This window comes from Neopelma chrysocephalum, unplaced genomic scaffold (assembly GCF_003984885.1).
Source record: "Neopelma chrysocephalum unplaced genomic scaffold, ASM398488v2 Primary Assembly neopelma1_253, whole genome shotgun sequence".
Taxonomy (NCBI): Eukaryota; Metazoa; Chordata; class Aves; order Passeriformes; family Pipridae; genus Neopelma; species Neopelma chrysocephalum.
In genome coordinates this window covers 2,030,857-2,099,500 of record NW_020897915.1, presented here as the reverse complement: position 1 = coordinate 2,099,500, position 68,644 = coordinate 2,030,857, and the positions used below count along the sequence as shown (strand labels likewise).

Below are 68,644 nucleotides of genomic sequence, written 5' to 3'. Positions count from 1 at the left end.
CGCCCGTCAAGGCCGCCCGCCCGCGGCGCGCGCTGCGGGGGCCGCGCGCGGGGCTGAGGCGGCGGCGGCGGCGGGGCCGGTGCGGGGTCAGCGCTGTTCGGCCCCCGCTCCGCTCCCGTTCCGCTCCCCGCTCCCCTCCCGCCCCCGGGAGCCGTCCCTACGCCTTTGCGCCTCCCTCCCCCCAAGCCCCGTGTTCCTCGCCCTGCAGCCCCCGCGTTTCTCGCCCTCGCTGCGGGCACCGCGCGGAGCCCGCAGCATCCCGCTCCTGGGATACAGGAGGGCGCTCCCGCGGTTCCCCCTCTTGGCAGCGCAAGGGGTGACTTTTGGGAGCGCCGACGGCAGGGAGTCTGCTCAGGGGTTGGGTCGTGGGGCTGCAGCGGTGATTATTGGAACGGCATCGCGCTCGGGAATCCGGCGGCTTTCCGTGAGTCGCAGCGGTGGGATGCGGGGATGCCCCGCGTGGGGAGTGGGACGCGGTCCCTGAGCCTGGGACGCCCCCGTGGGGACGCGCTCCGCCACTGGAGAGCGGGAATGGGGCCCCGGGGGGCTCCCGTGGCTCTGCTTCTCAACCCTGCTCGCTCTGAAGGTCGACTAAGGTCTTCAAAATATCCTGGCAACGGGCAGCGTGGAATCGCGGGTCCTGTTCAGCCAATGGAAAAATGAGATTGCTTGGAATGTCTCTGCATCATCTCTTATATCTCTCTCTGTGTGCACACATTTGGGGCTGCCCGTTGGCACACATGCTCTGTGCCTCCCATAACAGGGGCTTTGGACTGTGTCCTGATCTGGGGCCCCAACAGCAGAAGGATGTGGAGCTGCTGGAGCAGGTCCAGAGGAAGCCACGGAGATGCTCCAAGGGCTGGAGCCCCTTTGCTCTGGAACCGGGCTGGGAAAGCTGGGAGTGTTCACCTGGAGAAGAGAAAGCTCCAGGGAGACCTGAGAGCCCCTTCCAGTGCCTAAAGGAGCTCCAGGAGAGCTGGAGAGGGACTTGGGACAAGGGATGGAGGGACAGGACACAGGGATTGGGTTCCCACTGCCAGAGGGCAGGGTTAGATGGGATATTGGGAAGGGATTGTTGGGTGTGAGGGTGGTGAGGCCCTGGCACAGGTTTCCCAGAGAAGCTGTGGCTGCCTCTGAATCCCTGGAAGTGTCCAAGGCCAGGTTGGACAGGGCTTGGAGCAACCTGGTCTAGTGGAAGGTGTCCCTGCCATGGCAGGACGTTGGAATGAGGTGGTTTTTAATGTCCCTTTCAACCCAAACCATTCCAGGATTCCATGACTTCTCTTGGGAGAGGAGCCGTGACCTGAGAAGTGTGGGAACTTGTGGGCAGAGAATCCAGCCTGGGGCTGGAATTTGGAGCTCAGAGGGGCTGCAGAGTCTCTGCAAAGCCACTGTGGGGGCAGAAGTGCAGCTCCTGATCCCATATGTGGGGTGGGGGGCCCTGGCCCAAAGGAAAGGATGGCCCTTTGCCACCGCTCCTGGCAGTTCCTAAGGATGCAGGGATACTTCAGGATCCTGATGCTCAGTGCTGAGCCATGGGGTGACACAGGGGGACTGGTGGCAAAGCTGGGGAAACTGAGGCAGCTTCACAGCAGCTCCCCAGGACTCTTGAGAGGGTGAGGACTGGATGCACCCAGGAGAGGCAGTGACCTGCTTGGCACTGGAAATATCCAGACAAAAAGGGACAGTCAGCAGTGCTGGCTCCTCTGGCTGCTTGTAGGTGCATATCCAGAGTGCAGGGAACTGGTTTGGATCCCGCTATCCCAGAAATCAAGGTTATTTTTTGAAACACTCAAGCCACCACTTGCCACCACTTTTGGGTGCGCCCGATTCCGTGGTGGGGAGTTGGCAGAAGTACTGGGGGACACCCTGGGGCCGTGTGTCCCCTGCTTGATGGGACACACTGAGGGGCTCCGTGGGTCCATGCAGTTCCTGGGATCCAGGGAGCAGGTGCAATTCCAAGCTCCCACATTGGTATTCAGATGGAGAAGCCCACGATCCGAGCTGCACAAGGAAGGCACCACCATTCCTGAGCCTGATAAGAAAGGACAAGTGATAATGAGAAAACGACTTTCCAAGTGTGTCTCTTTTCTGCTCTGTGCTTTGTTCTTCCCTTTCTCCTTCCTCAGGCTCCTGCTTGCTCTGTATCCACCGTGGCTTCCCCTGGACTCTGCTGTGCATTCCTCATTTGCTTCCTTTTGGTGTCTGCTCAGAGCTGGTCATTTTTTTCCCTGCTCTCATTCCTCGAGCTGCCCTTTTGCTGAAGTAAAACCATCCTTCCTTGTTTACCTCCTGTTTCCCGTGGCCATTTTTCACCCTGGCAGGTCTAGGATTGCTGGAGAGATCCTGATGATCATGGAAACAAGCAGAAAAAGGAAAAAGCCCTACAAAGAGGAACAGGAACATAGCCAGCACATTTGGAAGCAGCACTTGGTCATAAACATTCAGCTATTTTCTTCTTGGCACTGCAGCCTGTGCCTTCCCTGTTCTCCCAGTGAGCATTCCCGTGCTCTGGCTGTGTATTATTTACAGCTGTCACACTTGTCACTGCCCTGAGAGCTCTGAACCTGCAATAATTACTTGTCCCAACCTCAGTTCATTTGTCTGATGTCGCTGTGATCAGCGATTCCAAGTTAAAGGATGGAGAAGTCGCCTTGTAGTAACTGGCTCCTGCTTTTCTCGCGTGGCTCTTGCCAGGAGCTTCACCTTTACACAGAATCAGGGAATCATTTAGATTGGAAAAGACCTCCAAGATCATCGTTCCAACCTTTGACTGATCCTCACCTTGTCACCCAGACCAGAGCACTCAGTGCCACGTCCAGTCATTCCTTGGACACCTCCATGGATGGGGACTCTACCACCTCCCTGGGCAGCCCCTGCCAATGATTAACAACCCTTTTCATGAAGAAATTCTTCCTGAATTTTCCTGCTCTATCTCCTGCTGTGGGAATGTTGAATCCCCCTTTCTGTTGCATCCACCCTCTGCTCCGGGGGGATGTGGAAGACATTGTGGGGCTGAGATAAATTTAAGTCATGGGGACTCTGGAAGTGCTCTTGGATCCTCTTGGTGAACTGTAATAATGAGGACATCAATCACCTGCTCCTGGCCATCCCCCTCCATGCCCTGCCAGCCTCCATATATCACAGAATCATAGAATCATGGAATGGTTTGGGTTGGAAGGGACCTTAAAGCCCATCTCATTCCAATCCCCCTGCCATGGGCAGGGACATCTTCCGGTATCCCAGATTGCTCCAAGCCCTGTCCAACCTGGCCTTGAACACTTCCAGGGATCCAGGGGCAGCCACAGCTTCTCTGGGCAACCTGTGCCAGGGCCTCACCACCTTCATAGTAAAAAACTTGTTTTTTTTTTCCCTTAGGAATCCTACTTGGGACGCAGGGACTGTTTTTTCCATTTTAACAAGTATTTTCATGTTGTTATTATTACCTTGATGACAAATAACCTGAACTTTCCTTGCTTTGGGGAACAGTGGGTTCTGAAACCTCCACAGCTTTCCTTTTGTGCAGGTGGACGTGCAAACACGAGGCTGCTCCAAGATCTCCCGCTGGGATCCCCACCAGCAAAGGGATTGCAGGACATTAGGAAGGGAAAATCAATAGGATTCGTGTTGCAGACTGGAGGGAGGAGCAGAGGGACACGGAGCTGAAGGCTGCCTGCCACTAATTAATCTTCCAGCGTCATCCCTGTGATGGATCAATCTCTCATCCACGGGAAGCCTGATGGGATCTTCCCACAGGTGTGTTGCTGGCAGGGTCTTGGGAAGGTGACAAATTGTCTTGCTCACCAGCACAGGGCACTCAGGTCCAGGGTGGGATTTCAAGAGGAAAGGAGGAGTGGGCAGATGAACAGGGGGGGTAGTTCAGGTATTGGGGAGCCAGGAGGGTGAGTTTGATTTGATTTATGAGGCCCTGAGCTGGGCTAGAGCTAATAAATAAAAGAGAGGAGTGAGCCAAGACAACAAGCTCTGCAGTCTCTGTATTCATCCCATGCCCGTAACACCTCAAAGTGATAAATTAGAGAGTGGACAAGGGCTCAGGGCTCCTGAGAGGAGGGGTTGGGACAGGGCTGGGGATCCCCAGGGCCTTCCCAGAGGTGTCCCCATGCCACTGGAGAGGCTTCAGCTGCCTGATGGAAGCAGATCCTCCACTACTGTGCGGGAAACCTGCTTCAGGCTCTGGAAACACGTTTCCTCTCCTGCCTGGAGGTGCCACACGTGGTGCCTTGTCAGCTACAGGGGGCCTCTGGTGCTCCTGTACAACCCACTGTACAACTCCTGTCTCCCTGTGTCTGCTGGAAACACCTCAGTGGACACAGCCAGAGGTTAAAGTTGCCTTTTTATGGCTTCAAGACATCGGCAGCTCATAACTCATCCCGTCACCAGCCAATACACCCTGCTCCTCCTTCTCCTTCATCATCTTGAGTGGATGAGCTCTTGGCTGACAGGAGAAATCCTTGTTTATTAGCCCCTGCGTGAGTGACCTTGAAATCCACATCCCTGCTGCCGTTCCCCTCCCTCAGGTCATTCACAGTTTTCCGCACATCCCGCTTTTCCCCATCCTGAGGACAGCTCCTGGCACTGGGACAGCTGCTGAGGTCACTCTCATCTTCGGTGCCAAGACCCTCATCAGGAATGCTGGTGACACGTCTAGCAGGGTTCCAGGGCTCCCAGAATTCCAGCCCCAGCACAATTTCCAGAGCTTCTTACTGGTTACATCATTTGCTCCAAGCACCGTTTCGGGAGCGCTGAAGGAGCTCGGGAAGATGAAACCCCTTCCCATTTGTTTCTGGGGTCTCCTGTTTGCAAGGAAAAATGCCAAATTAGTGTGGATGATCAACCTTTGTTGAACCCAGGTGGCATCTTTGCCCATTTTATCTCACTGCCTCCAACGTGAGGGATCCAGGAAATACTTTGTGCCTGCAGCCAAACCTTCGAGTTTTTGAACATTTTTGATGCCTGGTTCTCCAGAACCCATTTCCCTTTGTCCAGGAAAGGTTCCTTCCCACCACTCAGAGCCTGCTGCAGGCTGCAGGCTGCTGCCAGTTCTGCTGCCTCACTTCTGGCAGGGAATTGCATCTTCCTGGGATAGTGGTGGGGTTTCCTGTAGTTAGACGGATTATGGAAGTCAGAGGGGAGCTTCCCAATGGGAAAACACCCAGAGGCAGAATTTTTCCTGTTGTGTAGAAGGCAGGCAAAGATGCCCAGCACAAGAAGGACGTGGAACTGATGGAGTGAGTACAGAGGAGGCCACGGGGATGCTCCAAGGGCTGGAGCCCCTCTGCTCTGGAACCAGGCTGGGAGAGCTGGGGGGGTTCACCTGGAGAAGAGAAGGCTCCAGGGACACCTGAGAGCCTCTTCCAGGGCCTAAAGGGGCTCCAGGAGAGCTGGAGAGGGACTTGGGACAAGGGATGGAGGGACAGAACAAGGGGCAATGGCTTCCCACTGCCAGAGGGCAGGGATAGATGGGATATTGGAAGGGATTGTTGGCTGTGAGGGTGGTGAGGCCCTAGCACAGGTTTCCCAGAGAAGCTGTGGCTGCCCCTGAATCCCTGGAAGTGTCCAAGGCCAGGTTGGATGGGGCTTGGAGCAACCTGGGCTAGTGGGAGGTGTCCCTGCCATGGGACTAAACGGCTTTTAATGATCCCTTCCAACCCAAACCACTGTGTGACTCAGTGATCTCTTGCTCCCCTCTCGCCCCTGCTCCCCAAACAATGACACTCTGGGCTTGTTTGGCTGATGAGCAACATCTCCAGACCTGTGTACCCAGTTCACCAGGGAAGTTACTCACTGCCACCCACACAGAGTGGGTGTTAAACAACCCTCTGCATCCTGACTCCTCAAACCTCTCTGAAGAACCTGGGGAGGTGGCCAAGGCTGCTCTTGCTCCGGGCAGTGGGGAGGCCCATTAGTGAGAGACACTAATGAGAACATTAACTGTGTAACCCATTTAAATATTTAATGATTCTTTTTCCTTTAACAGACTTTAATTACAATTGCTGAGCACACACTTTCCTTATTAAATCAGCACTTAAGCAGCAGCACAGTGTGAGGATAAACCCCCAAATGCTGAAGGATTGCTCTTCTCAGAGGACTTTCCAACATAAATTCCGGCCATGACTGTGGGCATCAGCATGGGGGGGAGGGGGAGTGATGCTTCTCTGTCAGCTCCCAAAAAACTTCTTCTGGAAATCACTCCTGGAAATAAGATGGCAAAATTGCTCCATGGAGGAACTGCCAGGCTGGCAAGATGCCAGGACCTGGGGATGTCTGACTGCTGCAGGAGGACTGCGAGGGAGAAGCCAAATGATGCCTCAGAGATGTTTTGAAAAATCTGTAAATCTAAAATTTGCTGCTTGCTTGCAAAGGTGCCATCATTTATTTTTAAATTTTTTTATTTTTTTTTTACTCGGGGGAGTAGTGGCAAATTTCTGATTTTAATCAAGAGGGAGCAGGAACCACTGGTAATACACAGGAAGATAATAAATTGTGATGCTCCTTTGACCATCCTGCCCACTTACTCATCTCCCCTGAGATTAATGCCCCACTTCTCCAGCCTGTGACTCATCCCAGAGAACAGCAATATTAAACTCATCCCACCAGAAAAAATCTGTCCTTCCTCCCACAGGCTGAGTTTGTCTCCATCCTCCTTTCCCTGCTGCCCGAAGACTCAGCTGGGAACGTTTGGTGGCTCAGAAGATGTGTTGAAGGTGTGACATTCCCCATGTCTTCAGCGTTGAAAAGGAAACTTTGATAGAAATTTCTTGGCTTCACAAACAACTCAAGGCTTGTTTAACCATCCCTAGAAGTTCTCAAGGCCACCTGAATGGGGCTCAAAGCAACCTTGGATAGTGGAAGGTGTCCCTGCCCATGGCAGGGGGTGGAACGACCCTTTCAACCCAAAGCATTCTAGGATTTTATGATATTCTCATTTTCAGACAATTTCTGCTTCCTTTGAGCAGAATGTGGCTCATCCATCATGATCTAAACCTGTTCAACCTCCAGCAACCTCTGCAGTACCGCCTGCTCTGTTAAGATATCTAAATGAATCTAAATTCTAGAATTCTAAGTTCTGAAATCTAAAATCTACATATAATCTAAATTGTATCTAAATATAATAATAAAACTTGATCAGCTGATGAGTGCCTGCACTCACCTAGGCATTAGAGAGGGCCTTCAGGAATAGTTTCCACGTTAAATTATGGCACTGGGCTATTTTCTTGTCAAGCCTCCTTCCACCCCTCGCAGCTTCTGGCTGACGACTTTGGGGGAAAACTTTTTGGGATGTATCAGGTGGGAGGCTCAAATCTAATGTATAGCTGAGCCTGGTGCAGATTTCTTCTCGCTGCCATGGCAACCAAACCAACTAAAAATAAAAAAGTATTCCCATAAATGTCAAAACACTCCATGCTTCCGTGACGTATGGAGTATCTGACCTGGAATCTGTAATCATTATGTAACGGTGTTTAACATCCCAGTAATTACATGGGAGAATTGTCCCCAGGTTGGGTGTTTTTGCATAACTTTGGGAGTCATTCTGCTTCCCTGTATTCCTCGGGATTCGTGCTGGTGATGAGATGGAGGTGCTTGGAGCAGCTGTTCAACATCTGCCGCGATGTGTTACGTGTGAAGGGAGACACTGAGCTCCTGGAACTGGTGCCAACGTCCATCTGCTCTAAATAACCACTGAACAAACCACTAAGCCCAAAATATTTGGGGCTTTTGGAAAAGCTGCCTGTGCAGGCGGCAGCTCTGTGTGGTTTTGGAGAACCAGCCTACATGGAGGACCCCCCTTGGGGAGCAAGAAGTGTTTTTCCTGCTCCCTCCCAGCTGTGCAGGGCTCTTGCCAGCTTGTCCTGCAGGAAGGGGCAGCCCTGGCTGGTGCCTCTGTCCAAGGGTTCCATCATCTCTTCCTAAATCAGGCAGGGACTCGGGAAGGGAGCCTGGGGAGGCTTGCTGAGGTGTGATGTCTCTTCATGGTGGACATCTGGTGGTGGGTGGGATGATATAGATGGGCTGATTCCCATGGGATGAGTTTATCTGTTGCTCTGAGTGGCCTCCAGGAGAAGCCCATGACTCCAGGACACTCACCCTGGTGCAGAGCCTCCACCAGAGGCCAGGAGAAGGTGCCTTCATGCCTCACCATGGGTTTTAGAGAATCATGGAATCACGGAATGGTTTGGATTGGAAGGGACCTTCAGGACCATCCAGTTCCAACCCACTGCCCACAACACCTTCCACTAGACCAGGCTGCTCCAAGCCCCATCCAGCCTGGCCTGGAATCACTGCTGTGCCGCTGTGCATTTTCCCTTCCCTTCCCAAGGCATGGGAGGCGGGTTCCCACCAGAAGGGAGACAAGGGTGAAGAGGCAGGATGTCCTGGGCAGGTGCTGTGAGAGATATCCCTCTCCCTGGGATCACTTGGCCTCAGATCCCAAGTCTGGTGGCTGGATGCCAAACCCTGGGAGACAGAAGCTGAACTGAACTGAAGCCATGGTGATGGCCAGACTGTGGCAGAGGCAATGAGAGGATCAACCCTTCCACCTCGCAGCCATAGGAGCCAACAGCTCCAAACTGAAGGGGAGGACAAACTCCAAACTGCTATGGGAAGGACAGCAGCAGGTAGATCCCTCACAAATCCTACAGCTGCCCCTTTGGGCTGGCATAGTGTCACTGATCCTGTGCTCCAGTGCTGAGTGGGATTGGTGGCACTGATCCCGTGCTCCAGCCCTGAGCGGGATTGGTGGCACTGATCCCATGCTCCAGCTCTAGGTGGGATTGCTGTCCCTGATCCCACATTCCAGCTCTAGGTGGGATCAGTGTCACTGATCCCATGCTCCAGCCCTGGGTGGGATTGGTGGCACTGATCCCATGGTCCAGCCCTGAGTGGGATTGGTGTCCCTGATCCCATGCTCCAGCTCTAGATGGGATTGCTGTCCTTGATCCCATGCTCCAGCCCTGGGTGGGATTGGTGTCCTTGATCCCATGTTCCAGCCCTGGGTGGGATTGGTGTCACTGATCCCATACTCACCCCTCACAGAGGAATGGCTGCTTCCAGCTCCCTGGCACATCTCCCCCTCTTCCCACCTCGGGGAACACGGCGTGGGTGTTCCCACCAGGCTGTTGCCGTGCAGTGACACGCTCGGATGAATCAGGGAGGTGGTGGAAGCGCTGAGGAGATGTGAGGGAAGCAAACCAGGCATGTTCCCATTCCTGACGGCCCACTCCTCGTGCAGGCCCACCTCTGGCTGGCAAAGTCACATTTTAAATCTCAATAAAAGGGCAAAACTGGCATTTTGAGATATTCTATGATTTTTTTTGGTTTGATCTCCTCCCAGGTGGCAGTGGAGTGCAGGGGAGGATGCTGGGCAACATCCTGGAGCAACATCCAACCCACCAGGGATGTTCAGTTGCTGCTCTTCCACACCATTGCCATCTCCTGCTCTTCTGCTACCAAGGTGAACATCAAAAAAGTTGGAAATCCTTCTTTGGGGGTGTTGGTGCCAACCACACTCACATTCCCTGTGTATTTGGGGGATCCAGCACCCAGGAACCCAGCCTGGCCTAGGGGTGGAAGAAGAGGTGCATCCCATCCAGTCCAGACACAGCGAGAGTAGATGATGGAGAGGACGTGGGAAGAAAACATCTCATGGGACATGTTATCTGGTGCATCATCTCACTGGAAGCTGAACTGTCCTCAGTGCACCTTCTCTGTGACAGGCTGACACTTCTCTCCTGGAGGGTCCTTGCTGTCCTGGTGATGCAGCAGGATTTTAGGAGGGAAGAACTGTGTAACTCCTTGCCTGAGGCATTGCTCCAGGCAGACACACCTCAAGGCAGTGTGACTTTGCCAGGGGAATGTCACCTGATGCAGGTACCAAACCCTCTCCAGGCAAAACCTTTCCCTTTTTTACCCTGACTGCCTTTGCTGTGCTGGAGCTGAGAGGCAGCTCTGCAGCCTGAGCATCCTGAAGGAGCTTGAGGGAAAGGAGATGTCTGGACCACGGGAAGAGGAAAAGGTGGGTGCCAGGATGTTGGTGCTCCATGGTTGCTCCACAGGAAATGACTTCAGGCTCACAGACAGCCAAGAGGAGACGTGTGTAACTCCCACAGATTCAACAACAGCCAGGTAAGAGTGTCCTGGCTGGAAGGGGAGCAGTGACCAGGCATGGCTCTGTCCCTGGTGTGGCTGAATTAGAGGGCCAGGACCTGCTGGACACTCTTCCCAAGGTTCTTGCCCATGACTCCTGCTTCCTCCCTGCTTTTGGCTTTGATTTTTAGCAGAGAAACACCAAAGGCTTTTTCCAGGAAAGCAAAAAGGGATCATTTTTATGGAGATTTCAGCCACCCACTCACTACAACCACTGCAATTTGAAAGGGCTGCTGAAATCCCAGCAAAATGGAAGGTTTGGGGACTTCTTTGCTGAAAGAAGTTATGGTTGCCTCATTCCTGGAAGTGTTCAAGGCCAGGTTGGACGGGGCTTGGAGCAACCTGGGCTGGTGGAAGGTGTCCCTGCCCATGGCAGAGGGTGGGATGAGATGGGCTTTAATGTCCCTTCCCACCCAAACCATTCTGGGATTCCATGACTCTCTGCCCCTGTGTCTTAGGGCAGAGCTGGTGGATGTCCAGCAGAGAGGGGTGTGGGGAACAGGACTGGGAAAAATCAGCCTGCAAAAGAAAAGGGGGAGAATTAAAACGAGTCAGTCTCGTCCTTCTGGACCTCGGAAAAGCCCTGGTGAGGAACAAACCCATTTTGATGTGTTCTTTCAACCACTGGACATGCAGGAGCCGGTGGTGAGCGCTGGTGCCTGGCCCGGGGGGCTCCAGCACGAGCCACAGGTGGGACAGGACAAGGAAACTCTGAAGCATTTTCCGATGTCAGAAAGGGAATTTCACCGAGTCTGTGGGCTGTGGCAGTGTCTCCAGCTGATCCCTGCATCCCACAAGGCTCTGACGGGTTTTTTCCCTCCCCGAAGCAGAGTGACAAACAGGTAACACTGTACCCGTCTTCCTCCCCCTCCTCTTCCCACGACTGCTCTGCATCCATCCATCATCCACTCCCTGTGCCAACACCTCCCCTGCCTCTTCTCCCAGGAGCTTCCAGTGGGTTTGTGCTGGCATTAAGATCATCTTGGCTTTTTGTTTTGTTGGAGATCCCTTCTCCCATCCCTAGGATTTGCTTTTTCCCTTTTTATTTTTTTTTTATTTTTTTAATTTTTTTTCCCTGCTGCCATGGCAACCTGGATAGATTCTGGTCACGGCTTTGGCCTCCCTGGCTGCAGATGGACACAGGAACATTAATCAACAAGTGACACAGCTCCCTGGGGACTGGCAGAGCTGGGAATGCCCCCTGTGGGCAGGGATTGGGATGGATCCCCAGCAAAGAGCAGCACTCACCCTTCCAGGATGTGCTCCCTTCTCCCTCCTCCCTCAGCCTGTAGCTCCTTCAGGACTGGGTGCTGGAAGGCTTTCAGGGGTTTATTTTGGGCAGTGACCACCTGGGATGGCAGGAATTGGGTCTGTGTGTCATGATTCCAAACATGGAATGGTTTGGATTAGAAGGGACCTCAAAGATTATCTCATTCCAACCCCCTGCCATGGGCAGGGACACCTTCCACTAGACCAGGTTGCTCCAAGCCCTGTCCACCCTGGCCTTGGACACTTCCAGGGATCCAGGGGCAGCCACAGCTTCTCTGGGCAACATGTGCCAGGGCCTCTCCACTATCACAGGGAAGAATTTCTTTCCAGTATCCCACCATGTCCTCCCTCAGTGGGAAGCCATTCCCCCGTGTCCTGTCACTCCAGTCCCCATGGAAGGCAGTCCATGGCCATTCCCACCCTGCTCAGCCTCTTGGATTCCAAAACTGCCAGGTAGCTTTAGCCACAAATAAGGAGGAGATGTGCCCACACTTCCCATCCTGTGTTCCTGAATCCAGAGCATCCATGAGCTCCTGGATCCCCAGGGCTGTGGGTATTGAGTGCTGCCTGTGCAACCAGGATAGGGTGGGTTTCCTCTGCCCAAGGACAGGGAATGTGTTTGGGTGGCACTGGGTGACACCTGGGAGGTCTGGGACAATCCCAGGACACAGCAGTTGGCAGCAGGACCAGGCTTGGAGACCACCAGCCATCCAGGATGGTGCTCCATGGTGTTTTCAGAGGGTTGCTGAGATCATGAGACTGCTCCAGCGAGAGTATCCCGCCAAGGAGCAGCTCCAGGCTCCAGGGGACTTGGAATGTGGGGAGCCACAGGTAGACCAGAGGTGAGCAGGGAGAACATCTCTCCCAGAAGACCTTCCCAGGCACCATCCATGCCCAGCACAGGCAGGTGCCACGGCTACCAATATATCAAGTCTCCAAAGAGACTCGTCCACCCTCCCCTGCCGCTTTTATTTCTTCCTCAGAAGTGGCCGACCTGCTCTGACTGAACTTTTCCAAGGAGACCTGGCGTGGGAAATGCCAGCTCTGGCTCTCCAGGCCTTGGGGTGATGCCTTAAAGCCACCACTAAAGGTCTCTCAGTAGGAGGAGGTGGGCAGTGTTTGTGGTGGGGGATGATGTTGTCTCCACTCCTTAAAAATACTCTGCTCCTCAAGTTCTTCCTGGGACCAGGTTTCATATTCCCTGTCGATGTACGGGATTTTCAGTGCTCCAATGGACCTTCAGCCTGAAGTTTATTTGCATTTTAATAAACTGCCTTTGGTGGAGAACACCCTCCTCTATTCATCACCCACAAATGAAGAGTGAATTGAAAATTATGCAGGAACTTAATGCATCTGAAAGGAAATCGCAAGCTCTGACTTGAGTGCATTGAGAAATCTGGAGATGAAACGGTCCCATCTGGAACAGGCATCAAAAAGGAGCAGCATCTGCTGATGCCAAGGCTGCACAAGGGAATGGATTTGGGAAAGGATGATCTGGAATGGAAGGGGTGCACATTTAAGGATGGCCACATGTGGTGGACTCTGGGCTGGGAGTGTCCCCGGCCATGATCAGCAGGGGTTGAATGACCCTTCTCCAAGTGACCTTCTCTGGTGGTTCAGGGGCTTGGATCTGAATTGAGATGTTCTCTTGGAGACCCCACGGAGACTGTGGGCTCGGGTGGGATGTGATCAGGGCTGGGGAAGGAATGGGATGGAGCAGAAAGGCCCCACAGGGAGGTGGGGAGTGTGGGAGGAGGTGTGATACCCATCCTGCTGCAATGGTCAGCTCAAACACCTTCCATCAGAGCAGCCTGCTTCCCAAGAGGGATATGCAGGCAGGACAGGTGGCTTCCCAGCTCCCTTTGCCTCTTAATCCTCTCTGGCAGCTGCTCCATCCGTGCCTGGGGGTGGGGGTTTGCTGGGGGAGGAGCAGGAGGTGGGCAGGCGAAATCACGGAGGCGAAGGCAGGCAGAGGATGGGATCCCAACCTCTGAGATCTCCATTGTCTTCCCTGTCACTGAGCTGGGGAAAATTTAGCACCATCCAAGCAGAGCGAAGCCATCTCTGCTGTTTGCACTTGGAAACAGGCTCCTCAAGATCCCTATTTATATCAGCTCAGCAGCTGCTTCCCTGAACCTTCGCACCAGCACAGGGTGATGGGATCCTGGGGAGCCTGGGCTGTGGATTCCAAAGCCGGTCCAAGAGGATTTAAATGTCATGAAGTCCTGGAATGGTTTGGGTTGGAAGGGACCTTAAAGCCCATCTCGTTCCAACCCCTGCTGTGGGCAGAGATGCCTGCCACTATTCCAGGTTGCTCCAAGCCCCATCCAACCTGGAACACTTCCAGGGATTCAGAGGCAGCCACAGCTTCTCTGGGAAACCTGTGCCAGGGCCTCACCACCCTCCCAGCCAACAATTCCTTCCAATATCCCATCTCACCCTGCCCTCTGGCAGTGGGAAGCCATTCCCTGTGTCCTGTCCCTCCATCCCTTGTCCCCAGTCCCTCTCCAGCTCTCCTGGAGCCCCTTTAGGTACTGGAAGGGGCTCTCAGGTGTCCCTGGAGCCTTCTCTTCTCCAGGTGAACACCCCCAGCTCTTCCAGCCTGTCTCCAGAGCAGAGGGCCTCCAGCCCTTGGAGCATTTTCATATAAATCTGCAAGTAGTAATAATGGAGGCTGGGCCTGTGCTGGCTTGGGAACATAGAGCTTGGTCACACAGTGCTGGAGGCAATTCCAGGTTGGCTGTGTCATATCACTGGCACAGGTTGCCCAGAGAAGCTGTGGCTGCCCCTGGATCCCTGGAAGTGTCCAAGGCCAGGTTGGACAGGGCTTGGAGCAACCTGGGATAGCAGAAGATGTCCCTGCCCATGGCAGGGGGTTGGAACTGGGTGGGCTTTAAGATCCCTTCCAACCCAAACCATTCCATGATTCTGTGCCTCTGTGATCTCCAGGGAGAGGAGGTGGCTGGCACACAAGTCCCTGTGCCACACTCTGGGTCTTCCCTTCCTGCAAGGGGGGAACCCACCTCTGCTCTCACCAGCCCCTTCCAGGGGCATGAAATATCCCAAACACAAAAGTGTGAGGAAGATTAAGGGAGAAAAATGCATATTATTATGGCTGGGAGGAAAATACCAGCAGGGAGAGGAGGGGAAGGAATGAATCATTTTTGACAGATATCCCCACACTGCAAATGCTGTCTGGCCGTGGAAAAAAATCTTATAAGCTAAGGGGAGCCTCACTGGTTATCTAAACAGCTAGAGCAAAAATGGAAAAGCTTTCATAGAATCACAGACTGGTTTGGGTTGGAAGGGACCCTAAATCCCATCTTGTTCCAACCCCCTGCCATGAGCAGGGACAACTTCCACTATCCCAGGTTGCTTCAAGCCCCATCCAACCTGTCCTGGAACACTTCCAGGGATGGGGCAGCCACAGCTTCTCTGGGCAGCATCTTTGTTACATCCCATGGTGGCAAAGACTGAATCCCAAAAGCCTTAAAACTCAAACCATCCCCAAAGAGTGGTCTCTGGATCTGGATCTGTGAATACTGTGTCTCTCCACCTGCTGCTTCATGCAGAGGATTTATGGTTTTGGAAACACTTTACAAGTTCCCCTCATTTAGTCTGTATTTGAAAATGTTTTCCAAGGTCTGGTCTCTGTGGGACACTGACCTTGGCATGAAATGGCTTCAATCACCCTCACAGTGGCTTTCAAAAGAGTCCATTAATTCAATTTTTAGGGTGTTTCTTTAGCCCTGGTGAGGACCTTCTCTCCTGGTGCTCATTGCAGCTGTGGTTCTGCCTTTGTGAAGCACAAAAGCTGCCGGGGGACTGGAATACAACTCCTTAAATACCAATTAATGGTTGTCATTATCTACCCTTACATAAATAACCAGCTGTAGAATGACACAACTTTACAGTGTCTGTACAAGGTGTCCTGACTCACAGAGCAGCAGCAGGAAATAATAAATGCGAGAGAAAAATCTTTATCCAAGTAAGGAATAAATAAGACATTTGCCTTTTTGAAAGAGGATGACTCTGGAGGTAAGAAAGCTCTTCCAACACAACAGTTCCCAGGCATCAGTGACTCATTATATTTATAGGAGAAATTACTTTTCATAGCAAAATTCCAAGCTGCTACAGGAAGCTTTAATCTGCAGGCAAAGGAATATGGCAGAGACCCTGCTGCTGGTGGTTTTAATTCCTAAACATTGATCTATCCATCCATATTGGCACTTCCATGGGCTGCCAGCCTCAGCCTGCCTCCAGGGCACCTCAGCTGATCTCTTCCCAACTTTAAAAGTATATGGCAATATCTCCTGGCAAGGAAAAGTGTCCAGCAGAAGGTGTCATCCCCCAGGATGCTCTGGAAGGGCGGCAGGAAAAGCCAGAGCCAGGCAGAAGCCAGAGGTGGCTCTTCAGGGCCTGGTCAACATGCCTGAGGATTTTATAAGTGAAGGGAGGCTCTCAGGGAGCAGTGGCTCCTTCTCCATCCATATGGAGGATGTCTCCTGCCAAGTTCCCCTCCAAAATGGCCACTGCAGAGGGAAACAATTCAACTTCCAAAGGCTTTTTTTCCGGAAAGGTCCTTCCTTCCTTTAACACACGGCGGTGAGGACACGCGTTGCTCCTGGTTCCCCCCAAATTCTTCCCCAGCTCTCCACATCCCCCTCACGGCTCAGGGACATGGGGACCACAGGGATGGAGCACCCAGAGGGGCTGCCAGGCTGTGGGGACAGCAGCGTGTTGGGGACGTTGCGTAAGGCAGCCGCATTCCCGAGGAACCGTGCTCCCGAACTGCGCCAGATAAAAATATCCAGGGAATGCGCGTTGCTCTGACTGAATAAGCGCTGCTAAAACAGGAGAGTGCGCAAATCCCGTTTTAGCTGCTCCTTCCGAGCCTCCAGCCTCTCCCCCAGCAGGGCTGTCGCTGCTCATCCACGGTGGGACTGTGTCTCACGTGGTCCCCGAGTGCCACCCGTGTCCAGGGGGGTGATTTTTTTTGGTGGGATGTGGCTTTGCGCTCCCCGGAGTGGTGTGGAGAGCGAGGTTCAGGTGTCACTTCATTTGAGTTGATAAATTAGTATAAATTAGTATCAATAAATGATTCCAAGAGGTGTTTCAGGAGCTCCTTGGCTTGGAGGAAACTGGATGTGCCATTTTCCCACGTGCTGGTCAGTGGGAAATGATTGGCTCTGGTGCAGAGATTCCATATTTACGTTATAAAATCCTCCCTTGTGGGATATTACAGTAAAATCCATTTTTTTCTTTTATTGACGCCTTTCTGTCTGAAATCCCATCCTCCAGGACAGCTGCTGCCTGATGCAACTGTTAGACAAATTCTGCCATCCCTGCATGTAAAATCATGGAATGGTTTGGGTTGGAGAGGACCTTAAAGATCATCTTTTTCCACCCCCCTGCCATGGGCAGGGACATCTTCCACTAGCCCAGGTTGCTCCAAGCCCCATCCAGTCTGGCCTTGGACACTTCCAGGGATGGGGCAGCCACAGCTTCTCTGGGCAACCTGTGCCAGGGCCTCCCCACCCTCACAAGCCAGTGCTGGAGAGGAACCTGCCTGGAGGATGGAGGAGAACTGGGCAGTGACCATCACTCCTTTCAAATGAGTCTCCTCGAAGAGGACAAGCTGAGAGGTGACAGCACAGCTCATCCCACCCTGCCAGGTCATAGAATTACAGAATCATGAAATATCTTGAACTGGAAGGGACTCACAAGGATCATCCAGTCCAACTCCTGGCCCTACACAGGACACCCCAATGATCCCACCCTGTCCCTGAGAGTGTTGTCCAAACCCTCCTGGAGCTCTGGCAGCCTTGGGGCCGTGCCCACTGCCCTGGGGAGCCTGGTCAGTGCCCAACCAACCTCTGGGGGAAGAACCTTTTCCTGAGATCCAATCTAAACCTACCCTGGCACAGCTCCATGTCATTCCCTGGGGGATCAGAAAAGGGTCAGTGCTCTGGCCTGGGGATGAGCCACCTCGGCAGGCAGCTCAGCCACAGGGGCACGCTGAGAACAGGTTATTAATCCTTTTGTGCCCCGCAATAGGTGTCACTCCCCCGGTCCTTTCGCCCGTGTCCGCAGACAACAACAAAACCCTCGCGCATTGTTAACAGCTCATTAAAATTCCTCGGGAGCTGCCACTGCAGGCGGCTCCAATAGAGGCTGCTCGGGATGCTAAGCCAAATAATTTAAGTTATTCATGTCGGTGATCATGTAAACAAACTGTCAGACATCCAGATGCTCAGAGAAATATCCACGGACTGTAAAAGAGACGGGGCTCGGCACAAATTCATTTGTTAATCTGATTGTGCGAATAAAGTAAATGAGAGTGTTACAAGTGTATTCCCCAGGCCCGTGTTCTGCCGGATTAAGACGTGGTGATTTCGCTTCTTGGGTCACTGAGCAAATAGAGACGTGTCTTGGTGATCAACTGAACCAAAGCTGGGTGTGCACAGCCCCTTGTTTCCAAACCTGTAGGTCAAACGTGGGGTGAAATGGTGTTTGTTGTGGGGAGTAGGAAAAATGTTTGGGAAACAGCCATGGAAATTGAGTATGGAGGAAGTAGTGGCTTTGCAGCCCTCTCCTAAGATGCTGTGAGGGCTGGAGCACCTCTGCTCTGGAGACAGGATGAGAGGTCTGGGGTGTTCAACCTGGAGAAGAGAAGGCTCCAAGGAGACCTTAGAGCCCCTTCCAGTGCCTAAAGGGGCTCCAGGAGAACTGGAGAGGGACTTTGGACAAGGGATGGACAGACAGGACAAGGGGGAATGGTTTTAAACTAAAAGAGGAGAGATTTAGAACAGATAATTAGGAAGAAATTCCTGACTGTGAGGGTGGTGAGGCCCTGGCACAGGTTACCCAGAGAAGCTGTGGCTGCCCCATCCCTGGAAGTGTTCCAGGCCAGGATGGATGGGGCTTGGAGCAACGTGATCTAGTGGAAGGTGTCCCTGCCCATGGCAGGGGGATGGAATGAGATGATCTTTAAGGTCCCTTCCAACCCAAACCTGTCTGTGTTTCTATGTAGGGCCATTTTCCGTTGGAAAAAGCATATCCTGGATTTTAAGGCAGAGGCACCGTGCTGTGCAGCACTTTTGATCTGCCAGGCACAGGCTGGCAGTGGTTCCATGAGGGTGGAAGAACATCCCCCTCCCAGGTGTGTCCACCAGGTTCCATGTGAGGGATCATTTATCCCATCCCCTGGCAATCTCTTACAGTGATTCACAAGCTCCCATTAAAAATGTGCATCTTTTTTCCAGCTGGAATTTTTCAGACTCGAGCTCTCAGCCGTTGGGTATCATTATGCAGTGTTTTTATTAGATCAAAAAGGTCTCCAGCACATACCTCTTCCCCCTGGGAATGGCACAGTGGGATTGCACTGCCTCTGCATTGTCTGATGATGTGTGTGTATTAAAATCACTGTTTTTGTCTGAATTTCCAGACAGTTCTCTCTCAGGAGCCCCGTTTGGGGAAGATCAGAGAAACAGCCCTGCTGTTCATGGTGCACGTGGTTCATGTCTCCAGCTATCAGCTTAAGATCAGAGAATCCCGGGATGGTTTAGGTTGGAAGGGGCCTTAAACTCCATCTCGTTCCACCCTCCTGCCATGGGCAGGGACTCCTTCCATGTGTCCATGGTTGCTCCAAGCCCCATCCAACCTGGACTTGGACACTTCCAGGGATCCAGGGGCAGCCACAGCTTCTCTGGGCAACCTGTGCCAGGGCCTCCCCACCCTCACAGGAAGAATTTCTTCCCAATATCCCATCTAACCCTGCCCTCTAGCAGTGGGAAGCCATTTCCCCCTGTCCTCTCCCTCCAGGCCCTTGTCTAAAGCTCCTCTCCATCTTTCTTGTAGCTCCTTTCAGGTACAGGATGACCACAATAAGGTCCCCCTTAAGCCATCTCTTTTCCAGGTTGAACAATCCCAATTTTCTCAGCCTTTCCTCGTAGGAGAGATGCTCCATCCCTGTGATCAGGATGATGCTGTCACAGCAGGACAATATATGTGGTTTATTCCTCAGGTGTTCTCCCAGGACCTGCATAATTCCTTGCCTGTATGTGGTGTGTCCATTTGCAAAGTCTCCAGAAGTTTCCTTTCCATACTCTGCCTCCCCAGCTTTTGGCTTTCCCAAAGACTTTCCTCAGGGATGATGCAGGCACTTCACACGTCAGACTGTGGCCTGGGCTCACTGCTCCAGCAGTGGCTGGGAGCCCAGATTTCTTCAAAGGCTTCTGGAATTGCTGCATTGCCTCTTGGCAGCTTGAGTTCAGCCCCGGATCCCGATCCCATCTGGCTCTGTGGTGGGAACGTGGACGAGCCCATCTGCCCATCCTCACTGCAAGGGAATGTGGAGCAGGTGGAGGGGATGGGGTGGCACAGCATCCTGTCACAGCACAGGACAGCAGGCCTGGAGTGACACCGGGGCTGTACCTGCTGTGCCAGGGCACTGAGCATCCACAGGCTCCTGCATCCCCAATAATGGGGACACAGTCCTGTGTCTCTGGGTTGCTCCTACCCAGTGTTAAAAGTGGGTTTGGACAGCCCCAACCTCCATCTAAATCACTAAAATCTCCCAGGCAGCACTTTTCCAGGGATGGCCGTGCTTCCCCCTGGTGCTGCTTTCACAGGAGTGATCCCTGGCTCTGCACCAGCTCCACAGGGATATGATCCTTCACATCACTGGGTTGGAGAGGGATAGATTGTCTGTCTGCTCCAGTGCCACAGGGTTTGGGAAGCTCCTGCTGGTTGCCAGCTGGATGTGTGTGGGGTTTCTGCTCTGTCCATTGGCCTCTGGCCACAGGGATACAAGGGGAGAAGGTGAATGATCCCAGAGCTGGGATGGGAACCCGGCTGTGCCAGCACCAAGCTCCCTGTTGCCTTCCTGGGAATTGGGAGCAGCTTAGTGTTGGAAAAGCCCTCTGAGACCATCGAGTCCAACTGTTCCCCCAGCACTGCCAAGGCCACCACAAACCCATGTCCCCAAGTGCCACATCCACATGGCTTTTAAAGCTGCCCAGGGATGGGGACTCCACCACTGCCCTGGGCAGCCTGTTCCAATGTCTGACCACCCTGTTGGTGAAGAAATTTGTCCTCATATCACCAATTTAGTGACTTGAATAGAACAATTTAGATCAGTTTTACTTCATCTGTCCCCAACCCAATCAGGCCCCTTGGTCTCCCAGGGGTGTTTTGCCTTCGTGTGGCGTCGGCAAGGATTGTGCTGAAAGGATTTCGGTCACAGCCAACCTGAAAAGCAACCTCAGAATTGCAGCTGTGTTTTCCTTCTCGCTTGGGCTTTTGATTTTGTTCTGGGAGTTTTTTATAGCCTGACATTTTCCTATGTGACTAAAGAACCTTAAAAACAAAAGGGGGAGGAGATGGCACAGGCAGCAGCACAGGCTGTTGATCGAACCGTGATGACGAAGCCGTGCTCAAGCCCCAGCTGGAATTGTGGGTGTTCCAAGAGCACCCTAAAATCTTCTTTACCTCCTTTCCAGCGGCTCAGCACCAGATCTTCAACACCAGGTCAGCCCATGTCTTCAAAACCAGGAAGCTCTCTGGAGATCTCAGAGAGGAGATTGGGTCTGACCCCACCTCTGCTGCTGACAGTCTTTGGTCCCCGCCCTTCCCCTGCTCCTTTTCCCGTTGTTCATCCTGTACACAGGAGATCTTTGCATTCCCAACACCAGACACAGTCATTCCTTCACCCAGCAGCTCTCCAGCCACAGACTGGGAAGTGCCTGTCACTCAGACTGGACAGGGAGAGCACGCTGTGCCTGGGAATGTCACCACAGTTGGGACATCATCCTGAAAAGTCCTCTGTCCTCTGTCCATTACATAAATCACTTTAGAGCCTTTTCCCTGACCATTTTTTGGAGCAGAGCCAGGAGCATTTGGAGCCACATGGCCACCATGACCTCACACACACTGGCCCTTGCTCTCCTGACTTGTCTCCCCACCCCAGAGATAAGGAGATGGGATCCATCAGCCAGAGCTGCTGCTCACTGCCATTGTCTCATCCCAAAACCACAATAATGACTTCATTTCCAGTGGAATCCAATTCCTGCAGGAAGCGTTTTACTAGGATGGATTTTCTCTGTGGTTGCCCCACAGAGGCATTTTTAAGCTGTTCCCCCTTGTCCTGTCTCTCCAGACCCTTCTCCAAAGTCCCTCTCCAGCTTTCCTGGAGCCCCTTTAGGCACTGGAAGGGGCTCTCAGGTCTCCCCCGGAGCCTTCTCTTCTCCAGGTGAACCCCCCCAGCTCTCCCAGCCTGGCTCCAGAGCAGAGGGGCTCCAGCCCTTGGTGGTGGTTTGGTTCTCTAGGAAAACATCCTCAAACTGTCCCCTTTATTGTGCACTAAGAGCTGACTGTCAGCTCATACCTATTCAAGGCCAGGTTGGACAGGGCTTGGATCAAGCTGCTCCACTGGAAGGTGTCCCTGCCCATGGCAGGGGGTTGGAACGAGAAGACCTTTAATGTCCCTTCCAGCCCAAACCGCTCTGGGATTGTATGATTCTATAATTCTCTTACAAACTTGGTGAAATTGGCCCTTTTAAAGTGTTCAGGAGCTCCTGATCTGCACCAAATTTCTGCTGAAACACAACAAGCACTGTATGAATAAGACTTGGAGATGATTAAACCTGACTTATCATCCTGCACCCGGCAGACAGGCGAGGAGGAGACGCTGCCGCAGGAGACACGTTGGTGCAGGAGGCGCTTCCAGGAGGTGGTGGATTCCTGGGATTGCAGCTCAGGCACGAGCAGTTATGATGGATTTTGCTTGAGAGCAGAGTTCAGCTGTGAGGCAGTGACAGATCCCCTCCCTGCTCTCCCTGCGCTGTGTTTTGGTACCAGGAAAATGAAACAGTTTGTGTTTTATTGCCTGTTTGTTTGCTTCTCTGAAGGTACAGTTTGATTCTAAGGGCACACAGGGCTGTTGTTGATATGAGGAAAAACATAAATAAATGAAAATGAGAGGCAAGAAGGAGCCACAGGAAAAGCTGCTCCTTTGTGGACTCCTTTTATCGAAATTCCTTTTGTCTCTCCAGCCTCTGATTTAGATGTTTGATAGAACCCCCTGGGTCCCACTTTTCCCATGTTTGGTGTTTGACCTTCACGCTGTCCCCCATCACTTGTATCTTCTGCTCCTGAGAGATGGGAGCAGCAGCTCCAGGCTGGCATGTGGTGTCCAGGTCTGGGCTCCTCAGCAGAGGAAGGACATGGACCTGTTGGAAAGAGTCCAGAGGAGGCCATGGAGATGCTCCAAGGGCTGGAGCCCCTCTGCTCTGGAACCAGGCTGGGAGAGCTGGGGGGGTTCACCTGGAGAAGAGAAGGCTCCTGGGAGACCTGAGACCCCCTTCCAGGGCCTAAAGGGACTCCAGAAGAGCTGGAGAGGGACCTGGGGCAAGGGATGGAGTGACAGGACAAGGGGGAAATGGCTTCCCACTGCCAGAGGGCAGGGATAGATGGGATATTGGGAAGGAATTGTTGGGTGTGAGGGTGGTGAGGCCCTGGCACAGGTTTCCCAGAGAAGCTGTGGCTGCCCCTGGATCCCTGGAAGTGTTCCAGACCAGGTTGGATGGGGCTTGGAGCAACCTGGTTTAGTGGAAGGTGTCCCTGCCCGTGGCAGGGGAGTGGACAAGATGACCTTTAAAGGTCCCTTCTAACCCAAATCAGTGTGTGACTATGATATAACAACACGTCCCTATTCTTTTCCTTTGAATGCCAAAAAAAACCCCAAACAACCCATCATTTTCCAAACTAATTCTGCAGCAGAGACGGGATTGTTACCTGCAGGTCCTGCTGGAGCAGACTCCTAGGAAAGAAGCTTGTCCAATAAGCTTCCTTGGAAGGTTTCTCAATGACATTTTAAGGCAGAGGCAGGCAGGGAGCTGTGGGTGAAGGAACATTTTGCATAAGCCCACACAGCAGTTCCAGCGTGGGCAGGTCTTACAGGGCTCTTCACAGCAGGAATGTGGATAAATGTGTCAGAGAGAACACCCTCTGAGGAACAGGGGACAGAGCTCTTAGCACTGAATCACTAAACTCAATTATCCCCTGAAAACATATTAAAATGATTCTGTTTTTATTGCAAAGGGGTGAATTAATCCATATTTTTTTTTTAGTGAAAATAGGCTTCCATTTGAATTTACAGAGAACATAAAGAACAACCAACTCCTGCTCTGCAGGTCGATCAGTGTAACCCCTTGGGCACCAGTGACAGCGGTGGAGGAAGGTACAGAGTGACAAAAAAACCCTCCTGTGAGTGACCCAGCACGTCCACCCTTATCACAGCCTGTCCCTCACACTCCCTGGGGACTGGGACTGCAATTCCTGCAGTGCACAATTAGTTGTAAAAATAGCAGAAGTTTTTAGGAAACCTTACAAGCTGCCTGTGAGGATGAGTGTGGCCAATGCACACCCACTGTACAAAGGCAAAACCACGTGGCCATGAAAAGAAAATGTAAATAATAAAGTCCAGAGTGAGATCAAAACTCTTCCAGTCTCAGGGAATTTGGATTTGAAAGCTGCAAAGTTTCTGCCAACCTAATCCCAGCCCAGGAGAGCAAATGCCCATCAGCAATGGGGCTACTCAGAGAAGGTCTTTCCAGGGAGAGAAATGGGGAAGGGGTGTTAAATCCAAAATCCTGATGTGCTGTTCCTGCTCTTGTGAGCCTGACTCGGAGCCCCTCAGTGTCAATGAGCAGATATTTGGTTAGATATGATGGTTCCTTCTGGAAGAACAGTTTTGTTCTGTTGCTGTGCTTCTCTTTTTGCTGCAAAACAGAAAAGTCACAAGGAGAAATGTTCCCTTGTGCTCAAAGACAACTTTGGAAGCGCTGTCTCCCTTTCCAGCCTCACCAGGGTCAGGAGCCTCATCCTCTGCCTTGTTAGATGCTCTTGCTGCTGCTTCTGTGCTGCTCTGCTCGATTCTTTGATGCTGAGCTCTCCATTTGAGATGCCTTGCTTAAAGAAAAAATACCAGCCTGATTTAAAACCCTTTTTCCAATTAAGCAGCAGCGAGATTTCTGCCAAGAGCAGCCAGCCCGTCTCCTTCCGAGGGTGGAAAAGCTTCCAGGGCTCTGTTTGTGGCTCTGCCTGGTGCAGTGGGTTTGATCTCAACAGCAAGGATATGACTAGAAAGAGGTTGGCATCAGTGCCCACACAGGGCAGGCTGAAATAGATGGAACAGGGATGCAAAGAAAAGGAGGAGCGAGGTGATCCCCCCAAAGAACACCTGGATGCCTGGGGATATGTGGAAAATCTCCCTCTCACCCCATGGCCCTCCTGACTTTATCCAGGAAGATAATCTAATCTAATCTGATCTAATAATCCTCCAGAAGGTCATGACCTGCATCTGACCAGCATTATCTGATAGCAGTGAGGTAAAGGGCCTGTTACAGGTTAAGTTGTCTATCTGAAAGAATTATTTTTGGCTTCAAAAGCAACACCACTTCCCCACAGGCTTCCCAGAGAAATTCCTCCAGCCTCAGAGACTGCAGGGAACACAGAGGTTGGATCTTCACAGCCTGCACAAGGCAGGTGACTGGGAATGCATCCACATGGAGCCCTGGCCACAAAAAACACTTTCTGGTTCTTCTTGCCTGGTTCCAGCTTCTCGGGTTACACAGTCTTCCTTTTCCATGGTGACAGGGAAAATGCAAGGTGTGCTGACATCTCCCCTGCCTCATGGATTTTTAAGGATAGAAACTGGGCCTGAAGTGGAATGTTTTTATGGACTGAGAATAATGAGTTAAATATGGCCTATTTTTGTCTTGCCCTGTGCACGTAACGTCTGCTGGAGCTCCCAAATCAGCACAAAAATACCTGCCCAGACCTTCCTCCTGCAAAAAAAAGTGACATTTTACAAGAAAACACTTTTAATATCATTTTCCCTTCTATGTCTTTGGACACCCTCAGGCACAATCCTGTGCTGGCCCCCAGGCAACGGGTTTACTGTGACTAAAATGCAGCAAATGGGTTTCAGTCAGCACAATATTCGCTGTCTGCTGGAACCAAGAGCAACTTTCAGGGGTGGAAAATCAGCAGCTCAGAGTAAACCCGGAGCAAATAACTATTTGGAGGGCAGGAGATGGTCATTTTGTGCCTGGCTGTTGGGTGTGCAAGAGCACACACACGTGCTTTGCTCTGTGCTCTCTGGTTTGTGCCTGTTTTGCAGCAAAATGGTGTGAGCAGAGGGAGTGCCAGCACCTACATTTCTGGCTGCCCAGCATTTCCCACTGCAAGCCCCTGCTCCCGGTCTCCTCTCATCTTCCTGAGCTGAGATCTCGCCTGCTGATGTAATTCCAGGCTGCCTCAGAACAAATATTCTGGAAGGTTTCTGCCAAAATCAGTTGGAGGCTGGAGCCAGGGGAAAAGAGGAGGCTTACCTCATGCAATGCTGATTCTCCCCTGGGTTTCTCTGAGGTCGTCTCACTCTCCCCTGATTTTGATCAGGAACTGGGAGTTTGGTGGTTTGGCCCTTGCCTTTTTCAAATCCCGTGGCTGCTCTTGTGAAACAGGTGGGATGGTGGAAGAACTGGGATCCCAACCCTGGGATCTGAACAGTGGCCTCAAAATGAAGCAGCTTCTACGCTGAAAGGAGCTTCTGCCTCTGATGGGGCAGAAATGCTGTTTGTGGAGAACTGAAACAACAGAGTGGTGGATCAGCCCCTGGGAAAATGAGTAATCCCATATTCAACCCTGAATCCAGAGGAAGGAGGTCAGCACTACACAGGGGAGAGGGCTGAGGAGGAGCCTGCTTTTTAAATGCATGAATATTGAATTCCCTTGGTAGGGGAATTCCTCCCATTCAAAGAGTCAGGCAGAGGTCTGGAGGAAAATAAGGACATTCCTTTGCTAATTGTTTTTAAGATGTGATACCTGTGCTGTGAGGGGAGAGCCAGAGGATGGCAGGATGTGGGAGAGGGCAGGTGAGAGAGAACTCAGGAGATGGGATGGGGCTGGAGGAAGAGGGTTTGGAAAGAGAGGAGAGCAGAGGGATCGGCACTGGGTCAGTTATCAGCTTCTCTTTCCTGAAGTGTCAAACATGGAATTAGAAGAAATGAAGGTTTGAGGAGTCTGGGGTGTTAGCAAAGAGGGCAGAGGGGTTGGTGCAGGAGAAGTATTTAGAGCTGCTCAGCTCAGCCACCAGTGTGCTCTGGTTCCAGTGACAGGATGGGAGCTTTGACACTTCTCCCACACTTGTGTCCCAATCCCAAACCAAATCCCACCCAGAGGTGTCCCCAGACCAAAGAGGCAAAGAAGAAGAGGAAGAAGCAACTAACCAGGACGGCCTTGCAAGAGAATGAGGGGTGAATCCTCGAGGGAGCAGAATCTCTTTGACACAGCATTTGACATGGAAAAAGAGACAAAAACTATTTTGGGATAAGTGCACAAAAGAGTTAAAGCAAATGAACGAGACAATATTAATTGTCTGCAACACAATCTGCTTGACTTGTGGTTTATAAAGATCTCTCTCTCCTTTAGTTCCCATGGCAACTGTTGCGCAAAAACACACTTTTCCTAATCATCTCCACAGAGTTTAAAGCAATTTTGTAATCCAATCAAATGGAAAGGAGAGAATTTGTTTGGGCCTTGAGAAAGCTGCTACCTAACGAGCACACAGTGACGGGGAGAGACCAGACTCACAATTACAACCCCGGAGAGACACTTAATTACTGAATAATTAGCAGTTACTGGAGTTTCTTAGCACTGGGAGGAAAGGCTGAGAAGGGTTGTGAGGAGAAGGGCTGTTGTAATTCCGAGGTCTTCCAAGTGGCTTTCCAAAGTGGGAAGCAGCAAACCTTACCGTGCATTTTCTGCAGCTGACGCAAACCGCAGGCGGGCACGGGTTGTGTAACAGCAGGAGCTGAGGATGGGGAAGTCTTTGCTCACACTGAAGCTCCCAAAAACCTGAACCCCCAGGGATCTTCTGGACCCTGGGAGGCTTTGCCGGGACATCCCAGGTGCTGCAGAGCAGAAGGACTGGGCTGTTGGACGGGGATGTGCTTTCCAAGGGGGCTTTCTCCAAGCAGGACAGGGGGTTCTGCCGATCCTTCCCAACCATGTTCACAGGCACCAAGCCCAATCTGGCTCCTGGGAAGTCAGAGGCACCTCTGTGGGCTTCAGTTCAGGCAGATAGGATTGAATTATTTCCCATGAAAGACAGGATTTTTTCCTGTAGGGGGAAGAATTGATACCCAGATTGTCTTCCTGGAGTGAAATGCTGAGCTACAGAAAAGTGATTACCTCTTGATTTTTAGTCTTCTAACTCTTAAGCCCAGAAAACTGCTCTGAGTGAGATTTTAAATACCAGTTTTCCCTAAAGGATAAAGCCAGGAAACAGCATGGCAGAAGTGCTCACTCTAACTGGACAACTCATGAAATTCATAGACACTTGGTATTTTTATAACTCTAAACTTGATCAAATTGTGGTTGTGTGTTGGTTGGAAGGACTAAACTGACCACAAAGTCCCCTTTAGGAGACCTCTTAGGAAAACACCCTAAAAAAAATTAAGCTGGATCAGTTTTCCTTCCTGCAGCACTACGAGATGCATCCCTAGGCCTGCCTGGGGTTTTTTGGGACAGCCTGATTTCACCTTGGGCTTTAGGACGATGACTTCATGTCTCCTGCCTCATATGATCACCCTCAGGAAAGCTCTCTGCATAATCTCTTGGCTTTTCATAAATGCAGGAGCTATAAATGAGGTCAGGGCTCCAATGCTGTACCTCATCCAGGCACTGCAGAGCTTGGAATAATCACCTGGCCAGGCCTCTGCTCTCCTCAAGTGGTCCTTCAGAAGGTCAGACCTTGGGCTCCTGCTGCTCATCCGCCTGGTTTAGTGCTCAGCTCGTCCTCAGGGCACCTCAGGGCACTTCAAAAAGCAGGAAAAGAAGATGAATTATGTAAAAATAAAGCTGCTTCAACTGGTTCATGTTTCAAACAGAAATGAATATAGAAATTAATATAGAAATTAATTTAGAAGTGAATCAACGTTCTGCAAAAAACCCCCCCAGTGGGTCAATTTGTGTGCATTTTTTAATGTTTTTGACCACTTTGGATTGGATTTTGTAGAATTTGTTCATCTCTGTGGGTTTAACTTTGGGAAAAATGAGACATTCAAGCATTTCAGTCTTCCCCCCCGCCTCCATTTTCAGCTCAAAAGAAAACAAAGCCCAAAGGAAGCTGAGTCTTTTCCCTCCCACTCCTACCTGTGGGATCTGATTTTTCTGAGGTGCAGATGTCATCAGGAGAAGAATGATTTCTTGATTACACAGGCCTTTTTTGCTTCATCATCCTTCATCCCCTATCAAACCCCAACAGCTCCATGGACAGAAGAACACATCCCAGAATGGTTTGGGTTGGAAGGGACCTTAAAGACCATCTTCTTCCACCCCCCTGCCATGGGCAGGGACACCTTCCACTAGAGGAGGTTAAAATACTCCTAATTTCCCCTCTGTCAAACAATTATCTGGGCTTGTGCTTCAGCCTTTTCCTGTGCTCGCTCAAAATGGACAATTCTTTTCATGAAACTTAAACACACTTGGGATTTTTGCAACCCCAGTCTTGATCGAGCTGTGGTTGTGTGTTGGTGGGAAGGACTAAACCGACCACAAAATCCCCTTTATCTTGGAAAAACAACCTGAACTTGGACAAGGAAAAAGCCCTTCACATCTTGAAAAACGACACGGTGTCCCCAGCAGGAAATCCAGGTCGTTTCCAAGTGATAAGGATTTTCTTCCCTCACTCTTTCCCGTTTGGAAGCAGCCTCAACTCTGCCTCTGTGTGGCAGCGCTGGAAAAGAACACGGGGAAAAAAAAAAAGAAAGAAAGATGTGTTTATTTCTTAAGGTCACTTGGTTATTAAATTTCTTTATTCTGCTGTGAACCTTGAAATACCAGGGAGATATTTCTGCAGGCAGCTCGGGAGGGCTGAGGGGAATAGGCTGGAGGAAAAAATAACTAAAAGATACAGTTAGGGCCTAATTGTTCTCAAAACTTTACAAAGAAACAAGACAACGTCAATGTAACATTAATAACAGAGATAAAAAGTAACCCAGAGCAGCCATTACACTTAAAGTAATTCCTGGAAGCAAGTAGAGGGCGTATGAAGTCATCATTTTCAGGGTCTTTCAAGCTGTTCCCAAAGGGAGCTTGGTGTGCCTTTGAAGGAACCTTTTATTTACTGTGGTAAATTTATTTACACATGGTAACACAACACATTTTCATGCACTTATTCTTCATCACACCTCAAATGATCTGGATGCGTGCTGGTAATCACAGAGTTGTTTAGGTTGGAAAAGACCTTTAGGATCACTGAGTCTGGTGGTTAAACAGAGACAACTCCTTGTGTCTCACCTCATTACTGATGCTGAATGGAATATTCTTGGATTATCAATAACAAATTTCAAAAAATTCAATTATGACTCAAAAGGACCAGCAGAGGGCTGCAAGCAGTGATTTATTACTGAGCACTGAATCGATGAACAACAGGACTCATCAAGTCCTTAATGATGCCTTGGTGTTCTCCTACAGAAGGGAACATACACGTTGTACTATAGATAAGTTGCCAAAGTAAAATAAAATAAAAATTTATTCTTTTTCCTGCACTGCTCAAAGGCTGCTGCAGACCTCTGCCAAGGCTCGGGATTGTGGGATATGAAATTACGGGAAAGGGGCAGGGAAAGGAACGATCCAGGCAGGAAAAGGGAAGGTGACGTTATTACAGCTGATCCTGAGCAGGAGCTGGAGAAAAATTGGTGGGAGAGAAAGTTTGTGCATATGGAAAAAGAGATTCCTTTCCTGGAAAAGCCTAAGGTGCTGAGAGACAGAAGTGAGATAAGATGATAGTGGGATTTGTCTGCTTGTTACCAGTGTCCTTCTCCCTGACTTTTGCTTGAGAATTAAGTACTCAAGTGCTGTTACTTTCTGCCATAAGTAGCTAAAGACCATGGAATCATGGAATGGTTTGGGTTGGAAGGGACCTTAAAGATCATCTCGTCCCACCCCCTGCTATGGGCAGGGACACCTTCCACTAGACCAGGTTGCTCCAAGCCCCATCCAAGCTGGCCTTGAACACTTCCAGGGATCCAGGGGCAGCCACAGCTTCTTTGGGTAGGAGCAGGGATAACCTGTGGCTCTGCTCCACAACCCCGGGGTGATGCAGGGATTGGGATTTTCCTCAGAGGGGAATCCCTGAGGGCTGCCCTGGATGTGACAATCACAGGCACACTGACAGGTTGGGCAGAGAAGGGATTAAAAGCAGCCCCCTGGAGAAGGACTTGGAGGTGATGGTTGATGACAAATTCACCATGAGCTGGCAGTGTGCACTCTCAGCCCAGAAAGCCAATGGGATCCTGGGCTGTATCCAGAGGAGTGTGGGCACCAGGTTGAAAGAGGGGATTCTCCCTCTCTACTCTGCTCTGGTGAGACCCCACCCGGAATACTGTGCGCAGTTCTCGTGTCCCCAACATAAAAAAGACATGGAGCTGTTGGAGCAAGTCCAGAGGAGGCCATGAAGTTGTAAGAGAACTGGAGCACCTATCCTATAGACAGGCTGGGAGAGGTGGAGGCGTTCAGCCTGGGGAAGAGCAGGTTGTGTGGAGACCTCATAGACGCTTTCCAGTATCTGAAGTAGCCTGCAAGGCAGCTGGAGAAGGACTATTTCTCAGAAGCTGCAAGGACAGTGACTGTGTATCAGAAAGTGTGGCCAATAGGACTAGGAAAGTGATTGTCCCCCTGTGCTGGGCACTGGTGAGGCCACACCTCGAGTGTTGTGTCCAGTTCTGGGCCCCTCAATTAAAGAAGGACATTGAGGGGCTGGAACGTGTCCAGGGAAGGGAACGGAGCTGGGGAAGGATCTGGAGCACCAGGAGCAGCTGAGGGAGCTGGGGGGGCTCAGCCTGGGGAAAAGGAGGCTCAGGGGGGACCTTCTGGCTCTGCAACCCCCTGACAGGAGGGGGGAGCCGGGGGGGTTCGGGCTCTGCTCCCAGGGAACAAGGGACAGGAGGAGAGGGAACGGCCTCAAGCTGTGCCAGGGGAGGGTCAGGTTGGACATCAGGATGAATTTCTTTGCAGAAAGGGTGATTGGACATTGGAAGGGGCTGCCGAGGGAGGTTTGGAGTGCCCAGCCCTGGAGGTGTCCCAAGAAGGCCTGGATGTGGCACTCAGTGCTCCAGGCTGGGGGACAAGGGGGGCATCGGGCACAGGGGGGATCCACGGGCTGGGAGGGCTTTTCCAACCTCAGTGATCCTGTGACAAGGAGTAATGGGTAGAAATTGAAGGAGGAGAAACTCAGGATATTGGGAAGGAATCCTTGGCTGAGAGGGTGCTGAGGCCCTGGCACAGGCTGCCCAGAGAAGCTGTGGCTGGGCCTGGATCCCTGGAAGTGCTCCAGGCCCAGGCTGCACAGGGCTTGGAGCAACCCGGTCTAGTGGAAGGTGTCCCTGCCCACGGCAGGGGTGTTGGAATGAGATAATTAAAACCCGTTCTCACCCGCACCATTCCCGGATTCCCTGGGATTCACTGAGGGACTCCCGGACCCGCCTCCCCGCGCACGCGCGGCCCCTGAGGGCGGGGGGGGGGGCGTGTCCCGCGCTGACGCGGCGGGAAGGAGGGCGGAGCGGCCCAAGATGGCGGCGCTGGGGCGGCCGCGGGCCCCGCTGAGGGCCCCGCTGTGGGCTCCGCTCTGCGCTCCGCTCTGCCTGGCGCTGGCGGCCGCCGCGCTGGGCAAACCCAGCCCCGTGAAGGTGCTGTCGGACGGCATGTGGCGGGATCTGCTGGAGGGCGAGTGGATGGTGGAGTTGTGAGTGGGGCGGCGCTGGCGGGGCGGGGTGTGGGGTGCGGGGTGTTTGTGTGGTGTGTGTCTGTGTGTGTGTCTGGCGGGGTCTTTGGTGACAGGGTTGTGCTTTACCCCCCTTCAACGCACAGCTACGCCCCGTGGTGTCCCGCCTGCCAGAACCTGCAGCCGGAGTGGGAGAAGTTTGCCGAGTGGGGAGAGGACCTGGGGGTGAACGTGGCCAAAGTGGATGTGACGGAGCAGCCGGGTGAGAGGGGATGGAGGGGGCGGCGGGGGATGCTCAGCTCAGACAGTGGTGCTTATGGGAGATAAACTGAATTAATAGGGGATAACACGAGTCTTTAACTCATCTCCACCAAGAGTAGATTACTGTGTGGCTAAACACTGTAATTTTGCTTAATAAAGTCATGGAGTGGTTTGGGTTGGGAGGGACCTTGAAGATCGTGTTATTCCACCCTCCCTGCCATGGGCAGGGACACTTCCACTATCCCAGGTTGCTCCAACCCACGTCCAACCTGGCCTTGGACACTTCCAGGAATGAGGAATTCACCACCTCTCTGAGCAACCTGTGCCAGGGCCTCACCACCTTCACAGGCAGCAGACAGTCAGATAATAGATAAAATAGATAGAATAAATAAATTAGATAACCTATCATTCTCTTCTTGTATTATATTTTTTCTCTAGAGAAGTGGTTTGGAGGATTTCAGAAGATTTTTGGCCATACTTTTTGAGCAAAGCTGTGGCTTCAACCTTCCCTGTAGCAAGTCCCTCCCTTGGTTGGCAAAAGGGAGTGTAAAGAGTCTGCTTTCCCTCTGCTCCATCTCACTTATCTCTGTGGGATTTTAAACGTGATGTTCTCCATGCTGATCCCTTTCTCCAAAGTCACAGAGTTTTTGAAACTTGCCTCACTTGGGTTATTTTCTTCAAGGTTTTTGGGGGTTGCAGATCACGTGGGGAAAGGAGAGAGTCTCTCTCTTAGGAGCTACAACCAAAACAGTCAAACAGAGCAGTTACCCCTGGACATCTCTTTTTTTTCACCATGGAAAAACTTCCTTGCTGTTTGTCCAGGGACAAATTTCTTTTAGGCCACGTGTACTATGATAGGCACAAGGTTGTGTTTTATTGCATATAAAGGTTGATACCTGGGGGTGCCACTGCCTGTATTTTGATTTATAATAACATTTCTTGCCTTTTCTTACACAAATCTTATACTTTTCTCAAAATACCTGTTTTCCTACAGGATTAAGCGGCCGTTTTATCATCACAGCTCTTCCTACCATCTATCAGTAAGTACTGAGTGCAACAGGATTTTTTGGAGGAGATTAGACATTTTTTTTCCTAATTTTTTGGGACAAATAAAAGAGATTTATTATGCTCTTTAAGAATGGGAGTTACTTTTCATTTACCCAACCACTCTCCTACCTTCTGTGACCTTATAATACTGCCAGATGATTTCTTTTCCTTTCCCTTCAGGCCTTATTTATTCTGTCTTTTCGTGGGTGTTTCTGTTTTGCAATCGTGTCTCTGTAGGTTGATCTTTAATGCAGCTGTGTGGCAAGTGCTTTAGGAAGATCATTATCTTTTTTCTTTATGGAATCACAGCCTAAAGCCAGCCAAGATATTCGTGGGGTCAGTATTCTGGGAGTAACTTGTAATTGAGGCGTTTGGAAAAGATTTTAGAGGCAATATCAACTAAAGAATTAAAACTGACTAAGTAATTAAATATATATAAAAATAGACAAGGTGGTGGGAGGGAATTTGTTGAGTGGAAGCAAATGCTCCATGCTTGAACCATATAAAAGAAAGGATTTTTTTTGTTGTTGTTGATTTACAGCTGCAAAGATGGAGAGTTCAGGAGGTACCAGGGTGCAAGAACTAAAACCGACTTCATTAACTTCATCAACGACCAGGAGTGGAAATCTATTGAACCAGTGTCCTCGTGGTTTGGTCCTTCCTCTTTCCTGTAAGTTTTGGGTTGGTTTTTGTCAGAATTTGTTGCCACACGTGCTGGGAGGGGCCCCGAGGTGTGTCACACCTGCTGCTGCCTCCGTGGGAGCAGCTCCGTGCTGGAATGTGAACCTGGTGGGTGAGTGTCCTGCCTCTTCCTCAGCTCTGGAAGGGTTGGCACCGTAACAGAGGTGACCTGAGCGTTGTCACCGTGGCAGAGATGTCTTGAGCATTGTTATCATGGCAGAGGTGACCTGAGCATTGTCACTGTAGCAGAGGTGTTTCCAGCATTGTCACTGTAGCAGAGGTGTTTCCAGCATTGTCACCACAGCAGAGGTGACCTGAACATTGGCACCATGGCAGAAATGTTCCCAGCACTGTCATCATAAGCAGAGGTGTCCTCAGCATTGTCACTGTGGCAGAGATGTCCTGAAGGTTTTCCTCATGGCAAAGGTGACCTGAATATTGTCATCAGAGCAGGGGTGACCTGATTATAGCAGAGATGTCACCATGGCAGAGATGACCTGAGCATTATCATTATAGCAGAGGTGTTCCCAGCATTGTCATCATAGCAGAGGTGTCCTCAGCATTGTCACTGTGGCAGAGATGTCCTGAACGTTGTCGTCGTGGCAGAGGTGACCTGAATATTGTCATCAGAGCAGGGGTGACCTGATTGTTGCCATTATAGCAGAGATGTCACCATGGCAGAGGTGACCTGAGCATTGTCATTATAGCAGAGGTGTCCCCAGCATTGTCATCATGGCAGAGGTGACCTGATCATTGTCATTATAGCAGAGGTGTCCCCAGCATTGTCACCATGGCAGAGATGTCCCCATCATTGTCATCAGAGCAGAGGTGACCTGAGCATTGTCATCATGGCAAAGGTGACCTGATTGTTGTCATTATAACAGAGGTATCCCCAGCATTGTCATCATGGCAGAGGTTACCTGATTGTTGTCATTATAACATGGGTGTCCCCAGCATTGTCACCATAGCAGAGGTGACTTGAGCATTGTCACCATGGCAGAGATGTCCCCAGCATTGTTGTCATGGCAGAGGTGACCTGAATATTGTCATCAGAGCAGAGGTCACCTAAACATGGTCATCAGAGAAGAGATGTCCCCAGCATTGTCATCACGGCAGAGGTGACCTGGGCATTGTCACCATGGCAGAGATGTCCTGAGCAAGGTTTACTTTAAGGCTTAAAATAGCTCTAGGTGACTGTGTTGTTTTATTAAAGTCTTGTAGGTGACTTGCTGACGCTTGAAGTTGCTTATGAGGCAGTGAGATGCTTTGTCCATCAAAATTCTAGGAATTTTCTTTCCTTCCTGTATCTGAAGGGACCTACAAGGATGCTGGAGAGGGATTCTCCATCAGGAACTGTAGTGACAGGGCAAGGAGTAATGGGTTCAAACTGAAAAAAGGGGGAATTTAGGTTGGATATTGAGAAGAAATTCCTGGCTGTGAGAGTGGTGAGGCCTTGGCACACTTGTCCAGAGAAGCTGTGGCTGCTCCTGGATCCCTGGAAGTGTTCCAGGCCAGGTTGGAAGGGGCTTGGAGCAACCTGGGCTAGTGGAAGGTGTCCCTGCCCATGGCAGGGGGTGGAACTGGATGGTCTTTAAAACCCTTTCCAACCCCAACCATTCTGGGATTCTAAATGAGCAATAAAAAAAGTGGGAAATAATGTAGCAACATAGTTGTAAATATGAGCTGTTGTTTAAAACAATGTATCTGTAGCAAAGTTAAAAGCAGGTCGAAGAGTGAAGGTTTCTTTGTTAAAGGAAAAGTGAAGGCTGAGAAGAAACACTGTCTTTGGAATTGTTTCAAGTTTGGGGGCTTTGAGGGGCTTTGAGTTGTTGCTGCATGTGCTGTGTGGTGGTGTCAAAGTAGTTGAGACACTGAGTGACAAAGCACGCTGGGGACACCATTGGTTGAGGCAAATGAACCCAATTGTTCATGATTTTTCCTCTTTTAACGTTCGTTTTATGAAGTGTCTGAAAATTTACATGTTCTAGGAAGGTTGGCATTGTTACTTTGTGTAGCAGCACTCACAGTGCTGTTTGAATCTTCAAACTGAATGGTTGTTCTCCAACAAAATACTATCCCACACCAAGGAATGTGTGAAACGGGGTATTAATTTAGGATTACCAAGTTTTCTATTATTTTTTATATTCAGACACTAAACTTAAATGTGTCTGAAGATCTCTCAGTTCTTCCATAACCTGATTTTTTTTAATAGCTTAATTTTTGGTTTTAATAAAATCTCCCAGTGCTTCATTCCTAACGTCTTGAACAGAATTCCAGCTGGCTCCTCATACTCTGTTGGTCCAAATGTCACTTAAAACATAAAAGTAACTTGAAATTAATGTGCCAGCAGATCCAGGTTGAGGAAGTTTGTGAATTTGTAGCAGTCTGTATGTGGAAGATTATACAAACTAATACCAAAAGTAGCTGGATGGGAAAGGGGTTTATTGAAGTAAAGACAAAACAGAAAATATAAATGAATTGTTAGAAGGGAAACCAGACAGGGGCATGAAGTTCAGTGTGGGAATAAGTTAGGGAATTCAGAATATACAGGTTTGGGACTGACTTAAAGATGTTTTCAGTTTCTTTTCTCTGCTTTGCTCCAGGATGAGCAGCATGTCAGCTTTGTTCCAGTTGTCCATGTGGATCAGGGTATGTGCTTACATCTCTCATCTCATTTTATCTTAGCAGACATGGTATTCAGCTGTTCTTGGAATGATTCTCTTGTCTTTTATTCCATAGCATGGCCATGGTTATTTAACAGAAAATCTTGGAATACCGGTCTGGGGCTCCTATGCTATTTTTGGGTTGGCAACTCTGTTCTCAGGACTGATACTGGGACTGGTAAGTGAAGCATTTGGAACAGATTGTGACCACTGTGTGTTACACTTGTGCTGCCTTCAGTGGTTAACAGTTGTTTTTGGGAAACACTGAGCTGGAACACAGGGATGGGGGAGCAGGATGAAGCCCCCATAATCCAAGGGGGAACAGTCAGTGACCTGCTGCACCCCTGAGACACACACACAGGGGTGGGGCTGGGTGGGATCCACGCCAGGGTAGCATTAAGTAAATGGTTGGACTTGATCTTAAAAGTCTCTTTTCCAACCCAGATGATTCCATGTGCGAAATGTTTGGAGGTTTCACCTTTGATTCCTTTGGTTTCAGATGATGGTGTTCCTGGCTGACTGTATCTGCCCCTCCAAAAGGCACAGACCAGCACAGTACCCTCAGTCAAGTAAGCCCCCTGTAAACTTCTAATTCAATTTGGTAAATCTATTAAATATAGATTTTATCTATAAATATTGGTGCAGAACTTGTGCCTGCAGGACCCGAGACCGAGCGCGGGGCTTTGCGCCTGTGATTGACGCTTTGCTGGTTGCCCTTGGGGTTGTAGTGGGTTTGCATTTAGCTAAACTTTTAAAGAACTTTTTTTTGGGGAGATAGAAAAATGCTTTTAGAGCATTTTCATACCTGCAAGACATGAAATTCCACGTGGGCAGGGAGGGAAGAGTTTTGAGTGGAGCTCCCCGTGATCGCCCGTGATGCTAAAAAATCTTCATGGTGTTTATTTGTATGTGCATGTTTCCCTTTCTCCTTAAGGAAAACTGTCTCCAGAGGCAGGTGAGCTGCTGAAAAAGCTGGATGAAGAGCAAGAAGCAGACGAGGAAGATAACTCAGATGATGAAATGGAGGGTAAAGAGGTGTCCAACAGAGACTCGTCACCGAGGGCTGTGAGGCAGCGCCTGGCAAAAACGGCTGCTCCACTGGATAAATCTTAGCTGGATTTGTGAGCAGGATTAGTGTTTGAGTCATCAACTCAAAGGGAGATAAATGTCAAATCCTTCAGCTTGAAGAGAAGAATGACTCCTGTCTTGGTAATGTGGATGCATTTCGTGAAGTCAGACAAAAAAAAAAAAATAGAGGCATCTTTGGCATCAGGTATTTAAAAGTAAAACTTGCTGTTGCAAATGGCTGGAACTTCTCCTGCCTGAGTGCAGGGAAGTGCCAAGAAATCATTGATGTGGCTCCTGGAACGACTTGTTCTCTAGGGATTATTTTTTACCAGAATGTAAACCAGTGGACTTGTTGCATGAGGGGAACATTAGCAAGGAAAATGCACTAATCTGTTTGCTGTCAAGGTATTCAAAAAGGGTTCTCAGTCTAAATCTTACCTAGTTGTGCTCCGAAGAAATGCTGAGGGGAGAAAAGTTCCTTCAGTTATGGGACATGTCCCAGGCTTTTTATGTGACAAAAACTGCTTTTTGCTACGACAATGAGAGCTACAAACCCCCAGGTTTTTGTCTTACAGGAGATGATGGCACAAGCCCTCTGTAGCAGGATTCTCTGGCTGACCAGAAACCTGCTATTGGCATCATTTTTCTTTTAGAAAAGGCTGTAGAAAACTAGATGAACTTCTTGGCAAAGTAGTTCTCTTGAAAAAAAAAAAATCACAAATAATAGCACCATGAAATCTTGTTTGTGACTCCAGGTGGGAATAGTTTACATGCAGGGTCCTCTGGGTAAATCCTCTCCACTCTCCCTGCTGGATGGCAGAAGGACTCTGGCTCATTTTTAATACATTATCAGTGATTTCTACTTAATCAAATTTTACTGCAAAATCCAGGCAGGCATTACCTGGCCTGAAGTTGAAATAACAGCTTTCTAATTTCTTCTACAGAAACATTTTTTTTTCCCTGTTTTCACAAAACCATTTTTTGAACCATATACTTTAATTTTTTCCTCCAAAAAATGTAGTTTACTGTTTTCTGTATGGTATTTGTTTTCACTCTGTATGGAAATAAAAAGAATGCACATGCCCATTGGACCAGTGTTATCTTGTAAAGAATTTTCCATATTCTTTTAATTTCCAAAGTATTTGCAAGGGAAGGGTTACCCTAAAACTGAGCATGTTTAGATTTTTTTTAAATTTTTTTTTTTACAAACCTGTTCTTTCTGGTTTGTTTTTTTGTTTGTTTGGTTTTTTTGTTTGTAGTTAGTTGGTGGGGTTTTTTTTTAAATTGTTTTTCTGAGTGGGTTTGCAGGACTGGCAGTTGATAAATCTGTGTCAATAGTAAACTTGGGTTTGAGGATTAACCCAGCAAACGTAGAAATGCTGTGAAATGATAGAAATGATATTTTCCCTGCAGCTCTAAATCCCTGCTCCCCCAGTGAGGGTTAAGAAGGCAAACAAGGAGCTTGTAACGAACAAGGAATATTGGGAAATCCAATATTTGGAGCTCCAGCAGGTGAATCAGCTCATAAATAGTTAAGAACATGTAATAATGGGGGTTTTTTGTCAGTCTTGATCACTCCTTTGTAAGGTGCATTTTAAGTGTATGTGATAAATCATAACTCATGGCAAAAAAGTGATTTAGTTATCCAAATATCTCAGTGAATCTTCCAAATTGAGATGAATGAGTTGTTATGTCTTGGATCTTCCTCCTTTGACTTTTTCCCTGGTTTTTTTTTTCCCCTTTCCTGAATGTTGGAGCTCTGGAATGACATCAGTGCTGGGTTGTGTGTTTGGAAGATGGAACTGATGTTTGAAAGAGTCCTTTGGGTTAAAATATGAGAGCTCCTGTCATTTTTTTTTCTTTTTTTTTTAAGATAAAACTTTTCCTGGTGTTGGGACAGAGACCACTGTGTGCCAGAAATGCCTTCGAGGTGTTGGGCTTGTGGGGTTGCCTTAAATTCTCTGAAAGTTTAGATTTTAGCCTCTGTAAATAAAGCAATAAATCCATGATCTACTAAGGAGAACCAGTAGCACTGTCTCTGATAAATGGTGTATTTTTTTAGTTTGGAGAGGGCTTGAGAAGGCAGGACACAGAAATGCTGTAGCTGTTTTTAAGAAATTAAGCTAAAAGCTGAACTATATGTGCTGGCTGCACTTGGGATATATTTACATGTAGCTTTTATAGGTGCAGGGTTTTCTAATTTTTTTCACTTCCAGTGAAACTTTGTTCAATATACAGAGTATATGCTGATAACTTTGAGTTGGAAAAGAACAACCAGCCTTTTCTTTGTCATGCTGTACTTGTAGACTCCTGGTTGAACAAGAACTCCCAGCACTAATTTACCTTTTGCCTTTGCACACTCTTCTCACTGCCCTCCCTGCCTCAGGCAAGCAACCAAATCCCAAACCTGCCTCTTAGGGGTAAGTGTTCCCAGTTGCTGGAATCCAGCCTCTGTGTGTAACTTCTGCAAGCATTATCTGTAGGCAGCCTGGGTTTGCTGCTCCCTGTAGATCTTCCCATTCATCTTTTGCATAATGTTGTGCTTTTGTCCTGTGAATATTGAAGTTTTTTGCTGTCTTTTTTTTTAAAAAATCTCTATTCCAAAGATGTTTACTGAGGCTGAGTGAAGATTGCAATGTAACACAAGTATAAGAGCCTGTCCTTTGTGTGTACTGATGATGCTTGAAAACCAGTTTGAGCCTGTTTCATTCCAGAAGGAATTAATTACCTGTAACAAGACTTTTTTTTTTTTTTAAAATGTTTCGGAGAGTCTTCAAGTAAAAAAATAACCACCAGCTTTGGATTCCTGTGTTTGTGTCTTCTTTTTTCAAGCCAGTGTCTCGCTGTTTAGTGATGAACCAGCTGTTTCCACGGATAAAAATTGTAACACTGCAGCTAAAAAATATCTTTGTGATAAATCTTTTTGAAAAGATGAGTTTGAATAATAGTTCAAACCAAAGCCGCACCGAGGTGCTTGTGTTTTTTAGTCAGGACTGGCTTGATTAAATGGTTTGGGAAGGAGCTTTCACTCATCCCAGGCTTGGCCAGCAATGATAATAAAATGGGTTTATTGTGTAGCAGAAAAATGTGGGCTGGAGTTGACAAATGAGGTTTAAAATCCCCTTTTTTTTTGGTGACTGTTTTCTGTAGTTACGTAAAACGCCTGCAGATGGTGTTTCAGCTGCAGACGACTCCTCCCTCTCCCACCTCCACAGTGTATCCAGCCCCAGGAGCTGAAGGGATCAACACTGCTGCATTAATCTTGGAGTGGGAAGCTTAATTCAGGATTGTGGGAGCTCTGAAATAAAAGAGGAGGAAACGAATCCAGGCAGGGAATGCTCAGAGCACTGCTGAGTAACACTCCCGGTGCCACCTGTTTTCCTGTTCCCTGTTCTTCCCTTCATCTCTGCTCCAGGAGTGAGTATTGAGGATGTGGTAGGTGCAGTCTGAATGTGTGGAGTTTTCTGGGAAAGTGCAATAATGCTCTTGGTTGCTACCCAGGAGGAGTCAGGAATGGACATTGCCTGGGGAATTAAGTAGATGCTCATAAAAACCTCACTTCCCTCCTCTGCCACTCAATGTATTATATATAACAGAAAATAGCAGCCACTCCTAAGGAAAAAAAACAAGGAAAAAGTCAAACTGAAGTATATTTAGGTGTTAAATTGGTTGGGACCACCCTGGTGAGAAAGCAAGAAGCAACTGTGTGTTGTTGGCAGTCGGTGTTTGCCAGATTGCCAAGGTCAGCTGCAGGTTTGGTTTGGAAATCAGAGCTTTCAGTTGGGACAAAGACTGATGGGAGGAGACATTTCAGTGTCTTATAAACTATTGCAGTGTTTAGAAACACCAAAGTACAACCTCAATTTTGAGTTTCTTTTCTTTTTTTTTGATTTAAGAAGAGGGAATTGTATCTCCTGCAGGTGTCTTGTTCCTTGTTTGCATCACCTGGAGTTCTTGGTTTGACCTGAAACCACCATCACCTTTGGCTCTTCCCTGAGTTTTATTTCTTGGCTGATTTCCTACAATCCACCCTTGGACCAGCTTTTCCTTACCTTCAAAAGCTTGCTGTGGGCTTTAACTTCAGTGACTTTCTAGAAGAGATTCTGCCCTTTTCCTCCATTTTTCCCTATTTAACTCTTCAAACTTTCCAGACACAAGTTTCATTTCTGTTCCGCATCGCATATAGAATTTAACTGCCTGGCAGATCCAGAAAGCTCTGGAATACCAACTTTTAGGTCCTAAGAGTTCCACCTTCCCCAGGCAGGTGCCCAAAAGCCAGGCAGGAATGCTGGGAACCAATGCCAAGGGATTGAGGTGGATGTGGACTCGTGTGTGACTGATGTCCCTGAAGTGAGGGCAGGCTCTGAAATCCCTGTGAACAGCAGAGGGGGGGAAAGGCACCAGTGACATCTCCTGGATGTCTCTGTTTAAAAGGTTTGTATAAGTTAAATTATGTCTCCACAAAACAGATTTTATACTTTTAGAAGTATAAAATGAGAAACAATCAGTGCAAGGTCACTATTAAAAAAAATATATGTGTATATATATATTTATTAGCTGTGCTTTTCCTTCCAGAGTATTTTTGTTTTGCTGATCCTGGATCTCCTGGATCCTGTCCTTTTTTTCCCCACTTTGTGGGATTGTTGATTTCTCAGGAAGATTCTATCTCTGAATCTTCTCTTTCAACTCCTTGGCTTGTGGGATGTTCCAGGACTCAACAGAAGGGAAAAAGGGGTGTTCAGAGGAAAGATTTCTTCTGGGTTTGTGCCTTCCCTGTCATATTCCCATTCCTGTGGCACTGGGGGAAGTCCTGAAGCCACCAGAGATGCTGGACATGAAGAAATGGGCAGGACAGTTTGGCTCTTGAGGGGATGTGATATTGTTACTCCCTGAGCAAAACTTTTTCTTCCTCGTGCCTGTGAGCCCACAGGCTCAATCCATGGGTCTCCCAGGAAAATATCCCACGTTTTCCCCTGTTGAATCTTCCTGGCTGTTTGCTGCATTGCAGAGCTGATTTCTTAGGCGGTTGGAGAAGTAGATTTAGATTAGAAATTGGGAAGGAGTTCTTCCCTGTGAGAGTGGTGAGGCCCTGGCACAGGCTGCCCAGGGAGGTTGTGAATTCCTCATCCCTGGAAGTGTTCCAGGACAGGTTGGACAGGGCTTGGAGCAACCTGGGATAGTGGAAGGTGTCCCTGCCCATGGCAGGGGGGTGGAACTGGAAGATCTTTAAGGTCCCTTCCAACCCAAACTTTCTGGGATTCTATAAGTGGTTCTCCAATGGTAAAGTAACTGTTTCCTCCTCTTCCTCTTCCCGTCACCTTGTCAAATATTTGGGAATATTTTAAGTGGTCTTATACAGAGCTTTCTTTTATGTATTTATTTATTTCAACAGGACCTTGTTAACAATAACTGGAGATTAAGTCCTCAGTACTAAGCAGGATGTGTGTGCCCAAGAATAGGAATGACACCTGATGTGTCCCCCTTAGGTCAGTGCTTGTGCCTGTGGCCAGACTTCCCAAAAGTTCTGAGTCCCCGAAGGATCTGATGTTACAGGAGCTGATCAATGAAATCACTGCGTGAAGATGAACGAAAGCCAAATGCTTCTGAAATCTCTCTTGCTCAGGGAGAGCAACCTGTGTGTAATCTCTGTTTTCAAGTGCAGAGGTTTGCAGTCAGTTTGAGGGGTGTGGTGACAGGTTCCTGAAGGAACTGCCTGGTCGATGCATCGGTTGTCAGGACCCTCAGGATGAGGATGATCCAGCCCTTCCTGTTTGTTTATGCTCCAACCACTTGTCAACCCAGTGTGGAGCGATTGCTGGAGCCATCCAAGGCCCCCCTGCCTGGGATCTGAGCTTTCCTTGGAGGTTCCTGTATGTTTTCTTAAGCGTGAGAGGCAACAACAAAGCTGTCAGCCCTGGGAGAAGAGCTGTTGGGATGCCCTGCTGGAATTGTGCAGCTGGGGTGGTGTAACAAGACCTCTCCGGGCAGGAGGAGCTGCCAGCCCAGCACCTCACCAGGGGCACCATAAAGAGGGGGTTTAATCATTATTTTGGCAAGATTTGCTGATGGAAATCCCTCAGCTTGTCCTGAAGTCCTGTGGTGGCTTTGGAAAACGCCTCCTTTGTCTTCTGCACACCCAGGAGATGGAGAAGCCCGGCTGTAGCTGCTGCAGGAGATTCACTCCTGGTGAAATTGGGGCTGGATCTGGCTGCAGGGTGGTGTGGGGAATGTGCAGCTGGGGCTCCCTGTTTCCTGCCTCGGGAGGAGCTCAAGGGCATCACTCATTGCTTGGTTTAGGATAATTAGGATAATTAGGAGTTGACCAAGAGCTCCTGCTCCTCACGTTGAGATCTGCTGCACTCTGGGTTTGCTGAAACAGATTTTTCATTTTTGTAAGTATTTTTTTTAAGGGGCTTTGGAGCACATCTCCCAAAGGGCTGCTCCGCCTTTGCTCCAGGGATTTGTGGAAGAAGTTGTGTGGCCAAAAGGAGAGGAAGTGAAAGGAGCCATCCGACCACGTGGTGGCAACGTGGAGATGCCACAGAGGGGCTGCTTGGACCCGTGTTTCCCTGAAGGAAATTTCAGCTCTACAGAGAGATCTGAGGTAAGATCGTGGCCTAAAAGAGGATGGGAAAGCATGAAATGTAAATATTTTGGGCTGTGTCACCTTACGCTGTGGATGTTTGGATGGACTGAATAAATGAAAAAAGCAGGTTTGTGGATGAGAAAAACTTTGTGGATGAGAGGATGTCAGGGAATGAATAAGACTGAGCTCAAGGAAGCACAGCAGGAAGGCACCTGGCAGCAGGATGGAGGTAATGATGGCAAGGGGAAATATCCAACTCCTTTGTGCTTTCCACAGATGGATTTATTCTGTGGTGATTGGGAGCATCACTTGAACTTCCAGTCCTGGGAGTGAACAATGAGACGTTGGGAGGCTCAAGGGGGGACCTTCTGGCTCTCTCCAGCTCCCTGACAGGAGAGTGGAGCCAGGTGAGGGTCGGGCTCTGCTCCCTGGAAACAAGGGACAGGATGAGAGGAAACAACCTCAAGCTGTGCCAGGGGAGGTTTAGGTTGGATATTGGGAAAATTCCTTCATGGAAAGGGTTGTCCAGCCCTGGCACAGCTGCCCAGGGCAGGGGTGGAGTCCCCATCCCTGGAGGGATTTAAAATCCCTGTGGATGTGGCACTTGGGGACGTGGGTCAGTGGTGGCCTTGGCAGTGCTGGGGGAACAGTTGGACTCTATGATCTTTGAGGGCTTTTCCAACCTCAATGATTCCATGATTCCATGTCCTGCCAGCTGTCCAGAGCGCGCTGTCCTCACTGGCAAGGTCACACACGGGCTCCTCCCTGGGATCCTACGGGTTGTGCCGGGCTCGGAGGGGCGGAAAGGCTCTGGAATGGGCAGGTGTTGGCAGAGCCCCATCCCGCCCGGGGCTCCTGCCTGGGCTGCAGCTGCAGATCTCTGCGTTTTCTGCCCCGTGAACGAGCACAAACCCCAGGTTTGCCCTCAGGGCAGCTCATGTCAGAGGTTTTTCCCCTCCGTTTGCTGCAGGGCCAGGAGCCAAACCAGCCCAGTGCCCACACCTGGCCTGCGTGTCCCAGCGGGATCCCAGTGGGATCTGCCAGGGAGGTTCTGCTGCTGGATGTCCTGGGGGAGCACATCCACCTGATCCCGCCTGGCCTGGCCTGTGCCAAGCACAGGAATGATCCATGGGGCTGCCCACCTTGGACCTGGGATCCCCAGTGTTGGAAATGCTGCAGAAAATGCCTGCACAGGTCAAATTGCCAAATAAATGGAATATGGGATGGTGCAGGATAATCCTGCCCCTGAAGGAGAATATGGGAACGCAGCCTTGTTACTTGACTTGTTGTTCAGCCTGGAGAAGAGAAGGCTCTGGAGAGACCTTAGAGCACCTTCCAGTGCCTAAAGGGGCTCCAGGAGAGCTGGAGAGGGACTTGGGATAAGGGCCTGGAGGGGCAGGACACAGGGAATGGCTTCGAACTGCCAGAGGGCAGGGTTAGGTGGGATATTGGGAAGGAATTGTTGACTGAGAGGGTGATAAGGCCCTGGCACAGGTTTCCCAGAGAAGCTGTGGCTGCCCCATCCTGGAATTATTCCAGGCCAGGTTGGACAGGGCTTGGAGCAGGGAGTGGAACTGGATGATCTTTAAGGTCCCTCCCAATCCCAACAGCTCCATGATTCTATGAAATCCCAAACTGATATGTTTTGAGATAGGACCTTCTCCATAGTGTGTTTTGCTTAAATTAACTATATTGATAATCTGTTTTATCAGTAACTGTGAATGGGTAGAACAGTAAAACAAACCAGGTCAGTGTTGCTTCCCATAGGGAATAGAAGGACGTGGAGTTGGACTCAATGATCCTGGTGGGTCCCTTCCACCTCAGGACATTCTGTGATTCTGTTCTATGATTCTGTGACATTTTTAGGAGATCCTTCTAGAACCCGTGGACTGAAGGAGGAGCTTGCTGGTCCCTGCACGCAAAACATGGAGCTATTTCCAGATCCTGCTTCATCCAGGAGCAACAAGAGCAGCTGAGGCAGAGATGCAGGGTCCTGTTTTGGAGCTTTCCCCATTCTGGTATCATTAAGCCTGCACTGCCCTCCGGGTTATTTTCCCAGCTGAGCTGATTAGTCATTCCCTGTCCTTTATTCTCTTTGCCATCCCCTCAATCCCTTCAATCCCAACATGTATTTCCTATTAATCAGGCCTTTCCCTTGTGGTTGTTTTTTTTTTTCCTGGCTTGGCTTTGCACAAGTGGTTTATTTACAAATCCCTCCAGAATTGGCCTCTTTTGGTTCCGAGTGAGGAGGGTGTTGGTTGAAGGAAAGCTGATTTTTGACAAAGTCAGCATGAGAATGGGAACAGATGGGGATGTTGATGAATTTGATTTTCCTAAATGTTGCCCTCCTGCAAATCAGCTTATTAGCATAAGAAGCAGCAAAAAAAGGATTTAATTTCTCTAAACATTTTCTCTCAATGATCTACCTCTCCAGCTTAGAGATTTATATTGCTGCTTTATCAGCAAAGCAGCTGAATTCCTTCCACTGAGAATCCACTGCCATTTCCAGGTGATTTCTGGCATTTCTCCCTCCCTGGGGTGAGAACTGTGCTTAGGGGAGGTGGTTTCAAATGGTATCAGCTCAAGGGTTTATGTGCTTTTAGGTCCATTTAACTGCATGTTTTAATTTTATTTAAATTTTGAAGGATTGAGTGGAGGCACCAGCACATTTTGGAGATGCTGCCATTCCCAAGTGTCGCTGGAAAACCTGTATCCAGCATCCAGAGAGCTGCATCCCTTGGGGATGCTGCCATTCCCAAGTGCCACTGGAAAACCTGTATCCAGCATCCAGAGAGCTGCATCCCTTGGGAGCAGGCAGGGCAGGAAGAAGCACGGGAAGCTCCGAGGTGGAAGCAGGAAGGCAAACAGTGTTTCCCAACCTTTGGGCTGGAGACATCACCCAGCAGGATTCGGCATCAAGTGCTGGAGCACACACAGCGTGCTGGCTCCATCCTCTGCCAACAGCCTGGCAGGAAAACCTGGCACAGCTCCATGCAGGGACAGCCCTGGCACAGCCCCAGGGCTTCCTCTCACTACCTGCCTACACAGCAGGTAAATCCCAGAGAGCCTTTTCCTCCAGCCCTTTCCTCCAGCCCTTTTCCAGCCCTTCCTCCACCTCTTCTCCATCCCCTGTCCCCCCTCAGAGCCCCCCACTCCATGGTGTGACCATCCAGCTGAGCTCATCTACCCCGAAACTCTGCAAGCACCAGGAGGTTGGTGTCCAAGCACGTGGAAGCTCAGCATGGATCTTGAGGTACCTAATGCTGACTCACCCTTAGGGGTGGATTTCTGAGCTGGGATGGAAAGGGAAGTGGGTTCCATGAGGGAAGAGCAGTGAGGGGCTGAGCATTGCATCCTGTGCCCGGGAGAGGTGTCTGCTGAGGGCTCCAGCCCCTCTGCACACCCATGGCCATGTAGGGGGAGAGACCTGCTGCCTTTGGTGCCTTTGGGATCCTGCCCAGACAGGATGTAAATCCCCCAGATTGAGGATAAAATAGAGTGTGAGCACAGGAGCCACATCACTGCTCGTGGAATCCCAAAATGGTTTGGGTTGGGAGGGACCTTAAAGATCATCCAGTTCCAACCCCTGCCATGGGCAGGGACACCTTCCACTAAACCAGGTTGCTCCAAGCCCCATCCAACCTGGCCTTGGACACTTCCAGGGATCCAGGGGCAGCCACAGCTTCTCTGGGAAACCTGTGCCAGGGCATCACCCTCATGTTTCTCCCCAGTATCCCATCTAATATCCCTCTGCCAGTTTGAAGCCCTTCCCTGTGTCCCGTCCCTCCGTCCATTGTCTCAAGTCCCTCTCCAGCTCTCCTGGAGCCCCTTTAGGCCCTGGAAGGGGCTCTCAGGTCTCCCTGGAGCCTTCTCTTCTCCAGGTGAACAATCCCAGCTCTCCCAGCCTGGCTCCAGAGCAGAGGGGCTCCAGCCCTTGGAGCATCTCTGTGGCCTCCTCTGGACTTGTTCATATGTTGGGAACCCCAGAGCTGCCTTTCCTTTGAGTTCTGGGGCTCAAAGCTCTAAGCCTTGCTTTTTATTATCCCCTCTCTCCTGTTTTCTCCTGAAGCTGCTCAGCTCTGACTGTTTCATCCCATTGGTCACACTGTCTTTAATGTTGTCCCTCACTTTGGAACTCCTGTCATCTCCTGCAGTGCATTAGGGACTGCAGATCTCCTGTATGACCGTGTCCCTGGATAAATGGAGGCTCAGGATAAGCTTCCAGAGCCAACTCTCTGGTAGGCACTTTAATTTCTTCCTAACATCTGATGTGAATCTATCCTCCTTCAGCTTAAGGACATTCCCCCTCATCCTGTCCAAAGTCCAAAGTCCCTCACCAGCTCTCTTGGAGCCCCTTTAGGTACTGGATAAGTCACCCTGGAAAGTTGAAATCCAACCTTTTGGGTTTTGTATTTTCAGCTTTACTTTCATGTGCTGATGGCACTGGCCATCCAATGAGGAATTCCCCTTCTCCAAACTTCCATGTTCCAGTCATTTGTCCTCTGCCTTGCTCAAACCATGCTGAAGAGCATCCTGCTGTCCCACAGAGGGATCCTTTCTGCTCTGCCGTGGGAGGATTGACTGGCTGAGCTGGGGGTGTTCAGCCTGGAGAAGAGAAGGCTCAAGGGACACCTTAGAGCCCCTTCCGGTGCCTAAAGGGGCTCCAGGAGAGCTGGAGAGGGACTTTGGAGAAGGATCTGGAGTGACAGGACAAGAGGGAATGGCTTCCCACTGCCAGAGGGCAGGGATAGATGGGATATTGGGAAGGAATTGTTGGCTATGAGGGTGGTGAGGCCCTGGCACAGGTTTCCCAGAGAAGCTGTGGCTGCCTCATCCCTGGAAGTGTTCCAGGTTGGACAGGGCTTGGAGCAACCTGGGATAGTGGAAGGTGTCCCTATCCATGGCAGGGGTTGGAATGAGATGGGCTTTAATGTCCCTTCCAACCCAAACCACTCTGGGACTCCATGATTTTGTGACACAATGTATTGAAACGTGCAGGTGAACAGAGAAACAGGAGGCACAACTTCCAGGGGAGAGATGTGCCAAGAAATCCACGGGAGACAGATCCACCTGGCTGGATCAAAGAGCCCTCAGCTGCTGCTTGGCTTGGCCCTGTGGCAGGGTGTTTGGAGAAAAGCCACCCCACAAGATTAAAGGTTCAGTCACTGGCTGCACAGATGTCTCGGACACCCGAGATGGTTCATCCAAGCTGCGGTTTTGGAGCTTCCCGGTGACAACTGGGAAGGGGCAGATCCTCTTTCATCCCTCACCCAGCGCCTAATTTAGTCACGAGCGACACTTGTGCACCTTCAGAGCCATAAATCACCCTAATGGCTGGGATTTAATCAGCAGTGGAAGGCTGGTGTGCCGAGATGGTATCGCGTATTCCGATGATCATCTCTTCAGTGGGAAATGAGGCGTTTGTGCCCGGGCATTGTACAGGATAAATGAGTCCAATGAAATGATGCTGGTTTAATCCTGAGCTTTGTGCATCACAGTTGTTATTCCGTGAGAGATAAAGGGGAAGAGCAAAGAGCTCGCGCTTCTAACGAAGGGGGAGCGGGTGAGTCTTGATCAAGGCTTCGGTGCCCGATTTGTATTCACAGCAGCTCTTCTGGCCTCCCCTCCTCGAGTTTTATGTCTGCTTTTCTCTTTTAATCACTTAATTGTATTGGATTTTCTAGCTGAAGAGCCCCTTTCTATGAACTCCTCCTCGAAGACTGAAATATGGAGTTTAATTATCTCCCCTTTATTTATTTATTCCAGCGCCGAGGGCTCCCAACCCTCCCGCGGAGCCGCTCTCCTCGACGGGAGGCTGGGATGAGAAGCTTCCAGAGGACGTGACTCATTTGTGGGGAGAGCTGCTCGTTCTGCTTCGCTGGGAGCATCAGCAGCGTCGGAGGAGACGGGATCACTCCCTGCCCTTGGAGTCGGGAACGGTGCCGGCAGCACCGGCACAAACCGGAGCGTGGCTGCACGGTGAATTATTGATAAGGGAATAACGGCAGCTGGAGATAATCCCTCCAACGGAACACAGGGAATAAATCTTCTCTGCTGCACGGGGAGTTAAGTCTTGCAGTTGGAAGAACGCTTCCCAGCCATGGGAATAAAGGTGGCAGGAGGTTTTCCTCGAATGAAGAGGGGAGAAGGAGCTCCGGGAGCAACGTGTGGCATTGCAGGGGAGGGATTTGGCTGTGGGAGGGGTGGATTGGCTCACAAACCTCACTCTTGGCTTGGGAACTTCAATGTACTTAGCTGAGAGCTGCGGGACTTCCAGGAGAAAGGGGGCATTGGAAGTTTGGGAAGCAAACAGGCACCCCTGTACCTGTCAGGGGAGGCGGAGAGGAGTGGGTGCCAAATTAGAAATGGGGTAAACTGGGCTTCCCTGGGCTACCCTGGCCCCATGGCCCGGGGTTAATCTGGTAGTGGGCTTCCAGGAGCAACCATCCACCTTTCCAGAGGTCTGGTGTAGGCAAAGTGTGGTCATGGAATCCCTAAATGGTTTGGGTTGGAAGGGACCTTAAAGATCAGTTCCAACCCCCTGCCATGGGCAGGGACACCTTCCACCAGCCCAGGTTGCTCCAAGCCCTGTCCAACCTGGCCTTGGACACTTCCAGGGATCCAGGGGCAGCCACAGCTTCTCTGGACAACCTGTGCCAGGGCCTCACCACCCTCCCAGGCAGGAATGCCTGGCACTGCTCTGCCGTGGCTGAGGGACGTGTTGGGTGGCCCAGGCAGTGTCCCAGCACTTGTGCTTTGCCTCCCAGCCCCACTGCATGAAAATGGGGAGGGGGAGACCATCCCCTACCCTCTGCAGCCTCCCGTGGTCATCACAGCACCCAAGTGCCCCTTTGTGCTGCTGCTGGGGCTCATCCCACTTGGGATTTAACTAAAATGGGAACTCAACTCTTCCCAGGCAGATGGAGAGGTGTCCACTGCCCCATTTTAGATATAAGAAATACAGATGTGTGGTGTTTGGGCAGCTGGAGCAGAGCTGTGGTGCTGGGGGAGCCTGCCTGGCGGGTTTTCTTCCCAGCTTAAATAATGGAAGAGCACCTCCTGGTTTTTGGTAAGTTTTCCTCCCAGAGTGGTTTACTGAGCGTGGTGAGGAGAGGGGGAAAGTCTCATTACACCCGAAAAAGGGTGACAGAAGTGCCTGGAGGCTCCGTAACTGGAGCTTCAGTGCTTCAGATGCGCCGTGGGCTGGTGTGGGATCAGGGATGCACGGAGGGATCTGTTTGCACAAAACACACACGGGTCGGGCAAGGCTGGGCAGATACTCTTGGTGAAAGGACCATCTGTCTGAAACATGTGATTTCCACCAACCTGCTGGTGTTTGGAGAGCCAGCCCAGCTGTCCTGGTCAGCCATCTGGTTTGCAACGAGAGAGGAGGGAGGGAATTTTTTTCCCTCCTAACCTCGGGGTTACGTTCTTCGTGTTCGATATCGGAGGGGAAAACACAGGCTGTGATTTGAGGAGGCTGCTTTCACTTCCCCATCTCCAGATGGACCTCCATGGCAGACCACAGCCTGTCTGCTGGCTCTGCAGGGCCTGAGGGATTGCTGCAGACCCACTGTGCCATTCCAACCCTCCCAGAGGGGCTCAGGCACTGTGGGGGTGAGCTGGAGGGGAGAGAGGCTCTGGGTGCTGGTGCTCAGACCCCAGCAATGATCCTCTGAAATCAATGTGTTCCCAGTTTCCCATGGTTTGCCTCAGCTAGGATTTAAGAGAGACGTAGAAAGTCATGTTTTCAAGCTCAGGTGTGTGCACAGGTGAGAAACGTGGGCCCTGTGGGGATCAAATGAGCTGCTTCCAGTATCCCCCAGCACAGGAAGGACATGGATGTGTTGGAGTGAGGCCAAGGAACCCACCAAGGTGATCAGAGGGATGCAGCAGCTCTGCTGTGAGGAAAGGCTGGGAAAATTGGGACTGTTCAGCCTGGAGAAGAGAAGCTTTGGGGTGACTTAATAGTGCCCTTCCAGGACCTGAAGGGGCTCCAAGAAAGATGAAGAAAGACTGTTTACAAGGACCTGGAGTGACAGGACAAGGAGGAATGGCTTCCCATTGCCGGAGGACAGGGTTAGATGGGATACTGGGAAGAAATTCTTGGCTGGGAGGGTAATGAGGTCCTGGCACAGGTTGTCCAGAGAAGCTGTGGCTGCCCCTGGATCCCTGGAAGTGTCTGAGGCCAGGTTGGATGGGGCTTGGAGCAACCTGGGCTGGTGGAAGGTGTCCCTGCCCATGGCAGGGGGTGGGACTGGGTGATCTTTAAGATCCCTTCCAACCCAAACTGTTCAGGGATTCCATGATTCCCCGATCCCTGCTGCAGACCTTCAGCTCTGGGGAGTGGTAGGGCCCCTCCAGGCTCTGCTGCCAGCTCTGTGTTTTCCCAGCTCTTTGTCTGGGTGTTGTTTGGGCACTGGCTGTCGCGGTGAGTGGCTGGAAGGGGCGCTGGGGAAGTTTCCCAGTCTCAGGGATAATCATTTCAGGGGTTGTGGCTTGGCTGAGCCACCCCGGAGAGCCACATCTGGCCTGTATTTCTGGGAATCTGTAGAGCTGAGCTCTGTGTTCTCACTCAATTACAGTGGGACACTTGTCAGCAGTTTCTTGTTTTTATTTCCTGCGACTTTCCAAACTTGGTTGTTTGGGGGAAAAAAAAAAAAAAAGGCAGTGGGGAAAAAAAAAAGCCCAACAAAAACCCCAAAGCACAATATATGGGTTGGAAGTGCACCAGGAATGGACTTTCTCTGGGCAGGAATGACTGCACTTCTGCTGCAGTGGTGTGTGTGTGCAGGGAGAACAGGTTTCCTAGAGAGCTGGGTGATGCCCTGAGCCCAAAACACTTTTCATGGAATGGTTTGGGCTGGAAGGGACCTAAAGACCATCCGGTTCCAACCCCCTGCCATGGGCAGGGACACCTTCCACTAGCCCAGGTTGCTCCAAGCCCCGTCCAACCTGGCCTTGGACATTTCCAGGGATACTTAAGAGGCATTTGGACAATGCCCTCAGCGATTTACTTCAACTTTTGGTCCACCTTGAAACGATCAGGTAGTTGGACTAGATAATCATCACTTCCAACCAAAATATTCCATCCATTCCTGCTGTGGATGAGAGGTGCTCAGTGACCTCTTTGTGGGGCCGAAACCATGAGCCCCCCGGGACCTTTCAGGGCAAAAATGGCCCCAGAGTGATGCAGAATCCACCCCCCCGGTCCCTTCATCACCCTCCTGCTGCTGGAGAGGGAACAATCCTTCAGCCAGACCTGTGGAGCACAAACCGAAGGACTTCTTCCAGCAATCTCTGCCTGAAAGCACATACTTAATTCTGATATATTAAGATGGGAACTTTAAGTGCATTTAATGGCAGGTGGAAAAGAAGAATGCCCAAGGGTTGCCAATATCTGCAGGCTGCACTGCCCTGATGACTGTAGGAGCTTTTGAATAATCACATTTTTCATGAGCACTGTCAGTGCTAAAATGCACATTTAAAACACACTAGTGCTGAGTTGCTTTATTTTAGAATCGATTTTATTTATTGAACCGAAGAGATGACACTTGGAGATTTCCTTGTTTCGGGAAGAAACTGTTCCTGGAATCATTAAGGTCGGAAAAGTGCTCCAAGATTGAGTCCGTGATGAACCAACAGAGCTTGACAAACTCTGTCTCTTTATCTCCTTCTCCAAAAAGAGTCCTGCTCGTCGGGTGTGGCATTAACAGACCTCCTGGATGTCCCAGAGCAGTGACTGTCAGTGTGGGGCCTTAATTCCCCCCCAAATCTGACACCTGTTTTTGCACTGATGGAACAAATCCTGTTGGAGTCATCGGGTCTGGCTTTGCCAGCACATTATCCCCGTTGGATCAAACGCTGTTTATCAATGAAAGATCTCGATTGCTCGGCTCCAACAGAGAGAAAAATCCCTCCTGGCCCCAAAACCTTGGCAGCAGGTTGGGAATGGGCAGCTTTCAGCCCCCCTCCTGCAGCCAGGCTTGGCTCTGCTGCCATCTCTTCCTCACTGGAAAGCTCTTGCCCTTGTGAGCCAAAACATCCGTGTTCCCTGATTTTTAGGGCTTTTTCCAAGCACTTGGCACAAATGTGCCTCCTGCTGTAAATCTCTCGGGGATCTTTGCAGTGTTTGTACAGGGATGAGCACCTGCAGGGCAGACCTGGATCCATGATCCCGTTCCTCGGGAAGGCTGCCAGGAGACCAGGCCACCCAAAATGTTTTCCAGTCCATGTGAACAGGTGCCAGGAGCATTTCCCCTGCCCGGGAGGACAGCTGAGAGCCAGCCTTGCTGGGAAGAAAAGAAGATCACCTGAGCATTTTCCTTCAGGAGATGATACTCAAGGTCATCTTGGATTGGCCCAAGCAGTTGGAATTGTTTAGTCTGGAGAAAAGGAGGCTCAGGGGGGACCTTCTGGCTCTGCAACTCCCTGACCAGGGGAGCAAGGAGGGGTGGGGCTCTGCTTCCAGGGAACAAGGGACAGAAGGAGAGGAAACAGCCTCAAGTTACACCAGGGGAGGTTTAGGTTGGATATTGGGGAAAATTTCTTCATGGAAAGGGTTGTCCAGCCCTGGCACAACTGCCCAGGGCAGTGGTGGAGTCCCCATCCCTGCAGGGATTTTAAAGCCCTGTGGATGTGGCACTTGGGGACATGAGTCAGTGGTGGCCTTGGCAGTGCTGGGGGATGGTTGGACTCGATCTTGGAGGGCTTTTCCAACCTAAATGATTCCATGATTCCATAAGAGTCCGTGTCCTGCCAGCTGGTGGGAGCTGATGGCCACTGCTTTGGAGATGGAGACAACTGCTGCTCTCCCTTTCCTCTTGGGATAGCTGCAAATCAGCACATCCCAACCTCATTCCCAAATTTCTTGTCTTCCTTGGAGCACCGTCACCGACAGAACTGTCTGTTTGTCCCGGGCTGGTCTCTGCTCTGTGCTGGTCCTGGACTTTAGAGCTTCTTCTGTGGCCATTTCCAACCCACGTGTGGGCTGTTCCACTCTGATCCCTGCTCCCGGGTGGTGGAGAGGCTTCTGCCAAGGCAAACCAAGGCTCTCCTGCAATATTTACCATACAGGAGGGTTCACCATCTGTCGCCTCCTCTCCAGCTCCCCAGGACCAGCCTTCAGCTGCTTTTCCAGGTCACCTGTGTGACCCCAGCACCTCCAGAGCTGCTCCTGCATCCCAGGGCTCTCCCGTGTGGCACCAGAGCAGTGCAAAAAAAAAGGTGTTGAGAGGGGTAGGCTTTCTTCTGTGATTTATTTTTTTCCTTCATCCTCCTTGCAAAAATTCCCACCCCAAACCCCCCATATTTTGGGTCCTGGAGCCTCCCTTCTTGACTCTTCTTTCCTGTTTGTGGTTTCTGCACAGAACCAGCTTTTCACTGCTCTTTTGGCTCTGGGAGCAGCAACATTTGGATGAAACCCCACCTCATCTCTCTCACTGGTGGGTCCATTTGTCATGTCCCTCCCCCCCTGAGGTATCAATACTTCTGACCTCCTCCTCACCTCATCAGAGCTCTCACCTGGTGCTTCATCTCCCAAATTATTCTGTCCTGTGTCATCTGCTCGCTCTTGCAATTATTGTTTTCAAGGCTGAGGAGGCAGCACCTGACAGGAATCCTTTTCCACTGGGTGCCTGCAGACCCTCATCCATAAACCCAGGAAGTGCTGTCAGATGGAGATTCTGGAGCCTTGCTTTACCAGAAGGGTTTTCTTGCAAGTCCTGCTGACTCTGACCCCCCACCCAAGTGCTTCAGCATCCCGTGGGAATGCTCAGTGGGGCTGGAGCTGAGGTTTCCCTGCATCCCCCATGGGGGTGAAGGGGGAGAATTCCTGGTGGGAATGGTCAGAGCCCTGTGCTGGGCTGATGGGGTGCTCCCTGCTTTGCACCCAGCTGGATGAGCACCCAAGGTTGTGTTCCTTCCTGTCACTGACTGGCCTCGTCCCAGGTTTTGCCCTCTCCAAATCTGCCCGTCTTGGGGCTGCTCTGGATTGCAAATTTCCCTCTGAGTCCCCAGTGCTGGTTGGTGAGTCACTGGATAATTCCTGGCCCCAGGGCTGAGGTGTTCAAATACAGCCCAGGAGGAGAGTCACGGCATGGGGAGAGGAAAACAAGTCTGTGAACACAACACCCTGCTCTTAGCTCAGAGACCATGGCCATGAGTTGAGCTGTGGGTGCATCACCAGCTCCATGGATTCCTACAAAGGACATGGAACTGTTGGGGTGAGTCCAGGGGAGGCCACAGAGATGCTCCAAGGGCTGGAGCCCCTCTGCTCTGGAGACAGGCTGGGAGAGCTGGGGGAGTTCACCTGGAGAAGAGAAGGATCCAGGGACATCTGAGAGCCCTTTCCAAGGCCTAAAGGGGCTCCAGGAGAGCTGGAGAGGGACTTGGGACAACAGCCTGGAATGACAGGACAAGGGGAATGGCTTCTCAGTGCCAGAGGGCAGGGATAGATGGGATATTGGGAAGGAATTCCTGTGTGTGAGGGTGGTGAGACCCTGGCACAGGTTGTCCGGAAAACTGTGGCTGTCCCTGGATTCCTGGAAGTGTTCCAGGCCAGGTTGGGCGGGACTTGGAGCAACCTGGTGTGGTGGAAAGTGTCCCTGTCCATGGCAGGGGTGTGGAACTGGGTGATCTTTAGGGTCCCTTCCAACCCAAACCAATCTTTGAAGCTGGATGAGATTAAGGCAGCATTTTGCTTAAATCCCAGTGCCAAGCAGGGCTCTCCAGGGTGAGAGACACGGTCTAGGGGAGGGCAATGTCCAATCTTTTGCACCCAAACCAGGCTCTGCAGGCTCCTCACCCACAAGTTTTCCCCTGCCAGGCTTTTTGGGCAATTTTCAAAGTCTGGGATCGTTGGGCTACCAGCCCTGGGGAAACTGTCTTGGAAATAATGGGCAAATGGTGAGGAAGAGGAGTCCAGGACACAGCACCCCTCTATTCCCAGGTGGAGAGTGATGTGTGCCAGGTGTGGGGGATGCTCTCCCAGGATGCTCCCCAGCTCCCTGGCAGGCTGGATTTGGCCATCGTGGGGCCACATCTCAGTGTCCCACCTCCAGGAGATCTCAGGTGTGGGAAGAAAGAGCTTTGGCCCCATAAACTGTCTTTCTCTGTAGACAATGTCACCTCGGAGCCGGGCTGTGAATCACTGCTCCTGGTGTTTTGAGGCTGTTCCCGTGCTTTGGGTGAGTCAGAGCAGCCCCAGATGACATCATTCTGGTTGCTCACCACGTGCATTCCCAGGATTTACAAGTGCAGGGATTCAGAGGTTGAGGAAAAGAGCTGAAAGGAGAACAGTCACCTGCTGAATGGGGAGGGGGCAGCTCTGGGAGGAGCTGTGGGGGATGTGGGGTGTCCTGTGGTGGAGATGCAGGTGCCTCCACAGGGAAACCTGGCACAGCCTTGAAAAAAACAGGGGGAGAAAAGGACAATCCAGGTGTTGAAGAGATCATGAAAATAATTGATATTTTCTTTCTTTGCCTCCCCTTTCTCCCAGAGATGTGGGATGGGGAGGTCCCATGGGCCTGGGCAGCGTTTGCTTCGAGCAAGAGGAGCTGATGGTGAGGGCAGGAACACAAGGAGGGCAGATCTGACTCCAGATTTCTCAGGGATTCACGCAGCTCTTTTCTCTCTGGCCCTAAAATGGGCTCACCAGGATGGTCTGGGCTTGTGATGAAGTTTTCAGTGATATTTGCCAGTGCAGAGCTGGCACTTGCTGCAGTCAGCAGCGTGAGGAGCACCTCTGCTGGTGTTGGATCACGTCCCACGTGTGGTCTCAGGGGTGACTGGTGTCCTTCTGAGCCCACACAAACCTGGCCTGGGGACCCACAGCTCTTCTGCAGTTCCATGTCTCTCCAAGGCTCGAGATGCTTAGCAGATATTTCAGGCAGGAATGCAGGTGGGATTGGGAAAGCAGCTTCCCTGCAGGACAGAAGAGGTTTGGCATGGACAGAGAGCCAGGCAGGATGTGCAGACCTGGGGAGAATTGTGGAATCCCAGACTAGTTTGGCTTGGAGGGATCATCTCGTTCCACCCCCTGCCATGGGCAGGGACACCTTCCACTATCCCAGGTTGTTCCAAGCCCTGCCCAACCTGGCCTTGAGGCAGCAGTTGAAAGCAGACCCCACATCCAGCCCATCCCTTCTCCAGGAGCAACTCAGATGTTCCAGCTCCTGCCCGGGAGGTGCAGGGCTGGGCACCACCAGAGCTGGGCTTATCTGCAGGAGGGACTGGGGGTCACATTAAACCCTCACTGATATCCATCTGATTTACCTAGAAAACCCAGGGAGGGAAGCAGAGGCAAGGCAGCCTGGAAACAAGACACAGCAAGTCTCACAGAGAGACCTGAAAACTCTCTGATCTGTATCAGGATTAGAGTCCTGAAGGAGGGCAGAGCAGAGCTGCTCTGGGTCAGGGGCATAGAATCATGGAATGTTCTGTGTTGGAAAGGACCCTCAGAGATCACCCAGTCCAACTCCTTGTCCTGCTCAGGACACTCCAACAATCCCACCCTGTCCCTGAGAGCGTTGTCCAAACACTCTTTGAGCTCTGTCAACCTTGGGGTCGTGCCCACTGCCCTGGGGAGCCTGGTCAGTGCCAACCACCCTCTGGGGGAAGAACCTTTTCCATCAGGAGCAGCAAGAGCCTCTCCTGGGTGCTGAGCTGCTCTGCTGGAGCAAAGGTTGATCTGGGTTTAGGAGGAGAGGAGATATAAAGATGGGAATGTGGGGGATTTCCATGGTGTTGCATTAAAAAGGCCCAGAGGAGGCAGAGCTGGAATCTCGTCTGAGGCTCTGCCTCGTGCCCCCTTCCCCCCCTCCCTGACTGTAGTTGGTGTTTATCAGCAGCATCAAATTCTGCCCTTATCTCTTGTTTGTTCCTCTGTTTGAAGGCTCTAAGGAGGTCAAGATGAGAGGCAGAGCCAGACTGGTGTGGTGACAGATGTCCCAGCCTGGGGTTAGATGATGGGACCCCTGCCTTGTCCTTGGGTGGGGGGCTCTCAGAGCAGGGGGTGTCTGTGCAGGGGTGCTGTGTGCCCCCTCTAAAGTTATTAATAAACTTCACAAACACATCAGGATCAATCCCTGTGCCAGCTGGGCTCATCAATACTTCAGTGCTCCCTCCCTGCCAGTCTCTTTGAAGGGATTATTTTAATATGCACAAGCTCCTCAGACGTGTGTGAGGAGGGTCAGGCCGGATGCTTTTGTCTGCACAGGACGTGTCTGCAGCTGGGCTTCTCCTTCCCTCCCTCCCTCTGGGTCTGGCAGAAGATTCCTCTGCAGCTTCCCAGCTCCTGGACACCCGTGGTGCTTCCCAACCTCGCGCTGTGTCGCCTGCTGTGACCGGAGAACAGCCAAGCACTGAGGACAACAGACCTGTCCTGTGGCTGTGGGGACAGGGGAGACCCCAGAGCATCTCCCCCTATAGGAGAATCCCATTTCCCAATGCTCTAAGGGAAGGTAAGGATGAACCTTCTCATTTTAGGCCAAACCAGCTGTTGGATTTGCCTCAGACTGGGATGGCAGTGGGTCAATAATTTTGGAATCCTCCTCTCCTGATAAGGTTCCTCTCCCTTCATCCTGCTCCGTGGAGGATTTGCCCATCCTGCTGCTGAACTGGAATTTACCCTGAGCCATCTGCTCACCCCCTGCCAGCCCCCCAGCACGCCAGGCATGGGGCAAGCAGAGCCCTGTTCCCAGTGCTGGTGGGTTTGGGGATGAGGTAATGGCAGCAACACTTCTGGGACAGCCGGAGTTACTGGAATGCTGCATCCCAGCAGAGCTCAGTGTGGGCATGAGGGGGGCTGGGATGGAGCCACAGGCCACAGCAAGTGGCTGTTTTCCTTCTCTCCGTGACAAGCTGGAGGGCTCGGGCTTGGGTTTGTTTGTTTTTCTCATCCTTGTTTGCAAACTCATCTACCGTAATAACAGCCCTGGTTTGAAGGACAGGTTTCCACTTTCCAAGTGACTGCACATCACAGGAGGGAGACTCAGTGGTTCAGGAGCAGGAGGAGAAGGGAACCCTCTGCTATTTTAATTTTATTTTCCTCTCTCCAGCCACACCTGCTCATCGCAGAGGGATTAGAGCAGCCTGGCTGCAGGAGATCTCCATCAGGATGCTCTGAGGGCTGGAGTCCCTCTGCTCTGGAGAAGACTGGGAGAGCTGGGAGTGTTCACCTGAAGAAGGGAAGGCTTCAGGGAGACCTGAGAGCCCCTTCCAGGGTCTGAAGGGGCTCCAGGAGAGCTGGAGAGGGACTTGGGACAAGGGATGGAAGGACAGGATGAGGGGAAATGGCTTCCCAGTGCCAGAGGGCAGGGATAGATGGGATACTGGGAAGGAATTGTTGGCTGTGAGGGTGGTGAGGCCCTGGCCCAGGTTGCCCAGAGAAGCTGTGGCTGCCCCTGGATCCCTGGAAGTGTTCCAGGCCAGGTTGGACAGGGTTTGGAATAACCTGGGCTAGCGGAAGCTGTCCCTGCCCATGACAGGGTTTTGGAACTGGGTGATCTTTAAGATCCCTTCCAACCCAAACCATTCAGGGATTCCGCAGTTTTGTGGAAATGGTGATGTAGCTCCTGTGCAGTGGTTTGGGAAGAGGTGGTGGCTCACAGAGCTCATCAGTCACCCCGTGGCACGACGGGGAGCATGACCCGAGCTCGGCACACGCGATCCGCCAGCGCTGGCGCGTGGGAGCCGCCGGGAGCCGAGATCAAAGCCCCAGCCCTGCCAAACTTCCCTGGACAGATGTGGGCCCTGATAAGGCAACTGGGCAATTATTGCTCCACCCCTCCCCGAGGTACCTGCGAGCCATTAAGCGATTGTTAAACCCTTATTAATTGCCAAGCCTGAGAAAGTGTGAGGAAGGATTCGCTCCGCGTGGCTCAGCCCCAGCACCGAGGATGTCACACCTTGATGTGCAACAAGAGTTTGGATGGCTGAGCCCAAAGAGGTGATTCCCAAAGAGGAGGATGGCAACCAGAAGGGATGTTCCTGCTCCAGGGCGTCCATCACTTTCCATTAAGACTCTCTTTGAGGAGATTTTTGCCCCCCCCCAGCGTGCCAAGTAGGATGTGATAAATCCCAGAAGTCCATCCCCATGTCCTCAACTGCCATCCCATTGTTTCCAGCTCACTTTGGAGGCTGGGATAAGGGGCTGCCAGTGGCAGTGGTGGCAGCTGTAGGGTGACACCAAACCACAACCTCAGCAATGCACAAACCCCACAGTGACGGTGTCAGTGGTGACCCCATCCTGTGTTGTTTTTTTTAAGTCCAAAAAGGGCTGCAATACTAAAGTCAATAAATAAGCCAAAATATCCTCAAGGAACATCCTGCAGGCTGGAGCGGGGCACGTGCTTCATCTTTCCATTCTTCACCCTGACCAGGAGAAGGGTCAATTGGGCAAATCACGAAGTGTTTTGGCTGCTCTGAGCAAATTATGGCTCATCAAGGAAAACTCCCCAAAAACTCCTTTCCCACAGCACTGCTTCAGGGATGGAACTGGGCTGTGAGATGAGCGCTGGGGAGCATCTAAAGCATGTTTTGGGGGGGATTCTCTTATTTAGGATGGTTTCGAGGTCAGATCTCCTGTGGGGCTCATTCGAGCGAGGACCGGGGGGGTCTGGTGACCCCTTGGACAAGAGCCTGCGGGGATGTTTCCCGCGGGGGAGACCACGCAGCGGGTCTGCAGGTGCGTGCAAGGCAGAGGACGCCCCGGGGCGGAGCGGTGCTGGGACAGGCGAGGTGCGGGCGGCGGGAGGGCAGGGACAGGCAGAGCCGGCTCAGCCGCTTCCCACGCCCGCACCGAGACACCTCCGAGGCAGCCGCGGGCTGGAGGCAGCACCGAGGGGCCACGGGCGTTCCCCTCCAGCTTCTTTCTCTCCCTGTCTGTGGAATTCACCTCGGTTTGAGTTTGTCCGGGAATCAGCAGGATGCACCCGGGGCGTGCGATGCTTCGTTTGGATGCCCCCCACTCCATCCCATACCTGAAGCCCGGGGAAACCCCTCTTGCCCCGCCACAGCCCCCTCAGTCTCCGGCAGCGCTGGGGCCACCGGGGGCATTTCCCTCCCTACATTCCCAGGTTTTGTGCACCGTGTCTGGGTGGGGGGCTCGGAGATATTCCCCCGGCTGGCAGAGGGTGCTGGTGCTCTCTGGGTGATTGCAGCTCCCCCCCAGCTCTTTTGCCACCCCTTTCTATGTCCCTTTCCTTCCCCCTGTCCAATTTAAGGACAAAGAGAGCTCCCAGGCAGCCCTGTCCCCTGCTACCCACCTTCCCAAAGGCTCAGAGTCCTCATTCCCTGTATTTTTGGGCAGCACCTGGCATGTGGTCCCTGCTCCAAAGGAGGAGAGAGAGTCCTGGGACAAAGGGAGGTGGCACTGGCACATCAGGTGACATTTGCCAGGAGGATGCTGGAGGCAGTGGCATCGTGGCCATTGGGACTGATCCACAGGCAATGGCACTACAGTCCCTACTCCAGCTCTGCAGGGAAGGTGGCTGATGCCAGGGAATCATGGCTAACACAGCACCCCAGGCTCTTTTACTCCACATGGACAAAATTCTTCCAGAAGACAGGGGGAAAAAAAGAAAAAAAGGGCAAAGCAAACACCTCTGCCTTTGTTCAGGGAGACAAGGACCACAGCCCGCTCAGATGGAATTTATTTTGTGCTCAGTAATTCAATCCAGTCGGGCTCAGGATGTGGCCAGGAGGGTTGAGCCAAAAAATGCAAGTTTAAAGCAACTAAATTTTATGCTGTGTATACAGTTAAGTTTGGGGTTGGCCGAGACAGGCAGTTTCCATGGTTTTTGCAATGTCTGTTGTAGCAACGAGCTCCTTGTGCAATGGAAGGGCTGGGGAGCGTGTGGTCCTCTGGAGAGGGGCAGGAGGGAGCTGGGACAGCCTGGACAGAAGACAGGGCTTATCACAAGATGATTTATCCTGTCCTGACAGCGTGACCCTTGCTGGGGACAACATGCTTGGCATGGAGGAGAATGTCCTTGTGGTTCTGGCCCGGAAAGGATTGGATGCTTTCCTCCAAGTCCAGTCCCTCAACTTCCAAATGCCTCCAACGCCATGGAAAGCTTCTCCCAGTGCTGGAATGTGGCTGCTGAGCCACGCTGTCCCTCACTGAGTTGTCCCTCTCCCTGCCATTAACATTTTTATCTGAGGGCTGGAAAAGCTGAGCGTTGCTGAGCCGTAGCCCAACAGCTGGGCTGCAGATGTGGGAAAAACCCACGCCAGCCTGCAGCATCCATGTGTGTGTCCCTGTCCCCTCCAGCCTCCTCTGCCCTCCATGCACACCCCTGAGCAGGGATCATCCTTAATTTTCACAGCACCTCCGTGAAGCTGCGGAGCCGCTTCGCGATCCAGCCTGCAATTAAAAAACATGAAACCAAACCCAGGCGAAGCCCCAGCGCTCTCAGAAATAACACATTGTTTTCCCCTTGACCATGGAATTATTATTTCAGCTGGGCCAGCTCGCTCAGGCCAGCCCTGCTCATCCCTCAGCCAGGCTTTTGGCAGGGAGAGCTCCGTGTGCTGCCTGGTGGGAGCTCAGCGCTCTGCTGCCTGTAAGGGCACCAGGGCCTGGGCAAAGCAAACCTCTGCAGGGAGGTTTTCCTGTTAATGACATCAGGTGGCCCTTCTTGCTTGGGGATCATTCCCATAAAACTGCTGTTCTTTCAGGAAGCTGATCCCAGTGGCCCGACAGAGCCCAGAGCACAGCCAGTGCCTGGGCCATGATTTATCCCTAATCCGGCGGTGGGGTGGATGGATTCTCCTCCATCTATGCCCCATGCCTTGTTTGTTACTGTAATCAGAGCCAGTTTACAAAAATATTATCAGTTTATCAGGAATGTGCAGGAATGAGCCCTCCAGCCACCCACAGCCTTGGGAGCCGCTCTCCAAACCCTTCCTTCTTTCTCTCGGGCTTTGCACTTTTGCCTGCAGAGCATTGTCCTGCTGAAGTTAATAACAGACAAGTCAATCATCGAATCATGGAACAGCTTAGGTTGGAAGAGCCCTTTAATCCTCCCAACCCACCCTGTCCCACTGCCAAAGGCTCACAGGAGTCACTCAGTGATGGACACTTCATCTTACACGTCCAGCTTGAGGGTTTCCCGATGGGGCTTCTGTGAGTTCAGCAACCCGGTGGATTTCTATCCCATGAACTTCTCCAGTGTCCTCATGAACCATTGGCATTCCTGGTCTTCTGTGGTAGGGAGCTCAGCAAGTCAAATATGGGCTGTTTGGGGACCCACCTTCTTTTGGGTGCTTTGAAAAGAGTTTGACGCCTGCTTGGTCCACTGAGATTCCACAGCTGCTGTTGCCTTACCCTGCAGCCTCAAGTCTCCTTGGGCAACACAGAGGGCTCCTTGGAATTGTCCATCCTTTCCCTGCTCTCCTCACCTTCCTGCACTGTGCCACCCTGCCCTGGCAGTCCCAGAGCTTCACTTCCTAACAGAACCTCATCTTTGGGGTTCCACCTGCTCCTGCCCTGATCCGTGTCCATCCCAACACCTGGGACTTCCCAGTGGGATAGCTCCTCCAGGAAGCTTGACCTGCAGCTTTGTTTGGCCTGGGAAGACTCACAGTGTGCGTTGAAAGTGCCTGGTGTCACTTCAGAGGCCGTTTGTGGCCACGTGTCACGAGACAATATTGGGATGCAGGTGTGTTGTTTCAGCCTCTGGCAAAACCTAAAGGCTGAGAGAACTGGGATTGTTCAGCCTGGAGAAGAGAAGCTTTGGGATGACCTAATTGTGGCCTTCCAGGACCTGGAGGGAGCTGACAAGAGCTGGAGAGGGACTTTGGGCAAGGGATGGAGTGACAGGACAAGGGGGAAATGGCTTCAAACTGCCAGAGGGCAGGATTAGATGGGATGTTGGGAAGAAATTCTTGCCTGTGAGGGTGGTGAGGCCCTGGCACAGGTTTCCCAAAGAAGCTGTGGCTGCCCCTGGATCCCTGGAAGTGTTTCAGGCCAGGTTGGACGGGGCTTGGAGCAACCTGGTCTAGTGGAAGGTGTCCCTGCAACACGAGGTGGGTTGAGACCCCCCAGAGCTGCCAAAAAACAGATTTCCACAGGCTGGCCTGCAAACTGTTAACACATTAATTAAAAGAAGAAAAAGGAGTTGGTCCCATTAAGCTCCCCATCTGTTTTAATTATCCACTGGAGCTCACAGAAAGCTTTGTACACACTGTAATTGCATAATTAAAACGAGCTGTTGGGAGATAGATGGCACTGAGATGACTGGCGAGAGGAAAGCAGCCCTTGCTCCTGCTCTGCTGTCACTGACGAGCATCATAATTAAGAAAAAACGGTTAAAAACCCCCCTTTTTGGGCTGAGCTTAACATTGCACAGCCCCTGTTGAGTTCTGAGAGCTTTCTGAGGGGGTTTTTGTCATCTCCACCCCGAGCAGAAGCAACGGCATCATTAAACCCCGCTTGGCTGACAGGGGGATGAAAACCCCGTGTGCCGCTCCGAGATGTGAACAAACTGTGCAAATCCTGAGTTTCCAGCCCAAATCACCACCTGGGTGCATCTCACCCCGTTTCAGGCTCAACCCACCGCGTTGCAGCTCCTCTCCTGCCTCGTGCCCGTGGGTGGGGAGGGGCCCAGCAGAGCCCAAGTGGTTTGTTTGGCAGCTCCCGAAGCCAGGCTCGTTCAAAAGGGAGCACATCCAAAGCCCAGCTGGTTGCTCTTGGACTCGGAGTGGGCTGCCTTGTTCTCATGACAGGAGTTTCAAAATCAAAACATTAGTCTTAAAAAGAAAAAAGAACAGCGAGCACAACAAACTTCCCGCGAGCAGCAGTGGGAATTCTTCACGTATTTTGGGGGAGGGGAGGTTGTTTGTGGGTTGGGGTATTTTTTATGTTTGTGGTATCAAACTGATCTTCTCATGTCTTACACCTTACTTTTCCCAGCTGCTTTTCCCACATTCCCTGCAAACTTAATCTTTTGGATTAAGACATTTATTTTTTTGACATTAAATTTCAGGTCTGTACTGAGAAAACACGGTGAAGTCACTGCGAGTCCTGAAAACTGGAAAAAGTCCTTCTGGTTGGAAGGCCTCCTGGGACAAGTCCCTAACGAGGAGGAGATCCAAAACACGAGTGTTCATGGACAAAATATGACTCCTGCAATCTGCCCACGCTGGATCAGGCCAGTAATGAATTCATGACACGGACTGTAATTAGAGCAGGACTCTGTAGCCAGCCAGAACCTCCCAACACTTGGAATGTCATCTCAGAGACACAAGGATTGCTTGGGAGGGTCTTCTGGAGCCAAGGTAAACTTTGGGGCATTGGGATCGGAGCAGTGACGTCCTGGTACCAGACAGTGGGCTCAGGGCAGCACCTCCTCCTTGGCATGGACATGATGGATGATTTCTGTCACATCCTATCTCCCAGGGGCTGGTATTTTGTTTTAAAAGTGGTTTTCCTGGCAGAAAATTAAGATTTCACCCAGGCTGAGGTGTTTTGCAGGAACGTGGCTGACCCCCCCCGCGAGGGCATGTTTTGACGTTTCCTTCAGGGACAAACTTCCCTCTCCGTGAGCTCTTTTAATCAGAGCTGGAATAAAAGATCCAGATTCGTCCCAGTGTTCGGTTTCTCTTCGGAAAGTTGTTTCCTGGCAAATTTCAGAATGTTTTTGAAATGAGTTTGCAAACATGGAGTACGGTCCCAGCAATCCTGGCAGGAGGCAGCTCCCGACATCCTACAGCAGAGCACCCCAAGGGATGGGGAAAAACCCTCCACCTGCAACAGTTCATTCATGGGCCTGGCCCAAGCAAACCCTCTCTTGCAAGGGATGCCTTCCCCTCTGTTTTTTCCTCTCCTGGAGTTTTTTTCCAGACAAAAAGCTGTCCCTGGTTCCTCAGCTCTGCAAAGAACTTCGGGGAAGGGAAGGGTTACACGTCACATGTGGATGTGGCATTTGGGGACATGGGTTAGTGGTGGGCTTGGCACTGCTGGTTAATGGTTGGACTTGATCTTAGAGGGCTTTTCCAACCTTAATGATGCTGTGAGTCTAAGGAGAGGGTTGGGAAGCCTGTGGTTTTTGGGATTGTGAGCCTGGAATCTGCTGAAGGGGCTGGGTGGGTATGGGTGACCGGCTGGGATTCACCCAAACACACGGTCAGGCTGATGCTTTGTGAGTCAGGCCCAAAGCTGCCGCCTGCAGACACCCATTTCTATTCCCATTTCAAGATGGAAGTCTGGGATTTAAGGCCTGGAATCAGAAATAAAGCCCGAGCAGATGCCACTGCCAGCCAGCATGACTGACTCAGCCCAGCCGTGATCCTGAGGGCAAGATCACCCTTTAACTTCCCCTCCAGGAGAACCAAAACCAGCAACTTGCAACCCAAATCGTGCCAAAGGGAGTGTTTTTCCATTCACCACACTGTTGGACTGTGCAGCTCATTGCTACAGGATGCTGCTTGCCAATTCCAGCCCCAGGAGGCCCTGGTGACGTGGGGAAGCTCAGTCGGGTGCAGGGGCTTCACCTTGTCCCTCTTTTACAACCTGAGATCCTGCTGCCTCCGTGTTTCCTTTATTTCTCATCATTAAAGAGGCTTGGAGAGCTCCACAGGCATTTTTAACTCCTTCAAGTTCAGGCATGGATACCTCTTGGGAGACACAGGGATTTATATCTTTCCAAGGTCACAGAAAACATCACGAATTAAAGGAAGGAAGTGGAGTCATGGTGGCAAGCAGGGAGTCAGGGATGCCCAGTCCTGGATGCAGCAACACACACTTCAGGGTGCTGAAGCTCCCAGAGGGCAGAAAACACCTGATGGGCATTTTCTTGGAAATCCTACAAGTGCATCCCTGTCTGCCACATCTGGACCTTTGGATGGATTGCCAGTGTGAGCAGTGACCCTGTTAGACACCAGTTTTGGGACTACAGGGAAGTGCCTGGAAGGGATTCGGAGCCCACAGCCATGCCAAGCACCGGATTCCGGTGAGTGATGCTCATCGGAGCATCCAAAATTATGGATGCTGCAGCTGAAGCCCCAAACCTGCAGTTAAACCCCTAAACAGAAGCTTCCAGATGATCCATCCTGCAGCCACCCCCGAATCCCAGTGGTCTTCCCAGGCTGGGTTTCCTTGTCTGTGTGTCC

The 68,644-nt window shown here is 51.0% G+C and overlaps 1 protein-coding gene and 1 long non-coding RNA gene across 2 annotated transcripts; one reads left to right on the top strand and one right to left on the bottom strand.

Annotated features, from left to right (window-relative positions):
• Positions 1-23,542: 23,542 nt before the first annotated feature.
• Positions 23,543-29,203, bottom strand: LOC113977726. Its single transcript, XR_003537403.1, has 3 exons — positions 28,654-29,203; positions 25,830-28,316; positions 23,543-25,283 (listed from the first exon to the last, which is right to left on the bottom strand). It is a non-coding gene; the product is annotated as an uncharacterized LOC113977726 (long non-coding RNA).
• Positions 29,204-32,074: 2,871 nt separating this feature from the next.
• TMX1 (thioredoxin related transmembrane protein 1) lies at positions 32,075-40,537 on the top strand. Its single transcript, XM_027704042.1, has 8 exons — positions 32,075-32,245; positions 32,371-32,486; positions 33,480-33,525; positions 34,074-34,202; positions 36,817-36,862; positions 36,953-37,054; positions 37,376-37,445; positions 37,811-40,537. The coding sequence occupies exons 1-8, from the start codon at positions 32,205-32,207 to the stop codon at positions 37,987-37,989; spliced, it is 729 nt and encodes a 242-aa protein (XP_027559843.1). The 5' UTR covers positions 32,075-32,204; the 3' UTR covers positions 37,990-40,537.
• The last annotated feature ends 28,107 nt before the right edge of the window (positions 40,538-68,644 follow it).

Excerpts from the sequence above, each read along its gene's own strand:
- TMX1 (XM_027704042.1), top strand. The coding sequence starts at position 32,205 with ATGTGGCGGGATCTGCTGGAGGGCGAGTGGATGGTGGAGTT. Across the intron at positions 32,246-32,370 it reads GGCGAGTGGATGGTGGAGTT|CTACGCCCCGTGGTGTCCCG; the intron begins GTGAGTGGGGCG and ends TTCAACGCACAG. Across the intron at positions 37,446-37,810 it reads AGCACAGTACCCTCAGTCAA|GAAAACTGTCTCCAGAGGCA; the intron begins GTAAGCCCCCTG and ends TTTCTCCTTAAG.